This window comes from Amaranthus tricolor, chromosome 15 (assembly GCF_026212465.1).
Source record: "Amaranthus tricolor cultivar Red isolate AtriRed21 chromosome 15, ASM2621246v1, whole genome shotgun sequence".
NCBI classification, from domain to species: domain Eukaryota; kingdom Viridiplantae; phylum Streptophyta; class Magnoliopsida; order Caryophyllales; family Amaranthaceae; genus Amaranthus; species Amaranthus tricolor.
This window is the reverse complement of record NC_080061.1, coordinates 6624287-6695488: the sequence shown is the minus strand read 5'-3', so window position 1 is coordinate 6695488 and position 71202 is coordinate 6624287. Positions and strand designations below refer to the sequence as shown.

Here is a 71202-nt window from a genome sequence, read left to right as displayed (position 1 = left end):
GTACTGTGGCCGACGTATGGCCACTAGTAGCTCAGCCCCTGGATACATGGAAATACAACTTGTATTAGAGTCACCTGCTTCTGTACTCCTAATCCATTTGACTGCATTACTCAAAATGTGATGCTTACTATTTGGTAGGGTAAAAGATTCATAATTCTTGACCCATTACCAATGCTAGGGAGACAAGTCTTGTATTCAACTTTCACTTAATTGCGCCTCCAATTTGTCTTCATATCTACGAAGAATTTGCATCAAATGAACGTGAGTTAACTTTTTGATACGGGGGAGTTATTCAGACTTCTTGTTAGTTAGCAATGTAGCGCAATAGCACCAGTGTTCATCAAAGAGGAAAGTTATTGGCCCCTTTTGGCATTGCTCTATATCACCAATTTAAGAATGATTTGTGCCGACCCTTTATAAGCCTGGTTCGACCTGCTTAACTTCTGTATGGGTTGACCCATTGATAGCCAGATCCTTTTTGAAGGGCTGCATCATGGGCTTTTAGCAATCTAACTGCGATGTTAGGCCATAATAGCCGCAAACTCTCCTTAGTGCCTGCTAAAGTGTTACTGTGACAATAACCTGAAGCATCCAAGATTCAAAACCATGGCTTTAGCCTTTAGTTTGGATAGTATATTTATTCTAATTATGACATGAGCGTAATTCATATAGCATATTTACTATTGGGGGGTGTTTGGCACAAGGGAATGGGACTAATGAGACTTTAATATGAGATATTTAAGATGAGACTTTGAAGATAAAAATGCCTTATCCCTTATTTGTCATGTTAAGGACTTGGAAGAAAGAGATGAAAATGAAAGTTTAACCACAAATACCATCCTCCCCGAAGACTTTAATCTTAGAGACTTTCTCATTTTTTATTCTCATTCTCTATTTTCATTCCCTTTAAACAAACAAAGACTTGGACTCCGAACAACCCATTGTTGTTGTTTGAAGTGTACATTGATTATGTAGTTATCATGAACTACACAGTCGGAAGTAGTTCTTGTCAGTGAACAAAAATACTGTGAAAGGATGGCTTGCCTTATATAAGCGAAAATTGCACTTAACTTTAACATTTGAGGAGTATCTGATGTGGGCTTGATTTCCTCCAAATCCATTATGTTCAATCAACTCCACGCCTTCCTTTGCAAAAACATAGAGCTAAGACAACGAAAATGTACTGGTAATCCATCAGAGACTGGCACGCCCAAAGGCAATGTTTTCTTTTGTGGTTTGCACTTTGCACTTGACGTAAGGTTGATTGAAATAGCAGAAATACCAAATGCAGTGTTCAATAGTGCAGCAAATGTTTGTTGTACTCGATGCAGATGGGTATGTAGAGCTTGACATTTTTGTGCTGCGACTCTGCTGTACCTGGTGTACCAACCTAAAGTAGTTTGTCTGTTGGTGTGTTAAGATATGCTGGAGATATGGGCTGAGAGACACCTGCATAGTACATTCTCGACTTGTGCAGAATATCATCAGAGTGGTAGTGAAAGGATTCCATTGAGTCATCTTTTTCGGAAATGTCTTATGTAAGACAGTAAGGGCTTTAAGTAACATATACCGATTGGATCCAACCTTCATTAAGTAGACCGTTTGGAATTGGTCTCAACATCGGTCAACTAAACAAGCACATGCCTTGCACGAATAAAGGACTGGGCTGGGAAGTTAAAGCCTTCAAGGCCACCCGCCAAACACACCAGGTATTCCTCTCAACCTCTTAGGATGAATTCTTATAAAGAGGATGACGACGGGATTTCCTCATGGAATTACAGAAAATGGCGGTGAATAGTTTCTCTCTAGCGTCCATTAATATAGTCCAAGACCTCTAGTTCATATAGGTTTGAGACACCATAATATGACCTCATGTCCACCATTAAACCCCATTGTTATTGCTTACTTGTTGGAGGTTCCTTGAACTAGGAGCAACCGTTGTTATTTGTCCACTCTCGGACTTGAGCATCGAAGTGGGTTTCCTGGACACCTCCAAGCTAAGTTTGTTACTTGTGCAGATCCATCATCGTTAAACATTATCACAGTGGAAAGTAACTGCTTTGAATCTAGAGGTCATTAGAAGGGCTTAAACACACATCCGTTTAAACTAGTCTTTAGACCGAACTCAAGGGTTATTTGTTCTCACCCTCGACATCTAGATAGGAATTTGTCATATGCATGAATTGCAATTGTATTCTGCAATCCAGCTGCTGGTTGACTTGAATTGTTAGTAAACATAAGTAGCTGAATCTTAACCTGCTCTTACTGTTCCAAATTCGCATTAATGCTAGATCAGATGTCCAAAGTTGGTGTAATGGTTAGTGTTAGAAGATGCATTTAACAGCCTACATACTTTGGGTTTTCTCGCAGTTCAAGCTGAAGGACTTGACATGATGTGAATCTCTGGGAAAACAATTCTTCACGAGTTATACCTAAGCGAATTTGATGCTCTTATAAATTATGTGGTCCCATGTGATTTCCTTCTTTATTTCTTAAAAATTGGTGCATTTGTATTGGAAGATAAACCATTTTTCCGGTCCCTTACGGTTGCAGCAAGAGGTGCATTCGATCATTAATACAGGTTTGAATCTATTGTAATTTAGTTTAGTTGAGTTTCAAGTCAATTGAATATGACTTCTAATTTGAAGTTGATTTGGGTCAAAGATGGCTACGAACAAAATGCTTGTCTAGGTCGATTAACAAAATTTCAATTAGGAATCATGTTTAACTCGATTAAAGAATGAGTCAAGTTTAAGTTTTAGTTTCCATTTATTATTTATCACGGGGATAATGTTAGGTTAAATGAGTCAATTTCAATTTAAGACAACATTTAAATAAAAAATATCATGCTAACCCATGATTCTCAAGAGACGTCCTCTAGCTTTGGAATTATGCACAATTCTACCAATAACTACACCCAATAATGAGAAATGTGATGTCTCGTGTTAACTTGAACCAACCCAAATACGATATCTTTTAGAAACTAAGGTTGAATCTAGTTTGACAAAAATAATACTGCCAAGGAAAAAAGGAATACAAAAGGCAAATTCTTCATTGTTTTGGATCAATCCTATGAACTAATCCAAATAATTATCGGTAATGGTATTATGCATTCTTAAATTAGCTAACGTAAGGATCTGGGTTACGACACCGGTTTTTCTTCTCATGAAGAATACATTCACGACAAGAAAATTTGAAACAAATAAGCAAAAATATATAAAAAAATCACATTATAGCCAACTTTTCAAACTTATTTTCAAGATAAGCAGTTTTTTCCCACACCTAAGGTTTGGATAGTTCGCTGTTAGTAACAGCGAACAAAGAGGACTGGTCAAACAAAAGTCAAGTTCTTTGTTCACAGTTACCAACAACGAACAGACTTTGATTTTTTTTACCAGGTCTTTGTAGTAACAGCAAACAAAGTAGACCTGGTCAAACAAGGCCAAAGCTTTATTCGTTGTTACTAATAGCGAACAGAGCTTTGACCCTATTTGACCAGGTTTTAGCTCTGTTCGCTGTTAGTAACAGCGAACAAAGCCTTTGTCTTTTTTTGAACCCTCAACATTTATTTGCTGTTATTAACAGCGAACAATCCAAACCTCAGATCTGGAAAAAAACTGCTTATCTTGAAAAATCGTTTGAAAAGTTGGCTATAATGTGATTTTTTTATATATTTTACTTATTTGTTTTAAATTTTCTCACCGCAGAAAGGTATAGATTATTGATACGAAACATTTGTTATTCAATGAAATTATATAAGCAGTTCAAAATCCATGTAATCTCGATAATTTAATGTACATTTGTGAGGCAAGTCACATGATTTATGGCCACTCTCTTTTCCCTACTGTGAGACGAGCATTGAGAACAATACCTCACATCGGGAAGTCTGATTATTAGTTGTTAAAGAGTGCTACAAAGAGTCCCCTCTTTGAGATGCTACACATGTTTCGACAGAATGGCTTCTACCACGCCCTGAGCTATCGGGTGATAGCAAGCCTGTGCTTCTGCAAACACCCTTTTCGCAAATATTTTCTCCTCTTCTTTTCCAGGACCTTGCACAAGATGGGTGTAAAGGGGACGGAGATACTTCATTCGGCCAACCTCCTTCAATGTTTTCTCCACCTCAGCATAATAATCCTGACACCCAGAAGAAATTGCCAGTTGAAGAAACGCTACTTTCACTTCATGATCTTTCGATTCAGAAAGTCGGAAGCGTGCATCCAATGCTGCAATCTGTCACACCAGGCCACTTGTGAGTTCAATAATATGCATGAAAACATTTAACCAATTAAATCTAAAACAAAATTGTTAAAATTAAGATTATCAACTGACCCTGCTTTTTATTAATATGCAAGATAATACAAACTAAATATATTCCCGGAGCCAATCCCATTTCCTACAAGAACTCCAAATGACAATTGTTGAAACCAATTAAACTTCTCCAACCCCCACCCCACCCCACCCCCACACACCCTATGAAAGTTGCAAACAATTACCATGGAACATAGTGCAAAAATGCATCGCGATCATGGTGACGACATCTTTTGAAGACCAAAACGTCGTTTGAATATCTTAACAACGTGGGATTAATCGGTTCATTTTCATTGAAAGCCTTTATAACACAGACGGTGTGACGTTATGCAGACTTATTTTTGTACTATGCCACAAAAAAAACTTGTTTCTGAAGTGGCACACTGGCACATGTCAACTCTTGAACATTGCTAGTATTGCAATGAGTCTTGTTTACAAGACTCGCATTGGTGAAGTAAACATTATGAGTCTTGCATGCAGTCTTGAAAAATAAAACCATTTGCAAGACTCTTAAAGTCAGGCAAGTTTCTAAACAGGGGCCGATATAAACTTCAAACAAGTTTTAGGTAAGCATCGAACACAATTGAACAAATCATAATTATTTGTCATAGCTATAAAAATCCAGCGAAAGGTTGAGAGAAAAAATAAAAAGAAACCATGCTCAAATCATCTTATGCATCGTACACAGGAAAATATTACACATGCACCGAAGGTGGATTTGTACTGATGAATTCAGCAGTAGCGACTTATATGATGAGAACTAAAGGACTATGGAAAATCAATAGAAATCTGATAGGTTGTTTGGTTAGAGGTTATTTCCCTTGAAATTACAAATTTCTAAGAAATATCCTAATGAGTTTGTTTGGTTGACTAAAAACTTAAAGAACATGGGAAATAGCAATTTCAAGGAAGCGAAATTCTTATGTGTTGAAACTTAATAACCATATCCCCCAGGGTAATTGTAAAATATTGTGTCAATTATAAATTCTTATGGTCAACTAAACAATATAGTTCAATTTCAAGGAACTTGACATGGGAAGTAACTTCCCATGAATGGATTCCCATGGGAATTTAAGTTCAATGCCAACCAAACGACGTCTAAGCATACTTTTTATTCACAGTTCTTACTCCAAAAAATAAAGGTAGCTCCGCAAGCTCATGGAATAAAGCAAAACCCTCAAATAATCAATAGATTTCTATAAGTATACTAGTGTGAAGCAACAAGAATTCAAAAGGTATGTCATCAAAAGCTTGAAATATATAGCAAATAAAATCAACTAGTGATATAAGCATGGAATAGCTTTAGCAAGAGGATCAAATTTTAGCAATAAGTAGATCAACTGAAAGACAACGAAATACTTGATAATAAGAGAAAATGTCACCTGATAAGCTTGAATAGATTTAGGCAGATTTTCCAAGTACAGCTCCCATTCCTGCCCTCCCCAATCAGCAACGTCTTCATCCTTAGGCATCTGCCCATTTTTGAACTCATTTGCAAGCGATACAATCTTAGTATAAATACTAGATACTGGTTCATGAGCATCTGGCGGAATTCCTGTACCCTCGGTCCAAAGCTCTAAATTGATCTCTTTTTCTATGCCAGGGACATTAGCTTTTAGGAAATCCAGGAAGGTATCAGTATCAATTGACTGAAACTTGAAGGTGGAAATATACTTCTTAAGGAACTCGTCAAATGCAGGTCTGCCAATCTGCAAAATCAAATAGAAGAAAATGACAGAAAGGTCAATAAACTATGTACCTGTAGATAGCTTTGTAATATATTTATTCAAATTTTAGCCAGACACACCTGTCGCTCAATGCGCAATAAGAACTGAAATCCTTTCTCATATGGAACCTGTGAATATACATCATCTGGATCAACCCCTTCCTGGTTTGTTTTAAGCTTTGTAAATTCCATGTTATCTTTAAATCTTTCCATCTCATCATTTAAGCCCTTCCATCCAATACCAATATTTAAAGCAGCTATGTCCTCCCCTTGAACAACTTCAACAATTCTCCTTTCTGCATACGTTGTGAAACCCTGAAAATCACACATATGGAAGCTTATAAGTTCTTCATGTTGTTCAAAAGTTCAGCAGAATAATACCGAGACATTCAAGACCAAAATTATCAACAGAGATAAACCAAGCTTACAAGCTACACATGCAGGAGACCCATTGTCTAATTGCCAATAGCTAAAGTCGAAAGTGACATCACTCGGTTTAGATGAATTGTTTTCAAGGTAATCTAGATTCTAGGTTATTCAATGATGCACTAATCCCCACTCCTACTAAATATATTCCCTGCTCACATGAAGGAAGTAAGGTAACCAATTCCAACAAAGTGAAGAACTAAATCATGTTGAGAATCAGAGTCTAGTACTAGTACAACAATATACAAGTGCATAAAAGGTTTCAGATACACTAATAAATACAGCACTCCTTGGAAATATTCTTATAAATTTAACTAGTCCAAAGAAAAAACGACCAATATAGAGGAGAAAAGAAACCATTCAAAATATAAGAGGTAACAATCTTTAGAGCTAGACCACCTATTTTTTGAAAATGTCAATTTCAAGTATCAAACTATTCAATTAAACTTATTTGTAGCATGATACCTAGATGTGTTAACTAGAACTTATCAAATACTTGAGAGTTGGGATTATGGCTTTGGCACTGTTGTATTTGACCTATGCTCTTTTCATCAAAGCTATTCTGCATGGGCCCTCACATCAAAGCAGTCTTAAACTATTTAGATATAATTAGATTTTGGGCAATTATTAGTGGATTGCAAGACTACAAGCATTCAAATAAAACAGGCTTTTAATTCAACCAAATCTACTTGCAACTTACAACCAACAAGTATACAACATTTATGAAGTCTCTCAAATTCCCTTGACTGCTTTCAAGCCATTTCTTTAATTTACTACATTTATGAAGTAATAGTGAACTAAGCACCTATAGAATAGTCTTATAATGTTAAGTGTCCACACTTCACCAAATCATTATAGCAATCACAATGCCAATGTCTAAATCCCAACAACAGTAAGTTCCCATTCATAAACATGATTTAAGAACAAGAAAAAAATCTTCAAACAATATAAAGGAAAATAACAATATTTTAAAACCATTCAAACTCTAATAAAAATTTGGGTATCAATGGAACACCTTCCTTATTAATAGTATCTTAATACTCATTCAGTAAATTCAAAAACCTTTACAACGTGACCGACCAATACGATGCAACCTTAATTTTTCACTAAGACGACGAGAGAAACAAAATCACCAAGGACATCAATGACGCATCTGAGGAAGCCAAAACTTGGGCTAAGGTAGTGATTTAGTGATTGGAGAGAGGATAAAGGTTGGTTCAGTGATGAGAATAGGTTGGGTTTGGAATTTGGATTGTGAGGAGATGAGAAGTTGCAAATGAATGGTGAATCATAAGTTAGTTTGTTAAAAGCAAGGAAGTATGGAGAGATATTGATGGGTTTGAAAAGAATCGAGCAAGTTGTATTGGAAGGACAACAGGTCAACATTAAGGAAATGAGAAGTTGTTGGACTGATGGTGAAGGTACTTACAACTCAGATAGAGAAGAATATAGAGGATGGGTTCAATTGTTTAGCCAAGAGTGCTGAAATTAATGAGCTCATGTATTATTGGAAACAACTTTTTAAATTCAAAAAACCATCTCAACAAAGTGAAGGTGAATAGTGCCCATCCTGAATATTATTGTAACCCCTTAACTAATATCTTTGGACCTTACAAGTCCAGGTTGAATTTGGTCCAACTTTTGCTTAATAAAGAGGAAGAGCATGATAAGCGACACTTTACTCCAACAACCAATAGAAAAATTAAAATGAACAACTAGTGTTAACGGACCCGTTTTGAACAATAAATCCACAAAGGCCTATTGATTTGGATAATGGTCCACCTTATGGAATTATGACTGAATCTGAATCGACTAAAAGAATAAGGCTTGGTTTTGAGTATGGTTGGACCAACCAAAATTTAACACAAACCCTTTCATTAGGATAAGATAATGAGATCCTTTCACAAAAAAATACACAAAAAAAAAAGAAAAAAAAAAAGTAGAAAGCAAGTAAGTCTAGAAGAAGGGATATATAATGAATTTTTTTTTGGTATTTTAGGGGAATGTCAGTTACTTTAGGGTATTTTTTAACATTTTATATGTTATATTTTTTGACTTGAACTTAATATTGTTGAACTGGAATTTTAGAACTAAACTAAATGGTACTTCTTATTAGTAAATTGAATTGAATTTATTAGTATTAAACCACTTTTGTTTTATCTTAAAGTAAAAGAAATTGACCTTGCAAACTTATACTTCAAATTTTTGCAATCTCCAAGTAATGAGATAAAGTTTTGAATCGTACATCATAAAGCTCTCAAAATTATCCCAAAAAAATCAACTTTGACTAAGTCAATAATGACCATAAGAATTCATAATCAATGAGAAATAAACACAAACACTTAAAAGAATTGAATCTACCAAGACTCCAAGAGAAATTAATCTATATGAAGTATTATGTGATAAAAATCCAATTAAAAGAATTAGAAACAGGAAATATAGATGAGTTTAGACCTCAAAGAAGATACACTAACCTCCAAACAGATGAAACACAACAATAAAATGCAAGTTTGACCAAAAAAAATAAAAATAAATGTGATGCACTTCACTTATAATGTCAACAGCATACCTCATTTAACCAAAAGTGTTCATTATTCTTGTTTGTAACTAGATTGCCGGTCCAACTATGAGCAAGTTCATGAGCCACCACTTGTGCTCCAGTTGCATCCCCTTTTATGACTGTAGGTGTCAGAAATACCATCCTCGGGTTCTCCATTCCCCCATATGGAAAGCTGGGAGGCAGAACAAGTAAATCAAACCTTTCCCAATCATAAGGTCCAAACAACTTCTCCCCTTGCCTAATCATATCCTCTGCACCTGCAAATTCTCTTGCAGCTGCATCTAAAACAGTAGGCACCGATTCTGCATATACTCTTGTTCTTGGACCAACTTCCCTGTGGCTGATTTCTCCAACAGCAAATGCAAAAAGGTAGGGGGGTATTGGTTGCTCCATCACAAAATCTTCCACAACCCTATCTTCCGCACACCAAGTTGAATCATCACATGCCATTGCTGCCTCACCTGTGAAGTCAATATTGGCAATCCAATCACAATTTAAACACTCATGTATCATAGAAACTATCTATACATGATCTTCCAAATTCTTAGTATAAATATATACTTCTCTGACTCCAAAAGTATGGTCCAATGGGGTGGCAAGAGATTTTTGGACTGGTCAAGTGGGGTTGATGCGAGAATTGAATGGTAGAAGCTTACGTATGGATGAGAGAAAATTTGGCGATACAATATGACCACACAAGGCCAATGGAATTTTTATTAAGCACATACATAGTTAGAAATGGGACATTCTTTTAGGGACAAAGACACTATGATTATAAGAAGATATATTTAAGATATGGGTGTGATGTTTTAGACAACCAAAACTCTTGAAACTAGAAAAAAAATTTCATCACAAACAAATTCTATAAATGGCAATAGCATGCACTATCATAGAGCTTGTTAAAAACAAAGTCCAACTATGTCATACCAGCTTAAAAAGCATTTTACATTATCACACGCCACAAGTCAAAACAATGGAAAGATCTTCCCTAAAAATGAAAACCCAAAAATAAAATCTCTAGTCCAATTGGAAAGTTCTCACTTCACTTTTTATTCCCTTCACTATCAAAGATATAGGAAACTTCCACTATTCTTTCTTCAAAAACAATGTTATATTTATCCTCAAAAGTACTAGTTCTCCGTCTAAGAGACCACCTAAAGTCAATTAGGGATGATGTTACATGACAAAAAGTGCTCCACTTACATGATGAAATATGAAACCTAAACAATGGTGCATAATTCATCGATAAATGGAAGTCAAGCACAATTTACCCCCTCCCACACCCTCCCCCCCAACCCCCACCTCAAAACTACTCTAAAATGAAAGGGAAAAGGCAAAACGTTTCTAACTTTTGTGATGTACCTATCAAGATCATTTTAAGTCGTACCCTCGTATACCAAAAAATTATATTCCATCCATTACTAATGGTAAAAATGAGTTTAAAGATAGTTCAGCAACCTCTTCTAAGACTGGCATCACCATTCTTATTTGACTTGTCCATCTTCTCAATTTTCAAGATTCTTTGCAAGAAAATAGCTACAATATTGTCATGATATTTTATAAAAATTGAATTCAATCCATACTTCACTCTTGTTAATCCAAAATCTACATCATTTTAGTTAACTCCTCCTAAAAAGAAAATGTATAATTGGGTAACTCAACTCTACAAATCCAACCTAATTTTTTATTCACTCAACTTCAACGACAAATTTCCACTATTTCTCCCAGTCAATTATTTCATTTCAATTTTTAACAAGCCACAAAAAATAAAAATTTAAGCATACATGATAAAACAGCTAAAAAAATACTACAACATATTATTCCACCCACTATATTGTAGTATTATTCACCACTACTAGGAAGAGGCAGGAGTAAAGTGATATCAACGTATTTCCAAATGATAGTAGATCATTGCAAAGCAAGAGAAAAACAAAACAATAATCTCACCAGAAACCGGCACACGGCGTTCGACATGTCGAGCAGACATGACAGCGGAGAGCGATTGAGGAATATTCAGCTTAGCTGAATACTTAATCCTAGCAGCCGGCGTATCCTGGCACGGGAAGATTGAACGGGCATGTATAGCCTGACATTGGGTATAAACAAACGGAAATTTCTTATTAAAAGTCTGCGGAGGTGAAAGCCATTGAAGAGCAGAAGAATTTGGGGAAGTTTTGAAGGAGATGAGAAATTCAGATTGATTAGAGAGAGTGACTGTCAAAAGGGCACCTTTGATAGGGTCGATTTCGGAGGAAAGAGAAAAGGGAATCGGAGTAAGGGTTTTAGGGTCGACAATTGAATTGATGGAGAGAGAACGTGTATCGAGAGAGAGGGAGCCAGTGTGAGGGGAAGACAAAGAAAGGAGAGCAGAAGAGTAGATTTCTGAAGCAGGGAAATCGAAGTAGAGAGAGAGTGAGATATGGGTTGTGAATGGGTGAGTTGAATCGGTGTAAGAGTGAGGATCGATGGGCGCCATTGATGTAAATTTAGGGCTTTTGAAGGTCTAACAATGGCGGAAATAGATGAAGGAGAATTGAAGTATAAGAGAGTTGTACTCCTGTCTCCTAGTAGTGAAGTAAAACCAATACTCGTCCCGCCGTCCCCACATTTGATTTTTTATTTTTTTTTTTGGAAGTTGTCAATGGTATTGACGTGTTTTTGCACTTTATTTTTTATATCTATGTATTTTTGTGATTATTAATGGTACCCTTAACATTTCATGCTAATGACAATCGTGACATTATTCAAGTTTTGGTCGTTATCTTGTCGTTAAATCTTTTTAAAAACAAACCATGATCAGTTTAACTGTAAATAAATAACAAACTGATCATGATTTGTTTTTAAAAGGATTTAACGACAAAAACTTGAATAATATTACGATTGTAATTAGCATGAAATGTTAGGGGTACCATTGATAATCGAAAAAACAAAAGGATACTAAAGATAAAATGCAAAAACACAGGGGTACTATTGATAATTTCCCCATTTTTTATTAATCACTCCTAATTTGTATTTTATTTTTAATTTATAAGTTAAAACATAATTAAGTGAAATCTTATTTAATTCGTTTTGACGTAAATTTTATTGAAATTAACATTTTATAATTTTAAATTAAACATAATTTAAAATATTTACAGTTAAATATATGTATTATTAAACGTTTAAAAACCAAATAAAACAATAATAATAAATAGTAGGGGAGTAATAGTGTGCTCAATATTATAAGAGTTGTTTGATGCTTAAGTACTTAACTTTGGCTAAAGTGTGCAATGCTGAACAATAAAGTTTTGTTTTAGATATTTAAATTTGGAGGGAGAATTATATTTGGGTCAAGTGTGCATCTTTTATTGGGTGTATTGAACACTTAGGGAATAAAATGAGATTTCATATATCTTTACATATCCCTTTCTTTAACTTTGTTGATTTGGTAGGTGCTCCTATCTTTTTGATATTATTGGTCATTTATTTCTCAACTATGTTGGTTTAGGTAATTTTTTTTTTTTTTATATAATCTTAAAAGTTAGAGTACATTTGATAAGGTTTTATTCCACATAACATAAGTTGTAAGGATAGTTGTTAAAAGTCTTAATAAATATAATTGTGGATAGTTGTAGCCGTATAATTGTAAATGTTAAATATTTACATGTTTAATTAGTTGTGTAAATTAAAAATGGTCGATGAAGTAGCGATTATGATAGCTATTTAAGTATAATTTATTGAGAAAAATATAAAGAAAATTTTAAACCGTTACTTTTGATGTTAAAATGCTACAAGTACAAGTTGTAATATTTTGAAAACAGTTACTTACATACAATACTAAATGCTATTTAAATTGTTAATTCACCAACGATGTATGTTTTTAAAAGTAGTGTTTTAGCCTTATTAAACCATTAGCAACTACTTAAACTACTACGCCAAACCAACTAAAATGAATTAGTAAAATACAATATTCTTTTGTTGAAAGTAGTTTTACTTGAAGGTCTTTTCTCCTCGATTACTATGTCTAGTTAATTAAAATCTATTCTTTTTTGGATTTGGGTGTAAGCTAGAGAATTCCTACATGTATGGGAGAGAGAATTAATTCTTTCGGTTTGTGGTAAGGTTTAAATTCATATTGCAGAGATATAATGTAAAACCCCCAATTACTAGACTAACACAAAATTCTCAGTTCATATCTATTCATTTTATTTGAAGTTAGCACATCGTTTCTCATATTCAATTGTTAGTGACTTTAGAGTTAAATAGCAAATGCTCCCTCCGTTTCCTAATGATGTTCCTATAAGAAATGTTCATAGAAATTAAGAAAAATAGAATTTTTTTTTTAATTAGATGATGGAGATAATATTTTATTGAATAATAAATTTGATGGAAGTAAAGTGAGAATTATAAACAATAAAAAAATATTAAAAGAAAGTTAGTGGAAAAAATATGGGAACCATAACTAATAAAAAATATTTTTAAAATATTAGTGGGATATATGTGGGGACCATAAGGAATATAAAAATATCAAAGTAAAGTTAGTGGAAGATATGTGGGGACCGTAAGCATTATTAAAATATTAAAATGAGGATGATTAAAGTTAATTCTGTCCAAAATTTGTGATATAAATAGAAAGATTCTTTATGGAAACAATAATTGAAACACCAGGCAAATGGGAACTTCTTTAAGAAACGGAAAGAGTATTAATTACTAAAAAAGGAAAATAGTATAATAAATATCAACAATTAAGTTAAAAAGAAAAAAAAAGAAGAAAAAAGTGACTAACATATTTGTTGAAGTATTGGAAATGAAATTTTCACCTCTAAATCACCAAATCCACCCCACTCTCTAAGTATTAGAAAAGCAATCATCATCTTTAAGTATGAAGAGCACATTTTTTAAGCATTATTTAGTTTTATTGTATTCTTGACATGTAATTTGAAATTCTGAAATGAAAGAGGAATTGTTGATCATCATTTATTTTGTATTTTATCAATTATATTACAAATATTGCTGGGTGACTTTTTTTATGATTTATGAATAATGAATTGAGTTGGAATGCGAATTTGTATTTGATTGGTTGGTTGTGAATTGAAAAGAAGATAATGAAAAGGAATATAAAGCAGTATTTGATGAATTGATTATTAATAGGAATTATGAATTAGAATCAGAATATGGATTGGTTAAAGATGTGTTGTTTACCAAACGCTATTAAGAATTAGATTGCAATTGTATGTATTATAATACAAGTATGCAACGGATGGAGCAAAGAAAATTAAATAAAATGAGTTTTTTTAAAAAAATTCAAAATAAGTTTCGAAAAAATTTTGATTTTCAAAAATTTACCACGATTTTGCTGTTGATAACAACGAACTAACATTTTCTTCTTTCAAACATTATAATATTGTATTTATTTTGTTCGCTATTAGTAACAACGATCAAAGGATTTGACTTTTTTTTTTCAGTTTTTTATTCGCTATTAGTAACACTGAATAAATATTTGACCTTAATTTTAGCATGAAAATGATTATATTGAAAATTAAAATTTTTGTAAACTTATTCTGAAATTTTTTCTGAAAATATGCTTTTTTTTTTAAAAAATTTTCGCTAATAGTCTGTTCATGGTTTTGGCTCATGGGCCCCAAGAGTTTTTTATGAGACAAAACCCATATTAGAATCACAAATTCTCGTGAAAGACGGTCTTTTTGAGAGACTATTCTTACTCTACTAAAAAAATTTGATCTACATGAATTGTTTGTAAATCTTGAAATTAACGAATATTTTGTTATACAAAAACTCGCAAGTGGCGGTCTCATATTAAGACTATCAATTATGACATTAAAGTGATTAATTTCAATTTGAAGTAAACCTTAACAGATCAATTAAGATAAAAATTTTTAATTTTGACCTAAAATGATCAATTTTAAGTTTAAAATTATTAATTTCTACCTACAAGTTTATAAACCTTAAATGAGTCAATTATTTTACAGTTTTAATTTCGACGGTAAACGCAATTCAAACCTTTAAGTGATCAATTATATATGAAATGATCAATTAATTAATCAATTATAAACATACAAAAGAAATCATTTTTAACCTTAAAAGTATCAATGATAACCTTAAATTGATCAATTATTGATCACATATTATAAAAAATTATAATTAGACCGATTGGTCTACTGTTCTCAATATGAGACTGGCTCTTAAGACCTGTTATTTTATTAACCTTACATGCTGTGCTCACATTCTTGTATGTTATGTTAATTAATTAATCATGCAGTTGTAATAAAGCTCCTTAATAACCCAAGCTCTAAATTTTGTTTGATGTCAATTGATTTAGAAAATGAACAAGCAAACACCAACGTTAGCTATTAGGATTTGATTCTTGAATTCAGACAATTCTTGAATTCTTTCCTCTCGCTCTAATAAAAGAATAATAGTATTAACAGCCAACAAGTGGTAATAAAAATAAATTTAAGTGTTAATTTTCATAAATTGTTGACATAATTCAAATACATATATTTTCACCATCATTTCCACCTTTTAATATCATTAACAGAATGAATCCTAATTGAAATATTTACACTGTGTGTTTGGGTAAGGATATATAAAAGAAAAGAAGGGAAGGAGAGGGAAAAAATTAACGGCCCGTTTAATAGGTAGTAATAAACGGTGGTAATGAGAATAAAAAACTAGTGTAATTTTAGTTGAAAAATCTCTTGGCTACCTTGAATGGCCATGCTTATCCAACTTCAATCATTTCATTTTTTTCATAAAATTCATTCCAATGCATTACTATTAGAAGAGGTGGTATTAGGTAGTAATGGAAATTTGTAAACAAAAAAACTTTTTTATAATTAAAGTTTTATTACCATGAAAATGATATGAAACTTTAGATGAAATTTTACACTATAAATCGTTTTCATTACTACCATTTAGTATCACTAACCAAACGGACCGGAAGGAGAAAAGAAGGGGAAAGGACAAGAGAGAGGAGAGGGAAAAAATGAGAGAGTCCTCTTTGTTTAGTGGGAAGACAAGAAAAGAAAGACAAAGAATTATGCATACCATTTTTCTTTCAAATCATTCAATTTTTATAATATGTTTGAATAGAAGAAAATAAAAGGAAAAGCAAGAGAAATAAATAAAAAGTCTATATTTTGATATTTTCTTCATGGAATACCAAACGGTAAAGAAATGGTAGAAAGGAAATTAAAGGAGAAAGCACCTTCACATTTCTCATTTTGTACAAAATAAAATTTTCCAACACTGAAAAGATTTAGAAGGAAAACACACGAATCTCTCTTCTCCTTCCATCCCGTTCACTTCTTAAAATACTTTCCATTATATTAAAAAGAATTGACTAACAAAATCAAAGGACCATCTATTTCAATCCCTTTGTATGATATACCTTCCTTTAGAATTGATATCCAAATAAAGGAAAATATATCACTCCAAATTGATCCCTTTCTTTTCTCCTTAATTTTCTCAATCCAAACAAACTTTAAACAACTAATTCATCTCTCAAAGATTGCCCAATTGACCTAATAACGTGAGTTTTTTTTCTGAGTTTGAGTGAACATAGATGCAACATTAATTCAGTGAGCTATTCTTGTGAGAGACCGTCTCTCGGTAAAACGACCTCAAAACAAGGAACTCATGCTAATAATTGTATTAGTTGGACTATTCAATCCATGTATGACAGTATGAGAAATGGCTCACAGTGGGACCGTTTCACCCAAGAATTTGTGTTATTCAATCTAAATGATGTGTGTAGTATATGAAAGGTACATGGATCCTGATTGAAGGCAGATGGGATCATAAATAATCCTAATGCATCGTTCAAGAATGTGCTGATATGAGTGATATTCCCCTATTAAAGACAACAGACTACTTAAAACACCTTTTCTTTCTTCTGAAGCAACGGAAGTTCTGCAACTTAAATCTCATGCTGCTTAACAATTCACCATATGACAAGATCATTGACTATATATTTCACAAAACTACAGTATTTCACAAAAATGTTTATACAACATTTGAGGAAGGATGGGGGATATAGGAGTTTTATGGCATTTTATACCAAATTTCTATCTATACTTCTATAATATTAGTTTATTACTATATAATTAACAAAACAAAAATCGAAAATTGAATACTATACACTGGACATAGTGCATCTGAAGTAGCAACAAGACTTATCTATGTTAATTCAGATCTCACATTAGTATGCCGCCTCAACTGGATTTTGAGTTCTAATAGAAAAACGCGGAGACTATGCACACTTACCCGAATGAACAGTCCAGTATCTATGGCTTCTCAGGGAATTGATCTCCATTACTTGCTTTATCCTCGACAACTGGGCTCTGTATCTCTTCATTTTGCTTGGTATCACTTGACTCTTCCACAGTCGCTGGTTTTCCCTGCAAACCCAAAAGATTAGGCCACAGATTAACAAGTTGAATACTTGAATGTTACAATGGCCGGAAGCTTCAATAATGACTTAGGAAACAACATTTAAAAATAAACAAAGCTGGCTTGGCTTGAAGGCAGGAGTTCAATTCTAACATGTATGATAAGGATTAAAGAATGCATAAAAATAAATGCTTGCGACTTATTGAAACTACCCCTAAGTTGAACATAATTTAAACATGGACAAGAATTGGGGGCGTTAACAAGTCGAATGGAGCTCGAGTAAGGGGTTTTTCAGCTTGGCTCACAAAATATTTATATGAACTCAAGTCAAGTCGAGCATTTTCAAGCTCTAATTTACAATAGCTATACTTCAATTCTCCCTTATACGTGAACTTTTTGAGAGAAGTGTAGTCATTAAAAAGAAACAGAGGATAGTATATAATATACATAATTAAATTAATACATATTCTGCGTAAATTTTTGAAATTTTAGTAGTATTTTGCAAAGTGCAAACTTTTAACTAATCTCTGAAAACTTTCCAAATTTTGAAGATTATATACTACAAATAGAAGTGTTTTGAGCCTGTTCACGAGCATCTTGAGCCAAACTTAATTGTGCTTGGCTCTTAAATAGCTCAAGACAAGCTCTAGCACTTTGCAAACATGCAAGCTCATCACACGGTTACACCCCTAGGCCCTAGCAAAGTCATCCAAAATACCAAAACAAATTACCACAATTGACAACTTATAGAAAGTCTATTCTCGTGAAATTCTTTAAGGGTCAACTCAAAATGCCCTTTGTTATTGCAGGATATAACCTACAAACACCTAACTATCTGAGATATGGCACCATGCCCAGGCCAATGGGGAACTTCCACAGTGACATTGAAGCGATGTTACTGTTGTAATGATCTATGCTCCAATTTAGATTTTAGATGCTTTCTCTTTTGAAATAAAGATTTCCAAAAAAATAGGCTGAAGGGTTGTTCAGCATCTATATTGTTCTTTCTCAGCAACCAAACAGTAAACATGATAAATTCAACTAAGCCTTTCTCAACAAGCTAAAAAATCAACTACAGCTTGACGAGATAGCATTGTCATAAGTAAATTATTGAATATAAAACGTATCCAAGCAAGCTACCTTGTTCTTATCACGCCATCCAAGCCCAAAAGGTCTTGTCAGCAGGCTAATTTTTCTAGTGGGCATATCTGTAGAAGGCTCTGAATTACTGCGAACAGGTGATGATTCATTATGTGACCTACAAAAGAAAGGTCCAAACGTCTTACATCATAATCTTATCTTGAACAGCCATTGAGTATCCACTATCCAAGCTTTAATTCTAGAAGAAACATGTTCGCAAGGGCACTCACATCTGAAGAATTTAACATTAAGAGAAAGAATAAAACTTTAAGAGTAACTACGTAAAACTGCATACCTTGGAGAAGGTTGAGCTTTCACTTGGCCGGACTGGTATTGTAGTGTAGCTTCCAACATTGTCTCTGCCATAACTACCCGCTTCTCCATTTCAGCAAGTGCAGCCACAGCCTTATCATATTTATCCTACACATGACAAGTTTCATGAGAGTAATTTCAACGACAAAGAATTGAGAACAAAGGCATTTGGCATAATTCATTAGAAACCAAAATGATATCTACATCTTCAATTTCTTTTTAGATACAGGCATTGTGCTAACCGGCAATAATTACGTGAAAAATAGCTCATGTGTCAACTAGCAATATTTACACGATAGAAAGTGCTCTGTGCTAATTAGCAAAATTTACAAGATAACTAGTCCAATGAATATAAAAATTTGAATCTTCAGTTTGATAACCAAGTTCATCTAACAGAAAACTTTTTTGCATAGAATTGTAGTCAAGTAGTTTAAGTGAATTTAACAATGTAACTGGAGATATCAACTAATTTGATAGCCCCAGTTTGGCTCAAGGTCTGGCAAGTAGTCAGAAGTCAGAACCTACCACAGCCTTCCCATCCAACTAGATAGAACTATGGGTGAATAGGGAGGCAAAGAAAAGAGACGAGTTAGCAAGGATACAAAAGAACCTGAAGATTTGCAGAAACAAGTCTTTGTGATGCCGCTTCTTGCTCAGCAAACCTACGGGCATCTTCAGTTACCTTCTGCTCTTGTTCCACTCGCATCAAAACCTAATAATTGCATGCAAAATGTTGAAAACATTTTCCTGATACAAGCTATGAAAAGATAAAGACCCCATCAACGAGTTAAGTAAATTAAGCTACAAAATGAAACCTGAAGCATGACATTTTCTTGCTCCTGCTTGTCAGCCAGGACACGACGGAGCTCTGAGACCTCTTGTTCTAATTGTTCAACCTATTTCAATGGAAGAATAATATAAAAATGTAACATGGTATGCGCATATGATGTTGAAATTCTTAAATGCTCAACTAGATTACAATTCCATGTATTCACTTTACATGCTGGCTGCCTCAACTTTTGACAGACATTCAATAAAATAATTTAACAGGTTCTTAATAATATTACACAGAAAAATAACTATGAAGAAATGAAAAACAGACATAATATTAAGAATAGCAAGTATTCACTTTACAGTTGGAGAAATTTACCCTTGCACTTAATTGCCGACGGTTGTCTTGTTTCACCATCTCCATTAAAGCGGTCTCCAGCTCTTCCGCCCTGTCACCAAAATCAAAAGGAATAACAATTACTCAAAATTGAGTAACTAGGTTTACAAAGTTAAAACCATTCTCATGAAATGCTAGTTTAGTTTCAGCATACATAGGAAAGCAAGTTGAAACATGATGAGTCCTTGACAATTCAAGAATCATACTGGAAGCAGAAACATCAAACAAGGGTCATGAGTATAACTACTACAACAACAATGTCAGAACCTTAATCCCAAAAATTAGGATCAGCTACATGAACCAATATATCAGGTTCAATGGTCATCCACATTCTTGAACTTCTCCATTCATTCTGACTTTTTACCATCTCAATGTGTAAGTCTAGATCCTTTATATCCTTCTACCATCTCAATATTGAGAATAGCAATAAGGGTCAAGAGTGATAGTCTTAAAACGCTACAATCCATCTGATATGCAGTTGATAGAACATTCAAGATTATATGCAAAAGTGCAATTAAAAGACAATGCCTGAACATCTTCAACCTGAAGATAGCAGCCCAGAGTAATGACCAGATCTGCAAATATTTACTCTTTGGTGTATTTTGCTACAAACGCGAATTTCTGGCTTTTGTTTTTGGTTTGGTTTTGAGGAGAATCAGACTGTGTGGATGAGATGAAGAGAGATTAGATATGTGGATGAAAATAGGCAAGAGAGTTGGGGTTCATTTAAAATAATGATATGTAGCAAATTCAATCGGAACCAATATTACTTTTATAGCAAACTTGGGGTGCTGCGGTCTATAATTCTCAAATACAACATGGTTTTCCTTGTGTACTTTATCAAATGTCATTTATGTCGTCGTTCAAATCCATCTTTGCTGCAAAGTTTACAAAGGTTGCAACGCCAATGTGTTCCTTTTCCTTGTGTACTCTAGGAATTAGAGAAAAGCCACCTTGAAGGACTATTGCATAATAGATCAGATGAACAATTATTAGAGGCATGTCTTAACAGTGTGCATCACACCCGGGTTGTGCAAGTGTATCGGACTCAAGACTCTTTATTGCAGAATAAGAGACAGGAAACCCTGAATTTCACCTCAGCTCTGCAGATCTTTTCTCCTCCAGTAATTTGCATAATTCAACCTTTAGCCACACAGCCTACAAAAAATTAGTTGATACAAAGGAATTTGAGTAGATTTGAATAACCAGGCTTCATAAATGTTGTAATTTCCATAAATTAAAGCAAACAGGAAGACAAAAAAATCATACAAAAACCTTTTCAATTCCTTTATGTTTTAAAAAAGTTTGCACAATTAGATGTTTGTATCTGTTATACTATATTAGTTACAGCTACAGAGCAACCTTAGAAAGAAAATCTCAAAACGCAACAAATGATCTTGTCCACAAGCTCGAAAAGGATGAAATGATACAGAAAATGCAACACATAACACCATATATAAAGACTAAAATAACAATACCGAAAATCATTTATGCACTATGGATCAATTACATGAGCAAAAAAATCAACGTGGGAAATCATTGCTTACAAAGATTTTACTATATTTGACCTATCTAATACTAGCTAGACCTAAGAAAATCGATTCCAATGATCATATACCAGATTCTCCTCCTACTTTTATTCCTATCTAGTCATATGAACCAATAAATCTCAATTTATCGTGTTAATCCATGTCATCTTCAGTCTGTCTTTTGCTCCTAAATTGCTCACTGTTCCCATTTTCACTTTTTTGTCATTGCATACGACCAAACCAACATAAAAAAATTTGTTGTTTTTCTTTAATATATACTACTCTAGTCCTTTTTAATACCGTTATTTTGAATTCCATCCTCTCATATATGACTAGGCAACATCTTAACATAAGCATCTCAGGCTCTCAGCTACTCACATCTTCCTACAATGATCTCTTCTAAAGCCAAATATTTTAACCCATATAGTGGTGTAGATGTAATGGAAGTTCCACAGAATTTTTCCTTTAACCAGTGGCAAACAAATTTCACATAATATTGTGGTTGCAAAATTTCGACCTAGACCAATCGTGATTGAGGAATCTTCCATCACTCCTCCACGTGTCCTAACATTGGCTTATCCTACTTTGTACATATCTTGGACTATATTGATGTACTTACTTGACATACCTTTTTTCCATGACCCATTAAAAAACTTCTTTCGAGAGTTTGTCATACGCCTTCTCCGAATCAATAAAAATCATGTGCAAATTCTTTTTTTTTTACTCTTAAGTACTCGATTAGTTGTCATATCAGATAAATAGCTTCCATCGTCCTAGCGCACAAAAAATTGGATTTCGAAATACTAGTGCATCTTCTCATTCATTGTTTGATCACCCTATCCCAAAACTTCATGGTATGGGGTGTAAGCTTAATTCCCTAGTAGTTAGGAAAATCTTATGCACCCTCTATGTTTTCATAAAATCAAGGGAAGTACAATTTTCCCCTAAAATATGAAGATTCCTTCCTAAAGGTGACGGGCAATTGCCAAGAGAATCAACTTCTACATTTCAAATTTCAACAATTGACTAGTTTTACTCTTCTACAGTATTAAATCTTCTAACCTACCAGGACCAACAAAAAATGAGCAACCAACACCAATTGGGAAACTCCCAAAGAGAGAAATACCCCCATAGTTGAACCAAACCTAAATTCTATCCATCAAAATTCTATTACAGCATTAAATTTCCTCAATCTCGTAAAAGTGGCTCCCACATAGACACAATAAGGGGTTTAATAAACGCAACCTTATCCTTAAGAAAACAAGGATGTTACTTTTTATAGGCCCAACACTATCCACATCTTAATCTAAATGAGAAACGTATATGATTTAATAATTCATTTTACTTAAGTCAATCATAACCCAAAACTAAAGACATAAATTCTTTGCACTCAATAGAATCACCGCAAGAGATTCCTTGCCAATTTCCAAAAGTCTTTAAACACGCTATTATAAGTTTTCTCTTAAAAACCTTGTTCACCTCAATGACTTTGGCCCAAGGAATATCCTATTTGTTACTAAAAACTTCAAAATATTCATCTTAAACTTCATTCTGATGCAAAGAGCTCTAGTGACACAGGACCCTCCTCCCCTAATCTATCAACAACGTCCAATTCTCTGGGTGAAAAATATCGTCAATGTCACTGTATTATGCTAATTGTTGATACAACCTCGAAATAATCTACATCGGCTACAAAGTTATTTTGTCACTGTTATTGCAAACATAACCACATTTCGGCAATATGGCCATAAGTGGTCAAAGAGGAAAAAGATTAATCAACCTAAAATGTCCTTAACCAACTCAAAATTAATCCAAGCATAAAAGTGTAATTGTATTAACATATAAAATAGTATACTCGTAAATGCTCTGACTCATACTTGGCCCAAAACCCGACTAATGACACGAAAAGACACTAGTAGCAATAGGAATGTATACTATTATATAGACCATGATAATGGTTTTGGCTGCAACAAACCCTAGTTGTCACAGTTGTCCAATCCTCTATATACCCAAAACCCGACTAATGACACAAAAAGATACTGCTAGCAATAGGAACGTACACTATTATATAGACCATGATACTGGTTTTGGCTGCAACAAACCCTAGTTGTCACAGTTGTCCAATCCTCTATATACTTTTCTCCAACCTCATTACCACACTAAGGGAGCTCAAACATGTTCCTTTCCAACCTAAAGTGAATCTTTGCCTCCCACAATTTCATTAACTATCTCATTATCACACATCAATGTGAAGTACTGCAAGCCCCTTAAAGTTTGCACTAAGTTTTTAAAAAAATATTTTTGCATTTTCCCCAAGGTCCTCATATAAGTATTTATCCAATACGGTTAGATTTAGTTCCTATATTGAAAAGATTTTCATGTGCCCCCTAAAATTTTAAAAATCTACTTTGTTTATCAATTTGCATTTTGCAGTAATTGGTATTAGGCCCTCACTGACCGAATATGATGTCACTAAAACAAAGAATAGTTTATAGCATATCACGTGTGAAAAGACTGAAATTTACCATGGTCATATATAAATCATGAATGCATTTCAGCTTGTCTTTGATTCAATCGCAACAATTGACCCTTTTTTATTCTTTTTAAAACTCTGCATAAATTGTCGATATCTTCGAATAAATCTAGGTGTTCCTAGCTGAATAAATTGGCTGGTCTCTTACTCCTAGAGTGTCAAAAGCTTATATAACATCTCACAACCAAAAAAAGCCATTTTCCATCTTTATTTTTTCTGACAAAACGAAATGAATTTCAATCTTATATATCGAATAAGATTTGATATAGCCTGGTTTCAAAAAGAGCTTTTAACAAAAAAGATAATTATGACATAAATGAATTTCTTTAGCAAGAGACAAATCTCAAAATGAAAGACCAGATTGTCAAGCATAGACTACTGAAACCAAGAGTTCATAATTAAGACAACAAAACGACTCAAACAACTCATCAAACAGAGACAGCCATAACTGAAAATGAATCAGCATTACCTGCTCTTGAAGATCCAAACCAGGATCAATATCCACACCTCCAGGCATGCCAATGAAGTAATCATCGGGGGTAGTAGAACCAGATTCCATGTGTGTTGTATCACCATTCACTAGCTCATCTGAAACATTTGATTTGTCTGCAATAATCGATCCAGGATCATGCTTGAAACTGAATAGCTTAGAAGCAAGACCCTGAGACTTTTTCAGAGCCTGAAGGCCCTTGGATCTTTCTTCAATTGCAGCAACTACTGCGGGACGATGTTTATCTCTTAATTCCTGCAGCCTAGCTTCATGCACATTTTGGTATCCCATGCAAGCTGTCAGGACTAACTGACTGCTGTCAAATGTTGATCCAGCAAGAGATTGAAGCAAAGTGACTGCATCTCCTGCATCCTTTGTCGTCACCAGGGCAGGGCCTATGCATTTGTATTGGAAATCAATATTAAAACAGTTTCAGTCAATAATATGATAGCTCAAAGACCTGGTTCTCTAAGATTCTACAAAACATAATTTACAAATGAAGACCTCAAGCTTTGTTCTTCCTTTTGCAGGTAAACTACATCCAAAATATTTTTAAATATATATGCTTTTTCACAATACCATATAACTCCATTAACGCAAGTGCAGTGCGGAACAGCATAACACGATTCCCCTCGAACAGAAGCACATCCCAAACTCGAAGAACTGATGTCATAAAAAGATAGCCCATAGTAAACAGCTGATCACTCAAATAAACTGGTCAAAAACTTAAAACACAAACCTAATCTCAAGCGACAATGGCAAGTGTATACATTACACAATGTCCAAAAACATGCACCACAGATATCTTGAACTCAATTAAATCATATATAGAACCATACCACTTTCCCATGGAAGCATATTCATGAATATTGAGAGGAACCAAGGACCGGTAACCCATCCCACTTGCACACCCAAATAGTCAAGATGATTAACTGCAGAAGAAGAGTTCAAATTTTTAAATGCCTTAAGTGCCAAAAGTTAGTCATTAGATTATACTATGAAGATGATACAAACCCAACTTCGGGAATCTTTCACGCACCAGGTCCTCAAAAACTTGCTGGTCCACCTGATCATAATATTGATCAGAAAATGTGTTCAAAACACACTCAAGAAAGAATAGTCGATTAGAAAATACATCCTTTCACAAAGACGAGGTACTACCTGACACTCGATCATCTCTTCTGAATAATAGCCATCAAAATAGTCATCCATAATACCCACAAGAGTCCTGTAAATGTAGCCATTGGAACACCCAAATAAAACCCATCAGTTTAATCCACATAATACCCACAAGAATCCTGTGAATGTAGCCATTGGAGGAAAAGAAGGTTTCCAGACCTACCAAAATGCATTCTCCTCAGGCATTAAAAGTAACAATAAGCCAGCAAAAAAGTTCATAGCCTGTTGATAAATAAAATTAAGAGACATCAAACTTATTGAGTTCTTGAATTCAGTTTTACCCTGGATACATAAAAGCTCTTCCACCATCCATAGGAGAAGGCCAAAAAATAATGCAAAACCAACTCAAAAGTAAACTTATAAAAATTGGTCTTTTAAGCAGCACATAGATACTTTCAGTAGTTCCATCAAGTAAATCATACTCCATTCAAACAGTTGATCATATTTCTTTTACATCTATTAAGCTGTTAGGACAAACATATAGATATGATCTAACTGGTATAGCCCTATCTAACTCAATATGACTATTGCAATTATAAGTAATAAATTCCTAAATAAGGCAAACACACCATAGCCTAAAAAGGTTAATTAAGTAATTAAAAAAAATTCAAGAATTTTAATGATTTTTACAAAATTATTAATTTTCATTATGATATTTATGAAATATAGTTGATAGTTCTGATTTCTGAGAATTAAAGTAAATATTATCCACGTAGTTGTAAGCTTGAAAAAAGAAAACAGAATACTGAAGTGCACAAAAAACTTTTGAATGATGATGACAGAAATTGAAAAGTCAGCTAGTGAAATTTGCCATGTGCTCTATGTCATTTACAAAAAAAGGCTCCAAGGAGTTTCCACTCCAACTCCCAGGCCCCAACCCCTTCTGTTTCTAACCCATGTGCTCTCCTCCTATCTTAGGGTCAAATTTCTCTCCAGCAATGTCATTTCATCACCATTGAAACACAATTAATCATGGTTGTTTGCTCTTGTAATTAATCCAAAACTACATGCCTTGATTCCAATCTACTTCTTATTGATGATTTAGTTCCAATGTCCATTCTGAAGGAAAAAAATGATTTATAATTCTTAAGTTTCAGATTGTAATGGACTAAAGTAAAATAGCACATTAAATCATGAGTCATTCTTATTTATGTGAAATTCAGATGATGTTTTCAATCAAGGATAAATCAGATACATCTTTATTACTACAAAGGTAAAGTTGCATATATATGACTCAAAAAACAACATTTCATTTAGCCTCAATAAATGGAAATACCAAAATATAATAAACAAGGTTCACGAGATTGAGGAATCGAAATCTGTACTTTCTTTTCCACAAAATCCCACTTTTAAAACCTTTAATTAATCCTAAAAAATACCTCCTCTTTCCCTCAATAAAGAGAGTTCATATCACATCTTATCAAATTTTTGGACATATATGGAATAGAAAAGGCAGAAGAAACTTTTCTGGCTGTCAAGCAGCACTTGGTTTTGATTTTTGAAGTAGCCATATACAAATGGGTGTACTCAACTGACATCAAGAATGCAACATCACTCATTAAGACCCTTCTCCCAGTCTTCTCCTCACAATAGGAATGAATATATATACACTTAGTTTAGAATGAGACCAATACGATAGGAAAGTACTTAATAGATTCCTGATTAGACCTAATATACAATGTAATTTAATCATTTCTTCTCAAATTTACAAAAACATTCCCTCATATAGTGATATTTGCTCACAAATAAGGTTAAGAGCTATCGGTCATCCATTAATTGAGTTAGAAACCAAGTAGTACTCCACCCTTATAACATCTTCTCTTGAGTCTGGACCCATTAAACTCGGTTGAAGCCAATGCAAAACAAATAATTTTCTCTTACACATGGCTTGAATGGAAATAAAGAAAGATCTACAGCGTGATCCGCAAGAAGAAAAGGGGAAAAGGAAAATACACCTTATATCTCGAAAGAGGCTCCTTCGTACGGAAGGGGAGGCCAATTTTACTAACCTTAATAAGAGGCTACGACTGATTGAAACTTAATCAAATATGCACAAATAAATCAACTTTTAAATTTATAAGAGCAACCAGCTTTCCTAATTCAAGTAGTTTGCGCACAGAAGAACTGTCCATAACCTCATTTCCAACGTAAAAGAAGCCCCAAATATGGCCATGCATTTATTTATGCTTCTCAAGCATATAACATCAAATGATTCTTATTAAACTCGCAGCTTTAACAAGATAGTTCTAAGGACTGAAACACAGCATTGCTAGAAACTTTTAACAGAAGCACTAGAAAATGTTAGACATTGAAATAAATTTTGTGTTCTTCTCAATGATTCAAAGTAGTATTATATTTTAGTAATAAGATCTCCAAAAATCAATTACCTGGCAGTAACCAACTGATGGGTTATGCCGAGCATAAGCTATAAGCAAACGCCTTAAAGCATTTCTACCATTTTCATCCAAAGCAGGGTGGCCAGGGAAGGTACGAGGTAAATCCTGTGTGAAAATGGTTATGGAGGTTTCATTAGGTAAGTCAAAGCCTAAAGTAATTTTCAGAAAGAAGAAAGGAGCAGAACATTGGACCATTAATCCACCTTTTCAATCTGACCCTTCAATTTCTCAGGTAGTCTTGCACTTTGTACATCGGACTCTTTATCATTTACTTCTTCTTGCTTGATTTCATCACTGTGCCTACTTTCTGAATGCAACAAATTGTCATAGTACTTCTCTATTCTGCGTGCCTTTACACCAACAAAAGCTTGCCAAAGCTGCAATTGTAAAGATTACTCCGGTGATTAAGCAAGTACGCCAGGTTAGCAGCAAATAACATGGAGTATAGTCTAATCAAGTCATGTACCTCTCCTCTAAGAGCCATTGGTAATCCACCTCGAACAAGGACTTCCAATTCTTGTTTCCAAGGAGAACTGGAATTGAAGTTAGTTCCCTCAGCAATGGCAGGAGTTGCAGGTGAAGCTGCAGTATCCACAGGAGGGACATCTAGAACAGAGTCAGATTTCTCCACATCATAGAATTCTTCTTCCGAATCATCCTCCGTTGCCCCTTTAGTCTTAGCTTCTTCATTAGATTTAAAAGCACTGTGAGAATCAGTATCCAGTCCTTTCCGAGACCAATGGCTCCTCTTTTTCACTCTTGCACTCATCACACCCTCTATTGCACGTAATGATGGTCTGATCTCAGACCATATTTGTACTTTATGGGTTTGTTTAACCTCAACTGTTGGAATATCATTATCAAATGAACCTTCGGAACTAGGTGTATCAGTTTCACCAACAAATTCAATTCCTTCGTTGCAGTTAACATCAGCTCCAGATGCAATGTGACCTACTTTCTTGTCATCAAAAGCGATTGTTTCTCCATCAACAGGTAATTCAACAGACTCGGACACCACCGTCTCCAGGAAAATATTCCAACGATCAGATCTTTCCTCTTCTTCCTCCTGAAAGAAAAAAAAATGTATATGATTTATTCATAGATCAATGCAGTAGCAGTTACAAGCACTTAACTTGTGCCTAACTGAACAGAAATTAGTAAAAATCTTATTCATGCATGAGTTCCGTCATTCATAAGTCTAGACTAATAATATTTCTTAAATAAAAAAAAAAAGTGGAATGTAGATCACATAATTAAATTTTAATTTCCTACGAGATCACCTCACAATAACTTGAGTGAACTTTTTCTTCTTTAGAGGATAAAATTTTAATTTCCGTTTGATAAATAAGTTCACTTACATAAGTAAGGTCCTAAGCAAGTACCACCGGCAAAGCCACATACAAGATTATGGGTTCAGTTTATTCCACTTCAATTTTTTACTTTTCAAAATATAGTCTTACAATATAGATAGTATAAGATTTTGCAATATTTTGTATGATATTGACAACTTAACCTCACTAAAATCCCTGAAATTTAAAATGTCAATTTAACCACACAACAAAAGATTTCTAAATCTGCCATTTGCTTATACGAAGCTATCTCATCCGGACAAGATTTTGTCAGTCTTATTAGCCAACGGAAATTGAATTAAAAAGAAAAAAGTTCCGATAATAAATCATAGATCCTAAAAAATCGCCTTCAAGTCATAGTAAATATTTGTAGAGAACAACAGCAATGAAGAGTCAACAATCACCAACTACCAGCACTAAGCAAAAAGCAATAATAACCCAAAAAAGGCACATCACACATGTAATGTAGTGTAAAAATGTACCTTGTAGATGCTGGCATACTCTCTATATCTTTGCACATGCTGAGGCCTAATTGCAAATCCATAAGCATCTCTGCATCCAACATTTCAATAGCTTAAAAATGGCAACATCTAACCAAAAATAAGATCAAACACTCGGACATCAATAACTCAAAATCCGCAAAAATTGGATCAAAATCGAACTACAAAATCAACAATTAAACAAACTCAAACCAAAACGGATCAAAAATTAGACATAAACAATATAAAATGTAACCAAAACTACAAAATTGGAAGTATCAATCAGTACGAGAATAGAAAGAGCGGGAAAAGAGGAATGGCGTGGGAGTAAAAGGAGGTAGAAGAGAGAGAATGAAGGAAACCTCTTGTGTTCGAGAGAAATGAGAGGATTACTAGTAGAGTTTGGCTTCATCTTCATGATCGGATAGATAGAGAAAGAGGGTAGAGAGGTGGAGAGAAGATCTAGGGAGGGAGGTTAAGGTTTGTTTGGGGAGGTTTGAATTTTTATTTAGAAAATTTACTAGTAATTTATTATTCCACTGAATGTTCATATAATATCTCATTTGAGTTGAGACTAGTAGGGAGACCAAGAGTATAACTCTGGTCACTCCATATAAAATACTCCTCATTCTTTTATATAGTCAAATTATTTTTATAAGGTATTAAAATGGACTTAATACACATTATTTTTATTGTGTATTTTTTCTCAATATTTTATTCACGCGTCTATACTTTCCGCGCATATCAAGTGTTTTTTTAGGTATGTTGTGTGTTATTCCTCTTTATCTTTACAGGAATTAATTTTTTTGTGATTATTTGTGTGCGCACATTTCTCTTAGTCCTTTTCTTAGAAGGTATTGTTGTCATTTAGAGCATATAATGATAATCAAAAAAGGAAAGAGTGAGGGTATAATCTGCCCACTACCCTTCTCCTTAGACCCTGACTTGTACCAAATATTAAATTAAAACCTATAATTAACATATTATTTTAATATATTTATATTAAGTTGATAAAAGATTAACTCATCTTTTTAAATATTTGAGAAAGGAAGGAGTGATCTGATCTACAAAATAATCCGCATGTGATCATTTCTTTGCATAGACGTCGGTGACTACACTTTTCTATACACCGATTTTACGTATTAGAAGTATTACTCCTACTTTTTATTTATTTTACTTGGTACATAATCAAACACAATGATGATCAATTTTTCAACTCCAACGCATGTGTTTAGAAATTGGATGTTGTCCATGAATTTAATTGACTTATTTAACAATTTATTAGTTAATAGTGTAGAGTTTATATTAAATATGGTCGAAAAGATTAAAACTAATTTTTAAATCAATATAGTATAGAAAATTTAATAAAACTTTATTCGTACATTTAACTTTATTAAAAGGTCATTTTTAAAAAATTATTATAAAAATGTTTAATATACTATTTTTAAGGCTTCGGCAAAGGAATAAAAGTTTCAAATACAAAAATTAATTTGAGATATAGCAGTTCCTAACTAAAAAATTAATGACGTGAAACTTAAAAATTGACAATTTTGAAAAAAAAAGGTTAAAAACAATTGAGTTTAGATTATAATCGGGTTCGAGCCAATTTTTGCGCTTATTGAGGTCGAATCAATTTCGAGTTATGGATTAAAATTTTCAAGTTACAACTGATTTTCGGTTAAAGTAGGTTTACTATAAGGATTAGGTTCATTATTTGAGATCTACCGTTTGGTAGTGTGTGCTATATGGTGTTGCTCTTGAATCCACGCTCATTTGTTTCATTTTTGCTCTTAAATACAAAAAGGTAGATTATGTAGAATTTAAACTTATAAATTAGTAGAAAATTAAAATAAATAATTACTTTATATAGTCGATTTAAATCTTTTAGGACTAAATATTTGACATGATTTTTGATTGTTAAAAGTTTCACATGATAATATTAAGAACACACAAGCGGATAGCAAAGACACCTAATAGACATTCCATCAACATTCTTCCACATACTTCTATTGGCCCGTTTAGTTATTGGTACTAAACAGTGGTAATAAGAATAATTTGTAGTATAAATTTTCATAATATATATCATGTCATTCCTACTGTAATTAAATTTTGATCATACAAAAAAATTCATTATTTAACATTCTACCTAATAACACATTTTCAAATGGTAATAATTGTGAAGAAAATGAGATCGTTGAGGAAAAATAAACATAACCATTAAACTTATCCAGAGATATTCCTATCAAAATCAAAATTATACTATTTTTTCATTATTATTTCCACCATTTAATATCGAATAGCCCATATACATTTCACTTCACAAAAAAATGTCAGATTCTGAAAAATTATCCTAGGAATAGGAGGATATTCACTTCTTAAGGTGTACAGAAAAGGGCACAAATAGAAGAACAATAACTTTACATTTCATCTCTAACAAAAGATTCACTCTGAATAGGAGCATCATCCACATTGGATAACTCTAGAAAGTCTTTCTTGTAGCCATCTTTTTCTTCTTCTCTAATGGCCTTGGTCCAAGAGCACTTAAATTAATAGTAGCACCCATTGCAGTCGAGGATTCGATAACCGCGTCATACGCCTTACAAGACGGATTCAGCCCTTCGTGTATCGCCCTCAAATATAAGTCATAAGCTAATCTTGGTTTTTCGTCTTTCACAAGAGCCTCGATCAACATGTCGTATGTGATTTCATTCGGTTCAATGCTCATACTTCTCATACATTGGAACCACTCGTAAGCAGCACCACCCAAACCGTTTCTCGCACACACACTGATGATTGCATTGAAAGTAACGACTGTCGGGTTGTTTTCTGTTGCAACCATTTCTTGAACGATATATTCAACAAGATGGAATTTCCCAAAACCAACATAAACTGAAGCCATGATGGTGTAGGCATGTATATTCGGTTGAACACCGACTTTTCGCATATGCTCCCACACCCGTTCAGCTTCTTCATACAACTTTCCCTTCTCAAGGGCACTAAGCAATGCTCCATACGAGATGATGGTTGGCTTTTCGCCTCGCTCTATCATTCGTTTGAATACTTCGACAGCCACAGTAGCTTCCGAAGCTTTGGAGCAAGCGATAAGAACAGCGTTCCATTCCCTACTTCTCGGTTTTAAATCCTTCGTTTCCATCTTGTTCAACAACCTTAGCCCCCATCTCCAAATCCCTCGTTTGCTCGCAGCACTAAGCAAAATGTTAAAATGAGATACAATCAGCTCATATGACAAATTGTTCGGTTTTGGCCCCTTATCCAACAAATCTTCATAAATCTCGAGAGCAGCCCACCATTTCTTAGCACTGCCCATCAACCAGATGATATGATTGCACACTGACAAACTTATATCAGGATAACTTTCCCTTATTCGATTATACAGCTCTTTAGCAACGGTGATATGTTCTTCACGAGTACAAGCCCATATAAGCCGCTCATACTCGTCACGCGTTGGAGGAAGTCCCGCTTTGTCCATTTCTATAAGTAATTTCAAAACATTTGTGGTAAAGTTTCCATCCTTAACAAGCCATCGGCGCATTACTTGATAGCATATACGACTTGTAAAGTTCTCTAACTTACGAAACTCGTTATCCCAATCTGCATGATCATCTTTCTCGAGTTCTCTACTTATATACTTCTCTTTGACAGCAAGAAAAAAGTTCAATGCCCCGATTCCATCTTCCATTCGTCGAAAAGCCAATAAGGCTGTGGAAAATGAAGCAGGGGAAGGAGATAGTCCCTTCCTACTAATTTCCTCGAACAAATCAAGAGCCTCGACTGCTTGACCTTTATCCAAACATATACCCATCAAAGTATTATACGTCACAACGTTCCAAGCAATGCCAACTTCCTCCATCTCATTCAACACAATGTCGACTTTATCGAATTCTCCCGACTGTTTAACAGCACCTAACAAGCTATTATAGATGAAAAGGTTCGGACCATCAAGATCTTCGGTCACTTGACTCCTTCGTTTAAGCCATTCAACAACAGCCATCGCAGGCTCGAGTTTCTTTTCTCGACCAAAGCCTCGTATAATGGAAGAAAATACTTGAAGAGGCAATGCATACTTGTCTTTCATAACTTCTTCCACATCCTCTATTGATTTAGCTTGCTCTAAACTTTGTGCCAGCCTACGAACATCTACTCGTTTTTCCAATTTCTTCCCCTCTAATCCTACTTCATCTCTAATTTCCCCCCCAATATCATCACTATTAGTACTCAAACGAAACTCGCTATCGTCTTCAAATCGGGTTTCCTTCAAACACCCATCAATTTTATCAGAATTCTCATCACCAACACCATTTCCAATCCCTTGTTCTTCCAAAGCCGATCCCACCGGAATACACATCTCGACAGAACTACTCCTATTGCCCGAAAGGAAAAGTCCAAATTTAGAACACCCAAAGAAAATCCCAATACCCAACTCAAAATCAGACCTCCTAGGGTTAGCAAACAATGGAGACCTCCTCAGATTAACAATAGAATCAATACGATCCAACTTTTTCCTTCTAAAAGAACTTGCAATACACCCAAAAGAAGCAAAACCAAGCTGAAACTCAAATTGGGGCACTTCCAAAAAGTCCCCTGTCAAAGGCCTAATGCTTAAACCTTGCATTTTGATAATATAATAATTCAGGGTTTAAAATAAAAAGTAAAACCCTTATGAAAAAACCCAATTACAAGGTAAAACTAAGGTGATTGACATCATATCCTCATTCAATTTCATGGTTTCCTGAAACATGTAATTCAACGAATACTCAAAGAAAAAGAACTGAAAATCACTATGGGAATAGGATAAGATAGAGGAAAAATAAAGAGCCTATCAACCATAAGAATTGAAGGTGGTGTATAAGGAAGTTAAGAGTTAATAGTACTCACCCAGTCATGTATATTGAGCGCAGTGAGCAGCCAGGCGCTGGGAAGCTCCGGCAAGGGGAATTGTTAGGCGTGGATAACTGATTGTTTCTAAAGGATCGACTTGGAGTATTGAGTATGTATGACTCGCGTCTGGCCACATATACCACACGTCGCACGGTTCATTTCCCCCTCTATGTATTATCAATGGTACCCTTGCACTATCTTATCAATGGTACCCTTGCACTATCTTTGGTACTCTTAATACATAATTCCAATGATACGCTCAACATATCTTGCTAATTACAAACATATACTTTTTAAGTTTTTTTCGTTAAGTGGTTGTTAATTTTTATAAAAAAATCAACCATAGTTAGTTTCTTCTTCTTCCCTTTTTCCTCTCCTCTTCCTTCTCTTCTTTCATAGCTGCTTCTTCAAAGTACTCATCATTTTGCGATAAGGTGTATTTTGGTTCTACCAAAAGACCACCTGAAACATGGGTTTTTCGTTGGAGAGCCCAGTTGGAAATTATATGAGTCATTTTATAAGTACTAAACCCTAAAAATTAGGTTTTTTTTTTTTTATTTTGAATGTTTTGTACAATGGATGATTTTTGAATGTATTTGATGGTCATGGAGGAAAGGTTGCTACCCAATTCATCCGAGACCATCTCCCAAGAGTCATAGTGGAGGATGAGGACTTCCCATTAGAGCTTAAAAAAGTAGTCATGAGGGCATTCATCAAGACTGATACTGCATTTGCTCATTCATGCTCTATTGGATCTACTGTATCTTTTGTAACAAGACGAGTTTTTGACCATCGATTGTGATGGATAACGTTAGGGCTTCCCAGATTGTTAATTGAGCCTGAAACCCTAACATTATAGAACTTTGTTGGGTCACAATAGCATTTCTTCAACCTTACCCAACTATCACCAACTTCAATGGAATTAACGTTAGGGCTTTCAGGTGGTCTTTTGGTAATACCGGAATACACCTTACCACAAAATGATGAGTACCTTGAAGAAGCAGCCATGGAAGGAGAGAAGGAAGAGGAGAGGGAAAAGAGGGAAGAAGAAGAAACTAACCATGGTTGGTTTTTTATAAAAATTAACGGCCACTTAACGGAAAAAACTTTAAAAGTGTATGTTTGTAATTAGCAAGATATGTTGGGGTACCGTTGGAATTACGAAAAACACAAGGGTACCAAAGATAAAGTACAATAACACATGGGTACCATTGATAATATCCCATAAAACAATAATTGTCAAAATAATTTAACATTGAAAAAATTAGTCAGAAGAATCTAATTTTCTACTTATTTCTTCATAGTAATCTCAATTTTTGATTAAACATGAATAATTCCAACTATTAAAGGTGTTTGGTAAGAATGCACAAAGGTAACCTGTTACTTATACATCAAGTTATTTTGCATAGAAAGTAAAAAAAGTAAATACAAAATTAAAATATAAAAATATTGAAAAAGTATAAAATATAAAAAAAATCAAGTAAGTTTGTTTTTTAATTGTAACTTTTAATTTTTAATAAGATTTTTTATTTTATTTTTCTTTTTTTTAGCAATTAACCTGCAAAAATCGGTCACCATTTAAGCAATAATATTCTTGGATAAGTGACCCTAAAATTGGGATTATTCATGGTTAATTAAAAGTTGAGATTTTATTCTGGGTAATTTATCTCTTAAAATATAATTTTATTAGATCGTTGCCGATATGACTTTAAGCAACATCAGAGTGTGTCTAAGATTTTTGCTAGAGTTGTTGACTTTTGGCTTTTTGGTTGTTCAAATTATAAAGATTTTTAAGCTAACTAAAACTCTAAATGACTTTCGTCTTTTTGACATGTTTTTTCCAGGGGTGAAAATTCGGTTTGCAGTTTGATTTTTTCATAAAACCAAATCAAATCAAATTTATTTCGACTTTTGATTTTTCAATCCAATTTAAACAAAATTGGTCCGCAATCCAAATCGAACCAAATCAAATTAGTTCGGTTTTAATTTTTTCAGTCCTATCCAAACCAAAATTTCAACTAAAAACAAATCTAAACTGCAAATTGAATTAGATTACCAAAATTGTAAAGCAAAAAAATTTAAAATCATATTAGCAAAAATGAGAATGACAAAATAAAATTTTAAATTATTGAATTAAGGTTTAGTATTGTTAATGCTTACATCGTTTTTTTTTTATCGCCAATTAATATCTTTTATTTGCACGTCAAGTTACACAAGATTCACTTAACAAGTAGTTTAGCTTAATGTAAAAAGTGACCTTCTATTTTAATTTGGTTCAAAATTTTAGTTTTCGGTTTTATTATGCTCAAACCTAATCCAAACCAAAATATTTCAATCCAAAACCAAACCGATTTATAAAAAGTCAAAACGATATTTTTATTTGGTTTGGATTGATTTGGTTTGCAGTTTTTATCCGAATAACTTTCATCTATAATTTTTCTCTAATAAACACTCAATCATCTACAATAAAATTTCACCAAATAACAACTAACTAAACAACTAACAAAATGACCAATGCTACCGGCTAATGAAACAAACTAGTTGAAGCTTGAGCATACAACCAATAATCAAGAAACAACAAGCATTTTCCAAAAGGCAAACATCAATGGATGATTAAATTAAGAATTTTATACTCTTTAAAGATTTTAAGTTTAATATAATTTTAATTTTTCTTCCCATCCACTTAAATTGCAATAATATACTTCATAAAAGTGGTCTTCACCATCCCATTAATTTTTATTCACACATTTTTTTAATACCATTCACAAAGTAATAGCTTACTACTTTTATTAGGTTTTCAACAAATAATTTTAGTCTAAGAATCAAATTCGACGCAAAACAATAATTATTAATTTATTATTTATCAACCATGAACAACGAGAATCGAATTTTATCTCGCAAATATCCCTTTCCTCCGATAAGTTATTAATTCAATTTAGCCTAATCCATCGTTCTCTCGATCTATCCTATAATAAGAAAAAACTACAAAAAAATGGACAACCAATTTTCAGCTAGGAACGAAAATGAGCAACATACTACTATTACTAGGGTTTAAGCAAAGCCTTTGAATATAGCATCATCCCTCCCCTCTTCTCACCATTTTTGTTTTTCTTCCATCTTTCCTCCTTCTTCACCATGAATCTAAAACTCAAACAATTGCTTGCCAATCAAACAATAACCACTCTCAAACGCATTACTACTTTCTCTTCCTCCACCATTTTTACTTCTGGTCATATTCACAATCAAAATCAAAATCAAAATCAATCTGAATCCTTTTTGGGTACTCATCCATTTTCAATTACCCAGAAAAAAAGCTTTCATAATCCTCCCCAAATCAGTCAATCTCCATCTAATCCCACTATTTTCACGAATGATGACAGAGATCAAGCCTTTTTGAATGAGTTTTTGTCGAGAGTTGTGTTTACAATGAGGGGGAAGCTAAATGAAACATACCCAGATTGTGATAAGTTCGCCATTGATGCTATGTTAACTCTAATTGTAGAAAAATTGGTGAATGAGATGCAAAAAGGGGGTATTTGGGATGAAAAATTGGCTTCCCACGGTCAAGAATTGAGTGAGGATTTATGGAAGGTAGTGTTGGAAGTGAGTTTTGATGTATATAAAGGGATGGAGAAAGAGAGAAAGAAGGAGAAAATGAAGAAGTTTCTTCAATCTGAGGATGTTAAAGCAATGGCTAGGTTTGCTAGTGAGATTGGTGTTCGTGGGGATATGTTGCGCGAGCTTAGATTCAAATGGGCACGAGAGGATATGGAGAAAGCTGAATATTATGAGAGTTTGGAAAGACTTACTAAGGAAGAAGAGGAGAAGGTACTTGCTGAAACCGAAACCACACTCGAAACTGAAGCTGGTGGTAGTACTAGGTTAATTGGTTTCAATGGCGGATTACCACAGAGACATGGGGAGATTAAGTACAAGTTATATGGACTTGATTTGTCTAGCCATCAATGGAAGCAAGTGGCTGATAGGATCCATGATGTAGAAGATAGTGTTTGGCCTCAAGGGGCTAAACCTATTACTGGGAAATGTAAGATTATTTGTCAAAAGATTCTTGATTTGAAGAATGAGGATGACTATGATTCTGTTGTTTTTCCACTGTTGAATGAATGGAAGGATTTGTTGAAGCCGGGTCGGATTGATTGGATTTTTTTGCTTGATAAATTGAAGGAAAGGGATTTTTGCTTATACTTGAAGGTATACACTGTTGCTTTCATTTGTTAAATTTAATTTTTATGGATGAGATTTTGTGGCTTGCTAACTCATATTATTTTTTGGCATTAATTTGTTTTTTTGGAGATTTTCTTGTTATTGTGGTTTTGGTTTCTATATGAATTTATTTATTGTTTCATGTAGCTGACTCTAATCTTTTGAGTAGCAAATAGTAGCAGTAGTAGTTGTTGTGGGTGTGGGTGTAGTCGGTGAAACATGATTCGCTAGCTAATTCGCTTTTTGAATTTGCAATTTGCTCAAATTTATCCAAGAATAGCCCTAAACCGATCATAATTTGCTTTCTTTTATTTGCGATTCGCGAGGAGATTAGCGAATCATGTGACATGGTCGTGGTTGAACCTGGTTAAAGTGTTCTATAAAATCATCATCATTTGCACTTTGTTTATACATGGGTAAGTTTGCTCAGTTGCTCTGCTTAGAAAGGAGCCACTTCAATGATCTTGGGGCAATGTAAAAACTTATTTCCTTGGAATTGTTCAGCTTGCTAAATCATTCAACTTGGTCTTGCAATAGTTTAAATTCTTGGTCTGTGGAATGTTGTTTGTCTCAAAAGATTTTTAATTTCAGTTTTGAGCTCAATTTTGATCAAATCTTGTGCTATTTAGGAAATAAGAGTTCTTTAACTTCCCCTAATTTCTAGTTGTCCACCCAAGCATAGTGTAATATACCACCCGCCTCGGTTAAATGGTGACCCTAGTGTATAGATTTTTGAGCTAATTGTGAGGCTGAGACAACCGTAAAAGCATCTGCATTGACTGTGAAAGACTGATGCTCCATTCCCGAAGGTACTATGGACTCCACATATGCACCTCAACAGTAAAACTTAATCTATGCTGACTTCGGAAGACTGCTTCACCCGTCAAACTGATGCGGTTCTGGCAGAGGTGACTACATTCATGGTCCATACTCCATAGGATCAACACCAAACATAGTTTGGTGGTCCACCTCACCTAGAATACTCGCAATCTTTTTCTTTCATGAATCAACAAGGCTTGATTTACTTTGTTGGGTCAGAATCTCCGTTAAAATCATGCGCTTCTGGCCAGAGATAAATACGTTCACTGTCCATAGGATCAAAACCAATTATAGGTGGGTGGTCGACGGTCTACCCCGCCTAGACACTCATAATCCATTTCCTTCATTCATCTACAGGGCCTGGCTTTAGTTATTTTTTTAGGATCAAAATCCAAAGATGGAAGTCATTACTGAAGATTTTCCTCTGTGCACCACCAAACCCCTGTTAAGTGAGACTCTAAAACAAGAGTTACATTTTCCTGTGACCTTCACCCATACTGTAACTATATGCATTTTTTTGTCTGAGTTCTAGGGAAGTATGGTCATACTTTCCCTTATGTGTGAAGTGTCATGAAAATGTTTAAGCTTTCGGTTCATCTTCTAAAGCCCCGACATTTTGTATGACATTCAATAATCACTCATTTGATTATAAGGCATTTTCTTGTTTGTTCATGGGAATTTTTAGGATATCAACTATTTTGTTACATTGTGATTCTAGTTGAATCTTAGGAAATAGGAAATATTTCCTAGTTATTAGAAGTAACAACAATATCACAATGCCAAATTTTTAATCCCAACAATATGTGACTTCATGAACTAAAAAGATCACCCTGTAAAAACATCATGAGCAATGATTATGTTGCCCTATCTAATTCTAAAAATAAATTTATATAGATCTACAAATAACAAAATCAATTCTAATGTCCTCTTCTTTTCATTTATATGTGATATGCTCCCGCACTCCAATTCTTTATGTCATTGTTTGGTCCTATTCACTAGGTCATTTTCGTTCTCTTTCTCTTTTTTCCTAGTAGAAGTTTTCACCTTCCACTCTTTTATTTATGCATTTGTAGGTTTTCTTTGCTCATGACCAACCAACGTAGACAATTTTTTCTCATTTTATTTTTAGTATCTTTGACTCTCTTAGACTCTTTTTTTTATGTCTTCATTTTGTATTTAATATTTAGGGTATGCTCTTTTATTCATCTGAACATACACATCTAAGATATCTCTATCTTTTTACAACAGTCTCTGTTAAAAGCTTAGCATTTGAACCAATACAGTAATGCTTGTTTAATGGGACTTTGATTTTGCCTATTAACCTTGGTGACACACCTCAATCAAGTAATATTTCGTTTGCAACTTTCTATTTGAGCCACCCGCACTAATGATAGCTTAACATATTAATCAACATCTCCTTTTTTTTTGCGGAAATTATGGCACAGTAAGGAACTCCGTCATATCTATCTTTCCATTTCATATGCTCTATCTTACATCAACTTAGCTTAAAACTTTCTTCCTCCGTTTCATATTACTTACTACATTACAAGATGATGCACTATTCATTCATCAACCCTAATTTGTGATTAGTTTTTAATCTATAAGTTAAAACATCGTCAAATGGTTCTTGTTTGATTTGTCTCAATGCAAAGATTATTAATATCAAATTTTTATAATTTTTTATTATTCATAATTAGAGATATTAAAGATTGAATTAGTACATTAGACTGGGTGAAAAGTCAAATGGTGTAAGTATTTTGGAACAGAGGAAGTACTAGAACTAAAATAGATTGGCGAAAGTGATGACTTTAACTTGTAAGCTTGGAGTGCAGTATAAACAAAAATAAAGATGCATTATATTGCATTAGCTGAGTCATAAAGATTTTTAAATCTACCAAGCTAGTACAACCCGCACCGTAAAGGTGTAAGAAACCAAATTTCAGATGGGTTCTAGGAATATCTCATTGTTTCGGAAAATATTTGGCTGTATGAGTACGTTGCCACATTTGTATTGTAGAAAAAACTGAACATATAAGAACTAGAAAATTATCGTGGAGAAGAGACCTTGGTTTCTTTTTTTTAATAATGGTCTTTTCCATGATTGCATTCAGGCCATTGTTTGAGTATACTTTTACCTGGTTTGTAAAAGTATCTGTATTCTCTTTTTTGTCGATTCCATGTCTATCAATATGATATGAATCACTTTTTTTGGTTTGTGCGATGTCTTTTTTGTTAACGTGAACATGTCTTTTGTTCTAGATTAGCAAATCTTGATATTTTTTTGGTCTATTAATCCATATAGGTGGCAGAGAGTGTCCTTAGCGAGCCTTCTTTTGAAGCTAATGTCACCGACTACTCAAAGTTAATTGATGCTCATGCCAAAGGACATAGGTTGGAGGATATGCAAAGAATTCTTATGAAGATGAGCGAAAATGGGATGCCACCCGATGTTGTAACCTTAACTGCTTTAGTCCACGCATATAGCCACTCAAACAACCTCGAGAAGGCACTGGAATCTTATAAGGCACTAAACAGTCAAGGACTGAAGCCGGATATAGAGATCTATAACTCCATGATAATGTTGTATCTCAATGCTGGTCAGCTCGAGCAGGCTGAGGCTCTGGTAAGAGAAATGGAGCTTAAAGACGTTAAACCCACAGAGGAGATTTTTATGGCTTTATTTCGGGCTTTTGCCAAAAATGGTAATGTTATCGGAGCGAAAAAAATTGCGACTAATATGCAATTTGCCGGGTTCGAACAAACCGCAGAGTCGTGCACCTTGCTTATTGAGGCATGTAGCAAATCTGGAAATTCTGATGACACAAAAGCTTACTTTGACTACATGATAAAACTTGGATTCAAGCCAGATGATCAATGTTTTTCTATGGTGATCTCTGCATATGAGAAGAATAATGAACTCGACAAGGCATTGGATCTGTTGCTGCGACGGGAAAAGGCCGGATTTGAACTCGGAGTTTATACCTATAGTGCCCTAGTAAATTGGTTTTGTAAATTGCGGTTGGTTGACGAGGTTGAGCAAATTTTGACGAAAATTGCTCAGTTGGGCGAGGCCCCTCCTTTAACTATTCAAGTAAGCCTTTTGGATATGTATGCTATGGAAGGTATTGAGAAGAAGACAATTCAGAGCTTGGGGGTTCTAGAGGCCAATAAGGAGCTTTTGCAACACCAAGATTTCGAGAGAATTATAAATGCTCTTTTAGAAGGTGATTTCATGCAAGATGCTAAAAGAATGATAGATTCGATGGTAGCTAGGGGATTCACTATGTCAGAAACTCTTTCGATGAAAGTAGTGGCAGTCTCCCTTCGCAGAAAAAGTAGTGACAAACGTCAAGGCAAGAACTAATTTCGGTGCTTCAGGTAATTCATTCAGCGTCTTGCTTATTGAGTTTGTTTCGGGTAGATATGACCGGTTAAGGAACATCTTAGTCACTCTTTTTAACAACATTCTGCCTATGGGAGTGCCCGAAATCGGTACTCGCCCGTGCAGGTGAACATCTTAGTCACTCTTTTTAACAAACTTATAGAGTTATCCTCTACACCTGTGGTTTTTCTTCACAGCTATTTGATTTAGTTGGGTTTTTTGTCACTTGATATATGTTGCATATTTGAATTATACACCGAGATCTTGCAAGTAGTATTGTAGTAATAAAAAGCTGTTTGAGAATACGGGTCAACTAGTCTAGTGGTTGGAAATATTATCTTTCAACTGTATGCTAGGAGTTCGATTCTCACCATTTAAAAATGATCAATTTTCCTTTTTCCTCTCGTCCGTAAGGGTTTTAATGAATGACTTTGGGGTTATTGTGATGGTAATTTGCTTTGGTGTTTGCGAGCATGGGTCGAAAGAATTACCCTTTTGGTTTTACTTTAGCGAGGTTGCTTACAGCTAATTTCTTGTGAGGCCGTCTTTTTGAGAAACGTATCTCAAGCCCAACCCATTAAAGATTGATGTCTACTTACTGCATTCTTAATATTTAATTACATTATCCTTAATATACTTACCGTATCGTCTACTTACAATATCTAAATGTCTACTTACATCATCCTTAATGACTACTTACAACATTTTAAAAAATATATAATGAGCCGACCAAATTAGAGATGATCTTTCAAAGAGACCGTCTCTCACAAGAATTTGTGGGGTGCTTATATCCAACCTTATTACCCGGTCGAGTGTTGGAAAAATGAAATGGCGATATAAATCCTTTTGTTTTCATTTTCGGTGGTTGTTTGATCTTTCTTCACCCTCTTTTGGTTCCTTCATCATTTGTCTTCCTCACTAGTTCTCCTCCGTTGTTCTATGATTTCTATCCTATTATTTCTTAGGAATCAAGATCTATTGTTATTGTGTTTAGATCACTATCATCTTGCTTAATACTTTCTTCGAAAAATGATACAATTTGTCTCATATCTATTTTGGCCAGACCCACAATTCTTTTTTAATTTCTTTCACATATTTAACTTATTTTTTTATTTGACGCACATATTTCTCACATTTTTATATAAAATATCATTTATTCACTTTTCTTAAATTTTCTACCAATTGTCGGGTAATTTTCATGGAAAGTAGAGACTATATAGATTGGTCAAAGTATTGTTGGAGAGAAGTAGAGACAATAGTTTGTAAGAAAAGAAGATTGTGTTTGTTGCAATAAAATGATAAATAAAAGTTCCCTTCATAAATCATAATAGGGGTTGGAACTTGGAAGAAGCCCTACTATTTATGATGGCATTGAAAAAGTTACGAACATTTTCACTTATATGTAATAACTCTACTCTCATATTCTTTTATTAATATAGACTTATTCTTGTATTTTATTTATACAAATATAGTAAATCTTTAAATCACACTTAAAAAAATCTCATTGACAATAAAAAAATGAACACTTTTCATGCCAAAAAACCTCAATTAACCATGGTATATGCAATAGTTGTAAATGATTTTGTTATATTTAGGGTTAAGTCTAAGCATTCGAAAAATCTGATGATTCAATTCGATAATCCATTTGAAGTTATAATTCGGATTGGATATCCAACTCGGAAATTCAAATGTTAGATACATATTCGGATTTAGTAGTTGGATATCGGATATTCATATAAAAGTTACATTTTTAAAAATCATTTTGACTAAATTATTCGGATGTGGGATATCCATATAAAATTTATATAAAAATCATTTTGACTAAATTATTTGGACGTCAGATATCCGATTTGAATATTGACTTCGAATATTTTGAATATTCGATCCAAATATTTTTGGATATCAAATTCAACTATCTGTGTTAGATCGAATATTGGATATTTGAATTTGCTCACCCCTAATTATATTAGTTACAAAAATAAATGCCTCAAAACATTATAAAACTCATTGTTTTAAATTTTTATTAATATAAGCATAAAATAACAATCAAAAGGATTTTTATTTTCCCCAATGATATCTTTATGAAGGTTAAACTACGTTAATAAATCATCTCAAATAAGCTTCTTTTAAGGACATTTTAATAGAAATCCAATCAATCATTATTTATCGAATCGATTCGCGTTTCAGTTAAAGCATAAATTATTTTTTTGGTGCAAATATTTTAGATATAATTCTCGTTGTCTTCTCCCTTAGCCTGGTGGGCATGTATAGTGTTATGATGAATCAATATCCGAAGAAGAATATCCTGCACCTTTGAGAGAAAGGAAAGGTCCTCGAAATGTATTTCGGCTAATTAAACGGGTGTCTAAAAACAATACTATAACGGTAATGTCATCATGGAAATGCCTTCGAACTCCTCTTTCTACCTTCTTAAGATCTGAATATCTCATTTCTCTTTTTTTTGCTGCCTCAATTAGTGCTATTTTTACTAGCTTCTTTGCAATTCCCTGTCACATAAAACATGTGGATGAGATTAAAAGATAAGTTAAAGATAAAATAAAATATTAATTATTATTTTCTAACTTATTTGGTGTCCATTGAAAATAAATCTATATGTTGATTATTTTAAAAATAATTTATGTGTTTGTTTAAAAAATATATAATCTAGACGATTCATGATATGTTAAAATTGATTTAATCATTAAAACATTCTAAATCTTCATATTTCTTTAAACAAAGCTTTTAAGCCATCAAAACATCAGTTTTTTATTAATTTGCGTATATTTTTAACAAATACATTTAATTATTTAAGAATAATCAAAAAATAGTTGTAGTTAAATAATTAATGTAATTTTCCTTAAGTTAAATATGTGAATGCAAATTTTAAAAAAAAAAAAAAGTGAGTCAAAATCACAAATAGAAATTGTATATGTTCATAAGAGAATGCCACCCTTTTTTTTTTCTTAATTGATCCCTCTTCTCTTACAATTTTCTTTTACAAATCTGTCTCATCACTTTCTATTATTTTTATCCACATATTCGATACATTTTTGATATTATTTATACAATTTAAAAGGTTTTACCATTTTTAAATTTTTTTACACCACACATTTGGGACAATTCTTGAAGACGGTGGGAGTAGCAGTATATATAGAATAGAATATACTTTAATAGAGAACGTAGCAAATCAATATTTATCAATAATGAGAGATTAGTCAATTTTGAAAAAAGAAACATAAATGTCTAAAATAATCAAAAGGTGGTTTTAGTAAATTATTAATATTAATTTTTCTTAAGTTAAATGCGTGAATGTAAACTAAAAAAAATTTATGAATCAAAACCAAAAAATAGAAATATACTTCCTTTATTTATAAAAAATTATCACTCTTTTATTTTTAACCAGTTCCTTTTACTTTACAATTTCTTTTTATCATAATATTCCATCACTTTCTTTACTATTTGTCCATACATTTCAATTCCCCTTTAATATCATCCACACAATTTAAATGGTTTCACCGTTTCTTAATTTTTCAGCACGATACATCTCTGACAATTTCTTTTGTTTTTGTCCATACATTTCAATTCCTCTTTAGTATAATCCACACAATCCAATAATTCAACCATTTCTTAATCTTTTTGCACTACACATTTTTGAAAATTTCTTTTATTTCCGCTCATACATTACAACTCCTCTTTAGTATCATTCACACACTTAAATAGTTTAACCATTTCTTATTTTTTCAGCACTACTAAAAATCCGTGACAATATCTTAAAAACCAAAAGGACTAAGAATTACTTAAAACAAACTTAATTTTTTTTTTTTAAAAAAAAAAAGCTTACATGTCTAGAATTGGAGTTGACTATGTCAACGACTTCTTGGTTGGTAAGAAGATCCCACAAGCCATCCGAAGCAAAAATTAGAAAATGGTCTTCTGGAAGGATCTTTTGTACAGTTATTGTTGGCTCAGCTGTCATGATTGGCTTCTCAAAAGGATCACTTATTCTGAACTTTGTTAATAAGGGTGCTCTATTGAACTCAGCCTTCTTTAGATAGGCATCACCAATAGATCTTGAAACCTATATTTATCCAATTCAATATACTTTAGCGCATCAAAAGAAAAAATTGGCAAGTATCCTCCAACTAGAAATATGTTGCTATACTTCTTGTCTTCAAACTATAAATACGCTATTAGAACGAATAAATCAACAATCAACTATATTTTTTTTATATACATAATAGAGTTGAATAATGACTTTTTGCAACTGTTAAAAAATTGAACAATGAATATGAATGGCAAGCGCCCGATCCAATTGATCGTGCCATATAGGAACAGGGTTTAAGTATATCGTTCTGTTAGGATGGTTCACCTGCATACATCACTGCAATTGTAAAACAATATTGGTAGACAAATAACAGTTATTATTCAAGTGTAGCAACTAATTCTAACTAGAGTTAGTGCATGGGAGTTTGACAAATGACTTGGGTTTTTTAGTTGGCATATTTGAATAACTGAATGTGTTAGTTGTTTTTGTTGATTTTCATGGTAGCTAAATAAGACAACTATGTGCGGAGACGTTTAGTAATATTTGTTATTGGTTATTGACTTTTTTTTAGAGAAAAGTAAGCCAATAAGCCAAAAACCAATAAAAAACATTAATAAAACCAACATTTTTATTTTGGTTTAAAAGCCAACTTTTTCATCAAACAATTTTTTGGCTTAAACTATAATCCAAAACACAAATTATTATATATGAGACGACCTTATCGTGAGACTCATCTCAGGCATGAGTTAAATAGCCTAATTTATGTTGATCAACTCGTCTTGTATGAGACCATCTCACCAAGAGATAGACATATATAATTAGTCCATTTCTCTAACTGATCACTTTTAAATTTTAAGTGACTTTGTCACACTAAACGTACATGGGTCAGCCCGATAAAAATGGTCTCACAATGAAACGGTTCCATTTAAGAATTTGTGTTTATATAAATCATGACAACATTAGCAGCTCATTGTTTTGGGACTGTCTCATCTATTGACGGTCTTTCACAAGAGTAACCAAATCCAAGACGCCAACAAAAAAGTCATTTATCAAACAACTCCGACAGACCGACAACTTAAAACAATGCAAAGTTTAGAAATTTACCTGTATAAGACCCTTAACACGCCATACTTTGTGCTTAAGAACAACAATTTGTGGATCATTAGGGTGCCTGTTTTGCAATTCTTCTCTAACCGATTCAACACTTGCATTATGGTCGGAAGATAATTGAATAGCCTTTACACATTTATCAAACTTATCTAATTTTCCTAAAACAACACGAGAATCACCGGCATTTGCAATGTAAAGATATCCACAACATATAACACCAACTAAACAACAAGCCCCTACGGAAGCAATTTGTGGCTTTTCTAACCATAATTCCTTTACTAAGGACATAAATTCTTCTTCTGTTGCTAAATATGCTTTCTTTATTACATCTCTTGACATGCCTTGACTTTGACTTGTAAACTCTGCACCAACAATATCTGATAACATTAGTAAATCAAAGCATTAGCAAAATATCAATGCCAACTCCCTAGTTAATTCCAAGATTTTGGGGCGTTTATGAAATACTTGCAACAGATTGTGATATGGTGTATAGAAAAATAGTTGCAAGTATAATGGAACAGAGGAAATAGCTTTAGTTGATTGATTTAACTGATTGCAGTAACCGATTTAACCATACTGGTTTGACTGATTGATTTATATAACAAGTTGTTTTAACTAGTTAATTTATCAAATACTACAATTAGTAGTCCGTTTGGTAATCGTTATTAAATGGCGGAAATGATAATGAAAAGTTAGTATAATTTAATAGGAAAATGTCTTAACAATATTAGTGCTTATGAATGTTTTCTTTCAATCATCTTATTTTCTTTACAAAATTTATTCCAATGCGTTACCATTTAAAATACTGGTATTAGATGCAAAAAAAAGTTTCATTACCATTGAAATGACATGATACATTTCGTAAAAATTTATAATATAAGTTATTCTCATTACTATAGTTTAGTACCAACAATCAAACGAGGCGTTGGTAGTTTGACCACCCAAACAAACTAAACTTGTCCGTTAAGTTATTTTGCCAAATCCCAAATTGTTATTCAAAATGTTTCATGCAAAACTATGTTGTTAAGTTCTAGACTAAAGAATTCCTACAGGTAAAAGAGAAAAGTCAAAAACTGTGTTACCTATGATTCTCAAATCTCAACTACTCCTTTATCATTAAGTTGGTCGCACTATATATATCTCCATAATATATCCTTTGTTTGTTTCTAACTACATTTGTCTTAAAAAAGCTCACACAAAAATAATAACAACCCATTTATTTCTTAGTATGTAATTCCTATGATAATAAAAGTTTGATATTAATAAAGTTTTTTTCACAATTTTTCAATACTATCTTATATCGTATTTTCAAATGATAATACATTGGAATAATTTTGTGAAGAAAAATAAATTGTTAAAGGGGAATAAACATAAACATTAAATATATCAAGAGATATTCCTACCAAAATTACACTAACTTTCCATTAAATTTCTCCCAATCTAATAACGATCACCAAACGAAATTTAAGTGTAAAAATAGTATATTAGAAAACAAAATGAGACAATGGTTTAACCAAACAATTGGGAAAAAGGACATACTCTTAATGTTCTTGAAAAGATTGTCACATACAAATCTAGCTGTTTCCGGACCTCCATGACCATCATATATGCCCACAAAAGTCCCATGAGGACCATCATCAAGTAACCCTAATGGACCCGATTCCACTTGACTATGATCCTCAAGCAAATTATTAGCTTGAATCACAGCCATAGAGAAATCTCCATTAACATGGCTTCCAAATTCTTTATGCCATAAAAGTCCATTAAATCTTCCATTCGAGTGTTTGGACGAGTTTTCGCCTTCAACCGAAGGCTTCCAACACGGGGAAACAATCCTCATCAATGCTGTAGTAACCATGTCTTATAGAAGAACTGAATGAATTGATGGAATAACTTTCTTTTCTTTAGTTTGATCAATTTGAGATCTTCAAACACCAAATATCTGTATAATAATTAATGCAAAAAGTAAATAACCAAATTTATGACAATTATTATATACTCCTATATGTATTTTGAAAAAAATGTAATTAGAGGTAATTACTCGTCTTATGATCGAATCCGACTTGACCCAACTTAAAAATGAATTTATAATTAAACCCAATGTGGATATAAGATGCGATTTCGAACCAATCAGAAATAGTTGATTTGAAATCGACCCGATGATCCAAATAAACACCACTAAATGTAATGATAGGGAAAAAAATATTGGAAGTGAATGACTCGTTGGGTTGACTCGATCACGTCCCAAACCCGATATGAAGAACCGAAACTGATCCGACCTTCAATCGACCCGATCCAGACTAAAACTGACCCAATTAAAATTGACATGAATTGGAACTCATCCGACCGTCTTGACAGGTTTATTTGTATTGAAAGTATCTAAATATTATGTTGGGGATGTCTATCCCATGTCGATGAATTAATAATAGTGTGCACATTCTATAAGTTATTGGAGCTTTTCCTTTCATTACCATATGGCCTTGGCCCTCTTTGGATAGTATCTCCTTGGCTATGAAGTATGTGCACCTTGTGTTTCCCGATAAGTCCAACTTAATTTAACATGGTATCTGAGCTGATGGGCGATCAAAAATTAAAATGGTGTTCCTACCTCTCTTCCCCATTACCATATAGTCTTGGAATAGTATCTCCTTGACTTATCAAATATGAAGTATGTGCACCCTATGTTTCCCCAAAAAGTCCAACCTAATTTGACAAGGTATTAGAGCTGATGATTGATCAAAAATTAAAATGGTAGGTATGAAAAGAATTGCGTTCCTACCGCTCTTCCTCCCATTATCATATGGTCCCACAATAGTATCTCGTTGACTTATGAAGTATGTGCATATCGTGTTTTTCCGATATACGTTAGCATTTACAATAAGACCAATCTAATACATGTTAATTACCAATAAAAACAGTTATATTACACAGAGTAAATAACAAAAAAAATCAAAATTCCAACCAAACAAAAAACAAGAATATTGAAAATATATTACAAAAGTTATAAACAAACTGATTGAGAAAAAAAAAGTTTGAATTAGAAGCCTACCTCATATAAGTTAAAATTCATATGAATAAAGAGTAATTTTTCACGATCAACAAACCTAAGTATCTCCCAAAAATTATATCTTTCCAAATGACTCCAGAAAGAAAAGATTGTCATTAATATAAATCGCAAAATGATGAATAATGTATAAAGAAATAATTTTTAAAAGTTTTAAATTCCTGTGGTATTTTTAAGGCATCAATTTATCATAAATAACTGACTTACCTCATAATTTCATCCCTCTTTAACCTTTTTTTAGTAAATTAACCCACTTTTTTTTTTTGTTTTATTTTGTTATAAAATTATACTTTTGCAAAATGAAATTAAATTAATTTATTATGTTTCCTTTTGTTTGTCCATTCTGTCCACTTTAAATTTTTCACTTTCAGAGAAAAATCTAAATAATGTTTTTGAGGTATATATTGGAGTAAAATATATTCATATAAAATCTTGTTAAATTCTTCTTAATAAAAAATTTTTAATCAAGTAATTTTTAATGAGTACGTAGAGATATCGATACTTAAAATTTTTGTGGTTTTTTATTTAATAAAATTTTTTTAGTCTTTTTTTATAAAATTTAAGTTTATTTTATACTCCTCTCTATTCATCTTAATAGTCTCATTTGATTGGATACATTTGTTGAATAGAGGGAGTATTTATAATGTTTTTAGTTAATTATTTACTTCCTCCTCACTTTTGATATTATTTATCGGTCACTTTTAATTTGTATTTAATTCTTAATATATAGATTAAACATAATCAAGTAGAATCTTATTTGATTCGTGTCAATGAAAATTATTATTATTATTTTATAATTTTTAATTAAATGCAATTTAAAATATTTATAATTGAATATTATTTATTTTTCAATATCCATCCCCGTCAAATCTCAAATGATGAAACAAATGGAATAGGAGATGTTCGTTAAATTCTTGAATTCGCCGATCAATATCCCCAAATCCAATTACATACCTGTAATACGCCCGACATACTCCGGCGACTTAACCATGGCCGCAAACTCAGTCCGAGTTGCCGTTGCGCAGATGACTTCCATTAACGATCTTTCCGCCAATTTCGCCACCTGCTCTCGTCTTGTTAAGGTCTCTTCTAATTTTGTTTGATAATATAACACTATTCAATTTCATTTTTTACTTTGATTTTTACAATTTATGTTTTTTAAATCCTTTGATTAATATGATTATATTCTTGGCGTAATGTTGATGTTCAATCGGAAAAAGGTTACAGAATTGATGTGATTTGGTGAAATGTTTAATTCATTATCATTTTCTAATATCTTGTTGTTTAGGAAATTAAATTGATCAAATTGTTGTTGTCCTTGTAAGAAAATATATTTTATGAAATATCAGATTATTCTAATTGATTTGTAATTATTTTGTAGTTGATTTAGTTTCCTAGATTAGTTCTCATATTCATGTATAACTAGGAGCTCTTGTTCTTTTTACAAATAATGCAAACAGTATTCATAAACCAATTTTGGCATTTTAATTATTTTCATGGTATCAGAACTGTAAGGTTCAGATTTGGGATTTGAAGATTTTTTCGGAACTCATCATTTACCGATTACTTACCTTAGCTATGGAATTCTAACTCCGAATGCCATTATCAACCTAGTTTAACACCAACCAAGGGATCTCGGTATTTGCCACCAAGAGAATATTAAAACTCAAATCAGCATTAGATCCACACCTAGAATTAAACACCAAACCCTTTATTCGTGGTCTTTAACCAAGACAAGACACCAACCATTTGTCCTGCCACAACTACCGCAACAATGTCAAATCGCCACCCAGAATCTAACAAGGCACGCCAGCGGCAAGCCCTTCATTGCTGCAGTGATCTCCGGCAAAAAACCATCGGATGAGGACTTCGAAAAAGGGGATATGGCTGCAAGGTCCGAAGAACGAACCCTAACTATGGAGAATGGGAGAGCCTAGATCATCAATTACGAAGAGGGAGTAAGACTAAACTTTAGGAGAAGGGAGGATGAACCACAAATACTCCGGTCTGACAATGGGTGCGAATATGTCAACTTGAACATGAAACAATTTATTTCACCTTTTGTTTTAATACATTCTTATGTTTTGGGTCTTGCTTCCGAATGTGATACACATGGTTTCTCATATTTTGTCTTGTTTGTGGATGATTGTATTCGGATGAGTTGGGTCTATTTTTTGAAACATAAGTCTAAAGTCTTTGATGTGTTTGTCAAATTTTATCATATGATTCTCACTCAATTTCAAACTCAACCACAAATACTCCGGTCTGACAATTGGGGCGAATATATTAACTTGAACTTGAAAAAATTTATTTCCGACCATGGCTTAGTTCACCAAATCACCTACCCAGATACAAAAGGGGCTGCTGAACCGAAAAATCGTATCCTTCTAGAAAATACCTGAGCTGTTCTGTTTGAATCATATGTTCCCTCTTATTTTTGGCCAGAAACCACTGCTACTGCCACTTACTTAACCAATCGCCTTCCCACAAAAACTCCGAACTTTCAACCCCCTATAAATTTTCTCCAAACTCATACTCCTATTCCTTCTTCCCACTCTTTACCCCTCTGTGTTTTTGGTTGTGTTGTCTATGTTTATCTCCCCAAGCGGGATAGGAAAAAAATTGAACCTTGGGCTATTAAATGTGTCTTTGTGGGGTATGGGGTCACTCAAAAAGAGTATCAGTGTTTTGACCTAGTCAATAATAAGTTGTGTACCACAATTGATTATGAATTCTTTTAAGAGTTCTAATATTTTTCTCAACTTGGTCCTCAAGTGGAGAGTGTTGGTGATGACCTAAGTTGGTTGACATATCCATTAAGCATGGCTATCCAAAGCAAGTAGGTAACACCGCCGACACTGCCACTGACCACATAGTATCTCTATCTCAGCTCACTCCTGTCCTATCTGATGAGCATCCTAATGAGTCAGAGGTACCACTTGAACCTAAATTGTTTGTAGATGATATGCCTTGTATGGTGCCAACTGATGAGATATTGTCGATGTGTTATTGTTTGATGATGTTCTTAATAATATGCTCAATGTTGAGATATCTAGCTGGTATGAGTTACCTCAAAGAAGCACACAAGGTGCTCCACCAAAGAGATATAATCCAGAATATGAAGCATAACGATCCAGGTATCCCATCAACCACAGGGTAGTGATGAATCATTTTCCGAGGTAGTCATGCCCTTCAACACCTCACTCTATTCTATTACCTTACCTAAAAATGTTGAAGAGGGACTTCAGGATCCCAAACGGAAGAAAGCAATGGAGGAAGAAACGTCAGCCTCAAGAAAAATGAAATATGGGAGAAATGTCACTTACCAAAAGGTAAAAAGACCGTAGGATGCAGATGGATGTTCTCAATCAAGTATAATGCAAATGGATCCATTGAGCGTTACAAGGCTCGTCTTGTAGCCAAAGGCTACACACAGACCTATGAGTAGATTACTCCAAAACCTTCTCTCCAGTTACTAAAATTGAGTGTTATAAGGCTCGTCTTATAGCAAAATGTTCTCAATTGCTGCAAATAAGGACTGGCCTCTCCATTATTTTGATGTCAAAAATGTCAGTCTGCATGGTGAAATCGGGGAAGAAGTGTTAATGAAAGCTCCTCCTAGCTTCTCAAAGGACTACAATCCAGGAGAAGGCTGCAGGCATAGGAAGGCTTTATACGGGTTGAAACAATCTCTGAGGGCATGGTTTGGGAGGTTCACTGCAGCTATGAAGAAGTTCGACTATGAGCAAAGTAATTCTGATCACACTTTATTCCTGAAGAAGAAAAAGGATCGAATCACATGTTTGATAATCTGTGTTGATGATATCGTTATCACCGGGAATGATGCATAGGAGATTCGTGATTTGAAGCAGAAGTTATCCATGGAGTTTGATACGAAAGATTTGGATAACCCAAAATACGTTCTTGGCATTAAAGTTCTAAGATTGAGAAAGGGAATTTTCATTAGTAAACCAGTAGAAACTTCTATCATGACTAATCATTGGCTCTAGATGATTGAGGGGGCAAAACTAGCAGACAAGGATCGCTACCAAAGAATGGTAAGAAAACTTATCTACCTTTCACATGATATTGCTTATGTAGTTGGTGTAGCTAGTAGGTTCATGCATATGCCTTAAATACAACACATAACAACTGTGATGAGAATTCTGAGTTATCTAAAGCGTACTAGTAGGTTAACATCCAATTCTGGGTACTTTACTCTAATGGGGGTAATCTTGTCACCTAGAATAGCAAGAAGCAGAAAGTTATTGCTCTATCTAGCGGTGAGGCAGAATTTTTTGGAATTGCTAAGGGTATCACTGAGATTCTGTGGATCGGGAAACTACTAGGGGAATTGAACTTCCCTCAAAAAGGGGCATGTAATCTTTATAGTGATAAGCAGCTATTAGCATCCCTGGGAACCCAGTTTAGCACGATCGAACTAAACATGTTGAAATTGACGTATGCTTTATAAAGGAAAAACTTGACAAAAAGATTGTCTGTCTCCCATTTGTTCGATCAAAGGACCAGTTGGCAGATATCCTCACTAAGGCAGTAACATTAGAAGCGTTTGATGACACTATATGCAAGTTAGGTCTTGGTGAACCGTACGACCTAACTTGAGGGAGAGTGTAGGAAAATATATTTTAGAAAATATCAGATTATTCTAATTGATTTGTGATTTTTCTGTAACTGATTTAGTTTGCTAGATTAGTTCTCATATTCACGTATAAGTAGGAGCTCTTGTTCTTTTTTACAAATAATACAAACAATATTCATAAACCAATTTCCGCATTTTAATTCTTTTCAGTCTTCTTTTCAGTCATGTTCTTTATTTCTACTAGTTTCATGTTTTTTGCTCAAAATTTAATGGTTTCGATATAGTAATTAACGATTTCATTGAGATAAATGGTTTCCCATTATGTTGTTGGTTGAATGAAGTATTTTAGCCATCTGCCCTAGCTGTTTGAGTCCGGGAACTAAGTCCAATTTCCTATTCTAAAAGCATAATAAGGCGATTTTTGTTGCATAAAATATTCTGATTTTTAACTATTTACATCAAAATTTGGTTGTAATTCTACCAAATACCAATTTACTGCCTTGGTAACCTTCTTATAGGAGGCTTAGGAGTGGAACGTTGGGTTTGGTTATCTTAACTTTGGGGATCTATTTTGAAAAAAACATAGGATCTTGGGTATCTCAGTTCCCCAGTTAATGTAATGTTGGTGTAAATATGTATATGATTAATTGGTTATGGTAGTTGTCTCATTGTGCCTACTTATAACTGCAACCTCCATTTGACTCTAAGGCATCTTCAAGTTTTAATTTTGTATCTTGGTTTTCCAATTAGCTTCAAAAAATTTTAAATAAATTTGAACGCTGGTGTATGCTTGGATTCTGTTCTTTCTAATACTTAAAGCAGTTGAAATTTTGCTTGAAATTTCAAAGGAAGCAGCAGCTGCTGGAGCCAAATTGCTTTGCTTTCCAGAGTGTTTTTCATATGTAGGTGCTAATCTTGGGGACAGTGTTAAGGTTGGGGAACCATTAGATGGACCAATAATGCAAAGTTATTGCAGTCTTGCCAGGTGAAGAACTTTTATTTTTGGTCTCTTTTAAGTTTCTAGTATCTTAATAAGTGTTCAAGTGAATCATGATTTTAAAAATCAATGTGTGGGGTTTTGGCAATTGTTGTAATTCAACTTAGTTGTGTGTGTCTTTGCATATTTACAGACTTGAATAGGTCGTTATCCTGAGCCTGTTTCTTGCATCCTTTGACTCTTTTGTTTGTATGAATTGCAGAGAGTCTCAAATATGGCTGTCTCTTGGAGGGTTTCATGAAAAAGGTTCTGATGATTCTCATCTGTGTAATACCCATGTGATAGTTGATGATACTGGAATCATCAGAAACAAGTATCGCAAAATACACTTGTACGTTTAGTGGCTTTCAATCAGCTGATTAAGTTTTACCTTTATATTAAGCACTACTTTATCATTTACTAATATAAGTATATAACAGTAAAATCCACGTCCTCGGAGTTTGGAAGAGCTGGTAGAAGTTATAAACTTACATAGGCTTCTAGTGCTGCACACTTTTTCCCATCACTAAGCAAATAAAACTTCAGGAAAGTATAGGAAATTTTGTTCGATTCTTGTTGATTTGGAAAGCAGTTGCTTAGAAACATTTTTATATCGTAATCGAGCAAGTAATATGAATAGGGAGAAAGAGAGATGTGAAAAGGATGTCTTTTTGGAGTGCACAGAACCACTTGAATGTTCTGAGCCTGCTGTAAGCATATTTTTGATGTCGTAATAGGCCTATAATGGACAAAGGATTAAGGTGTGAAATCATTCTGTTGGAGATTTTGCGTTGTGGAGTTAAAAACTATCTGAGATCCTTGATTTGTTTACCTGTCTTGAAGGTTTGATGTGGACGTTCCTGGTGGAATGATGTATAAGGAAAGCAGCTTTACAGAAGCAGGTTTGCAAGTTTCACTGTGAATATTTTGATTGAGATAATAACATTTAGCTACAAGTTTGACATAAAAGTTTCATTGCATTTCGTAGAAAAGCCATTCTTCCTTATTTCTCTCTTATGCCATTATTCCTTTTTTCACAAATTTCAAGCCAATTCATCTGCATGCTGTGTAATATGCATGATGTTAGAAGAAGTTTCTCTTATCAATTCATATAAATCACTGCAGTTTTAGCTATACTCGAGCAAACTTGATGATGCAGCCCATGTTCTTTTGCCCTTCTATGAAGTTCTGACTTCCAAGTTGGGGATTAGTTTAGTTTGCATGACCAACAAGGAACTTCTTTACTTTTTTTCTTTTATTGTTTTGGAATTATTTGTGTGAAGGCCGCGTCTATGAATCATAGACTATGATTGTATCGATTAAATATCTGCAAATTTATTTTGGTCTTTCGGAAAATTTCGTTATTCCAAAATATTTCTTCTGGGTTTTTGTTTGGAAAAGTGACAGGACTCAGTTTTTTAGTCTAAATTTATCTTCTTTTCTTTTAATTGGTTTGGTGATTTTTCTCTCCCATCTTGTTTCCAGAAATTAGGAGGTTCTGTTGTTTAATTAGTCAATAAAATGAGATAGGAAGCTGTGTTGCTCAAATACAGCTCAATTTGCTTTTCCACTATAAGATGTATCGAACTTTAAGATGATGACTGTAACTTGTGCTCATATATCAAGCAGATTTATCTCCCAATATCAAACACTGCGAGCACCTTAAACTGACTTCCTTCTAAAACCGCATAGAACTCAAAATATAAGTGCTACCTTGATGAATGACTTGGTTGCTTCTATTTTCTAGTGTTTAATAAAAAAGGTGTTGCAAAATAAGGGAAACAAAATAGCCTTTTTTGTGTCAAATTTGTTTTTAGCTCCTGGGATCTCTACAGACTGCTCATATGATGATATACCCGATTTCCAGGCAAGGATGTTGTGGCTGTAGACAGTCCCTGTGGACGCTTGGGCCTCACTGTTTGCTATGATTTGCGATTTCCTGAGATATATCAGTGTTTACGGTTCCAACATCAAGCACAAGTATGAAAAAATTGTGTATCTATTTCTGTGAAATTCTTTGAAGGTGCAGTTACTGTTCAATTTAATTACACTGTGCATGATACTTAGGTGCTATTGGTGCCTTCCGCGTTCACAAAAATAACGGGTCAAGCCCATTGGGAGATACTTCTTCGTGCTCGTGCCATTGAAACTCAATGCTATGTAAGGACTTGGATCATAACCCCCTCCTCCCCACCCACCCCCCCGAGTTTTTCATTACTGCATCTGTTGCTTGAGTGTGCAGAATGTTTGTTTCTTTTTTTATTACCATATTTTAAAATATATGCCTAATTACCCATGCCAATGACCTGTCGTGTACTAGCATATTACTTGATCATCAAATTTTGGTTATGCTTTAGAGTACTTATTTTTTGTTTTGGCAATTAGCAAATAAGCTAAAATACATTGTTTATTGCTGTTATTTCTGTTGGAGAAAGTTTCTATTGTGTCCATTCTTGATGGACCCAAAGATTTGTAGTTATTCGGTTTAAGATTATAAAGAACCATAAAATCATATGCAATTCTTGTTTTTATGAAGTTGCACATGACATTTCTATCAAGTGTCAATCGAAAATAATCTCTTTGATTTTACAAGAATATGGTTGTGTACATTTGAGTTGAATTTCTCTGAGGAAAGAGGTTAGGCCAAAGTAACCTGATGCATGGACCAATGATCTGTGTGACCCTCTCTTTGCAGGTTATTGCTGCAGCGCAAGCTGGGAAGCATAACGAGAAAAGAGAGAGCTATGGAGACTCTCTAATTATTGATCCCTGGGGAACAGTAGTCGGGCGGCTTCCTGGTAAGCTAATCACTTTGAGTTCCTGGAGAGAAAATCTTGTTGCGAAGCTCTCTTTTGCTTAATGTCACATCCTCACTAACCTTCTCACGAACTGCGAATTGAAAAAAGCGAATTATGGTCAGTTTTGAGCTATTTCCCGACCATTTTTAGCAAATAGTGAATTTATAAGGCGAATCATGGTCGGTTTTGGGCTGTTTGTGGGCCATTTTTGAGTGAACTGTGAAACCTTGTCTGTGAGCTCATCAAGTAGTTTGTTTGTGCTTTTACAGATAAACATTCAACAGGAATTGCCGTTGCAGATATTGACTTTTCATATATTGATTCTGTGAGGATGAAGATGCCCATAGACAAGGTATGTGATCTTGATGCTTTTCTTTCTGACAGAGAATCTCAGATCCAAATAAATCAATTAGTGCCTAGTTCAGTCAGGGTTCTTATATGCAGTTTACTAAATTTTTAATTTGTTTGAATATGATGTAAGATGATATTTTTCTTTAAACTATAAGAAGCATAGACGTATCTTATAAGTACATGCGCATTCTTTAATGCACTTCACATCTCACTTTATACTTTTTGTTATGACAATAAATCTTTCATGTGCTACTCGTGATATATACAATAAAAATAAGCTTTTTTAAAAAAAAAATTCTTAGTTTTGGAAATTTTTAATTGCTACAATAAGTGTCTTTGTATTAGAGTCTAAGGTCAGGTCGAACAAAAGAAAAAAAATTACTTTGTTCGTTATTAGTAACAGCGAACAAAAAAGGACAATGTCATAACGTTTAAAGGGACAAAAAATAAAAATAGTTTGTTTGTTGTTATGAACCGCGAACAAGCTTGTTTTTCATTTTTTTGTCCCTTCAAACATTATGACATTGTTCTTTTTTGTTCGTTATTACTAACAGAGAACAAAGTTATTTTTTTCTCAACTACTTTTGTGAGAGACCGTCTCTCAAAGAGACAACCACAAAACAAGTAGGTCACATTCTTAATTTCTTTTTAATTTGTATTAAGTGGACTATTTAGCCTGTATATCTAATGCATCTCTTGGAGAGACCGTCTTTCACAATAATTTTTATTTTTTTGTTAATTGTTAGTAACAGCAAACAACCTAAACTTAGACTCAGACACAAAGACACTTATTTTGGAAATTAAAATTTCCGAAGCTTATTTTGTGAATTTTTTTCATAAAGAGCTTTTTTATACCATCTTTTGCTACTCGTAGACATACGATATGGTCATTTTTACAGCAGTGGTTAGTTTCCTATCAGTTTCAAGTTTTCAACATTTCATTCAGTTACTGATGCAAATTTTCCTGGTGCCATCCTCTTTTAGCAACGGAAGCCTTTTGATTTTTGGAAATCTTCTTCTTTGTGAGGTCTATTACATCTGTATAGATGCTTTTATGCTTCATTTCGAGCTAGCGACTAAATAGTGGATCGTGTCTCGTTTTCGTTTGCTGCAATCAAATAGTTGGTGACCATAACAGCGGATTCTAGGAGCTTCTCAATAGCTGTTGTCAATATCCATTGCAATTGTCCCCCTGATAGATGTATCAATGCCAGAAATACGCACATAACTATGCTTTGTTATAATAGACTATAAAAAGTTGCTTGTTAGTCATGTGTATCGGTGTATTTATTTATCTGAAGTCGTAAATGTTTGCTACCAACTATTAAGGATCAATTAAAAACAAAGTCGCAATTTCCTAATTCTACTAAATGATATTCAGTCAAAAAAAGTATAATTTTCAATTTGTAAAATATAAAAAGAAAAATTATCTGAAATTATCTCATGTATGGCTCATTTTCCTACTTCTATATTGATTAATATTACATTGCCTTAATTTATATATTATCTTGTCTTGTCGTATTTTAATTAATATAGTTGGACTATTAGTCCAATTTAAAACTATCTAGCAATGAGACTGTCCTAAATGTGAAGGTGTTCATTCAGGTTATTGGGTTGGTTTCGGATTAGGTGTTTCTGTTCGGTTTGAAATCGTGTTTTGTGTCCATATTGTTCTATTACATAACTGTAAATTATCGGGTCAAATCAAGTTTAGTTACAAGGTCGGGTAAAATTCGGATTACCAGGTCTATTTTAAACACCTCTAAATATAAATTTGTTTTCCTTATTTTTATTTAGCTTAGAAACATCGTTTTGGCCTGAGATTAGTTTAGTTAACTTGTTTTCCTTATTTTGGGTATTTTCTGCCTCTTGGAGATACTATTTTGCTATTTACTATAAGTATAACCTTGATTTCAAAAAAAAAAAAAAAAAATTGTTTAATTTGGTTTTTGAGATTTTAGTGTGTTTGTATTGGGTTTTATTTTTATTGACTTCACACCTAGAAGAACTTGTTTTAATTTAAATTGTTATTGAATGTAATAATATTTTTATTTAAAATGTTGAATGTAATTTTCTTTTATTTAAATAATTGACATTAATTTTTTTCTGTTCTGCCCCTGCTTGTAATGGCTAACAATCATGTTCCCCTTTTAGTGGTTGTCTTGGGAGGGATGGCTGTCCAATTCAAGTTTTTAGGATGATTTAGTTATGATGGAAGACAAAGACAAAGCACCATTTTGCATCATTGGGACAACACTTTGAATGACTTGTTTTTATTAAGTTGTATTATTAATTCGTATTATTAAATTGAGATTATTTAAAGTTAATTGAAGGTTGGAATCATTGCATGAAAATGAATTAAAGATAAAATTATTCTAATGATTTTTTTTATATTGTAAAGATTAAAGATTAGAAATTAAATATTCCTTATCAAATATCTTTAATCACAATTATATGCTTGTTTTAAGGGCAAAAGCATTAACAATGATTCAAATATCAAATATTAATAAATATATATAGATAAAATATACAAATTCTCAAGAGTTTATCAGCAAAACACTAAAAAATGATTCCAATAGTTGATTTACAAATATGATGCACAAATTCAGATAAAACATCAAAACTATAAACAAAAGTATGATTAAAGGCTTAACTTGTCTAGCCGCAACAGGTGTTGTTTCAGAATCATTTCTATCCATAACAAAAGTATAAGTATACCAGAAATGAAAATCAACTATGGGTTGATGCTATGTAACCTTTCAATTGCCCCAAAAAACCTTAGTTAAGGACTATAAACACTATAGACATTCATCGGTCATTCGAGCAAGAACTCGTGGATTTGATCCGGACTTGCAAGGAGGTCAAAAGACTTGCTTCCTAGTGTGTCTTTTAAGATTGTAATCTGACCTTCTTTAACAAGTATATCCTCATCAAGCGCCTCAACTTTCTTCTTCAGCATGTTTACCTCCGAGTTCAGCAGCATGTTCTTTTCGGTGTATTGCTTCACTTCTTCCCACATAATATCTCTTTCTTCAGTGACTTTTGGTAATATTCCTTGAATGATCGACAATTCTTTTAAACTCTCCTCGAGGTCATTTTGGAGCTGATTCATTTTGTCGTCCTTTTTCATCATCTACAAAAGACAGTTCCACGATATTGATTCCAAAACAAGAACAAATTCAACTAAGGCAGTGAGAGCAGATTTCCTAACAACCAAAGAAAAGTTCCAAATCTTGTGACAAAATAAGCAGCATGTTTTTCTATTTAGCGGATGATAGCAAATATAACAATAAACTCAATAAGAAGACACAAGTGATGCCCTTCATGTTTATGAATCACTAGATGTGAATCTGAACGTCAGGAACAAATAGCTTCAGAAACAATGCTCAAACTTCTATGGTGTATACCGTTACCCCTTGCTATGATCGAACTATACATTTACCTGGAGTTCAAGCTCCTTCATCTTGTGCGTAACACAGGAAAAAGAATCGAGAGCATTTTGGACTTCAAATCTAAGGATACCGTTACCCCTTGCTGCGGTTGCCAATTCAGCTTGCAGTCGTTCAACTTCTTGGTCTTTGGAATATAGTTTATCTCGCAAAAGACTTGTTAATAACATTTCTGCTTTGAGCTCAGATTCGGTCGAATCCTGTGCAATATAAAGAAAGAAGATCAATCCCTAAGCTAAATATGTGGTTCCGCTGAACCCTGACAAGTGAGACACCTCAGAAGTGGGGATTTACCGTTGAATTCCACTCATTCAGAATCCTACATCTGTCGTCATCTGCATTTTCTGTCTGGGATTCTGAGGCAACAAGGTCAGACCTTCCATGAAGCGTTGTGGAAATGAGCTGCAAACTTTTCATTAGACTTTCAGATCCTCGCTTAAAGCCCTGAACTCTTGTGTCAGATTCAATTATGAATTGGGTGTCTACACCATCCATCTTTCCTCCGATTTGACCTGTTTTTTTCATGAATTCGAGTAGCTTTGAAGAAAGATGAATGCTGTCATTAATCAATGATAAACCCTGTTTCTGTAAGCAAAGAAGACGAGCTGACAGCTCCTCATCTAGCTTAAATGTTATTGAACCACCTCCTTTCCCACAGGCTTTTAGGCGTTCCAGCAGTTTAACATTCTCAATCCTAAGAGAATCAACTTCTTGCTTGTAAGATTCAATTTCTCTTCTTAAAGACAGCTCTACTCCAATCAACCTTATTTGCTCCATCTGTAGCTTCTGGATATGTTTGTCAAAACTATCCATATCATGCTTCTTCTGGACCAACTCCATAAGCTCCCCTCTCAATCCCTCCATTGCCTTCTCTTGTTCACTGCATGTTTTGACTAACCTCGTGACACATGAATGCAATTGCTTGCACTCCTCCTCTTTCTCTCCAAAACTTCTTTGGATGAAAACTCTGCCTTCTTCAGTGGTCTTATATTTCTCTTGTAATTCACAGTTGCTATCTTGAAGAGCTCGGTTCTCCTCTCTTGCCAGCTCAAGCATAGAGGTCAAATCCTTGATCTGTTTCTCATAAAGGGTTATCATGTTTTTCCTCTCAGTTTCTGTTTCACTGAATGAAGACACTTCCCTTTGTAACGACACATTCTGCTCCGCGAGTTCCCTTACTCGTTCTCGAAGTCTCTGCTCTTCGGTCTCATATTTCTCCACCTTCAATGACCAGTCACTCGATCTTCTGTCCAATTCCTTTTCCAGTGTTAACTGCATTTCATTCTTTTCCTCCAGCAATCTCTGCATCCGTAAATCGAAATCTAACTCTGCAGACGTAAGTTGTTCTTTTAAAGAAGTCCTGTCAGCAATCTGATTTTCCAGTGCAGCAGAAACCTCAAGCGCCAGGCTTATTTTCTCCTCAGCTAGGTTTCTAATTCGATGAATTAATGCTGGCACATTATAGTCGACATCTAGAAGAAACGACTCCTGTTCAAGCTCTTCGGAGAGTACCAAGATTCTGTCCTGGGCCTCCTTAAATTTAGATTTCAACTCCATATTAAACTCATCATCATCACCTGCATCACAGCTGCCATAACTATCATGTTCAAGACATTGACAATGCTCAGCCTGAAACCCATAAGCTGGCGTATCTGACGGGAGCTCAATACAAGATGGGTTATTTAACTTTAAAGCATCTTCTCCCCTCAAGCTCTTACTATAAACATCGTCAATTGTTATGGGAACATCAGGATCAGGATTGTTTAAATTTATTCTCGAATAGTCCCTAGACTGACACAGCTTTTCAACTACACGTTTTGCCAATTCCTGAGAAGATTCATGTCTGAATCCAGCTTCAACCCAATCTCTTGAAGAAAGATGATGATCTGCTCCTTTGGCCCCTCTAAATGAATCAGTTCTAGGCTTATCTTTGATACTACCCACTAGAGACCCGGGAGCTGTGTAATGAACTCTTGGCGGCTTTTTTACTCTGCCAGCTCTAGTATGACTTTTTGCAGATGCTTTGTTCCTGGGACTTCCCTGTTGGTAATGTTGTTCTCCATCAATATACAGGTCTAGAACCTCATTTGACACATCACTAGAGCTAATTGAAGCATTTCGTGAGCGATAGGAAGCTTGCAGAGATCTAACAGCAGCAGGCTTCCACCCACCAAAATCATTATCATGAGAATCTGCAGATTGACGCCTACTCTTGACTTGCCTTTCTGGAGTTAGTGTGCAATACCTAAATCAACCATCAATGCAACCGAACCATTCATACAGACACATTGTCTATGAAAATCAAAGTAAAAAAAGAGGACACACTGACACACAAGTCATATATACTTGATTCAGACAGAGGGAGAGAAAAATTACCTAGATGATCGATTGTGTTGCTGAGTTTTAACACTTTCACTACTAGTAGAAGAAGAGCTACTTTGATCACTCAAACATAATAAATTTCTTTCCCTAGAGTTACCAAGAAAGGCAGCAGATGAGAAAGAACGGCTCCTTCTAAGACCAAAATCATTGCCTACATCAAGGGTTTTAGACAGTCTGGATGAGTCACTACCCTTATTCTGTTGTACTACATTGGGTGACTTCTCTGAGGAAACTATCTTTTCTGTTGAAGATCTAAAAAAGAAGAATTTTTTCATGTCTGGTCTATTTCATAAAAACTTCCACAAAAGCCTCTAAAGTTGATTCTTTCCAAAAGCTATGAAGGTCAATTTAGTGTACCTGAACAACAAGGGAAACCATTATTTTCATTGATATCTGCCAACCACAAAATAGAAATGAAAGGCAGTTCAAGGAGGCTTCACACTCTTGGAACCAAATAACTGTGACAAGAATCAGGATTCAGAAAATTTTTACAATGAGGAAGAATAGAGCATTCAGTGTAAGTTACAGATAACAATTCGCAGTAGCCAGATTGCGGGAGCCAAAAAGCACATGAAATTCAGATTATAACCCAAAACCATATCAAGAACCAAACGGAAATATGCAAGATGAGATGTATAGCTTCTAAAAATATACATGTTAACAGAATTTTTATTATAAGCAGTAAGCACTATCAGGTCTAGATTTCTACAAATTTTATCAATGGCACCAGGAAAAAGGTTGTGAGCACAGCTATATCAACAGCAGAAACTTGAAAAGATATATGGCGTGCATCGGAATCAACACTAGTTGAATTTCAAGTTATTAGGAACATCAACCATACAACATCAACAAGAAAAAATGTAAATCTAACATGTTACCAAGGGCTTCAAAAATTTCATAACGGGTATAAAAAGTATAAGATAGAATATACTCCATCAAAAGAACCTAAGAAAAGTCCAAAACCATTAATTACCATAAAATGTAGGACAATCTAAAACACGTGATATCATTAGGGATCAAAATTAAATTGATCAACATCTGACAAAACCAATTTTCATAAAAACAATAGTAATGTTTCAAGAAATTAAAAAACTATTGCAATAGAGATGGTGATACATTACAGAAATCTTTAATTAGTATAAAAAATGGAGACAAAACTGTCAGACACTGCAATTCAAATTATTTTAATTCAATCATACAGTAGACTTAATAAACAAAAATTAACAAGATCAAGAACATACTAGAAAATGATTTTACTTCAGTTTGATAACAACGAACCACATTAATTATCAGCAGAAAGTTCAAAAATTAACTTGAACTGTAAACCCTATATTCAAATTTCCAACAAAATAAAAAAAGGCAATAACAATTAATATAAAAACAATACCTATTCAACAAAAATCTTGAAATGACGATTAATCTAACAATAGAGCATGAATAATGAAAATTATTTCTTAAATTCCATCCCAAAGAGGAATAAAATCAATTGAAAATATACAAAATCGTTTATAAATAGAAAGAATCAAACAATCACCATAAATTTAAAAAATAATGAAATTTAAAAAGAAATAGGGGAGACTCACTGAAGTGAGAAGATGAGAAATGGCGGCGGTTATTGGAGGAACGTGAAGAAGAAGGAGAGCAGCTTTTTGTAGCGTTTGTGTGTCAAGTGTTTAATGGAGAAATTATGAAAAGAAATGAAGAGAGAGAAAGACAAAGACAAAGAAAAAGAGCTGAAAGGCGGAAAAGCCCTTTTGATGTTCGGGTTTTGTAACGGTCAAATAGTTGTTTTGGTAAGGGTGGAAACGTCAATGTAATGGAATTTGAATATTTCGAGGAGGCTTTTTGGAGCGGAGAGACTATGAGCGTTTTACGTTACATAAACTTTACAACTTTTACTTTTTTCATCCATGAATAATACTTCACCGTCCTTCCTATTAGTTTCATTTTAAAATAAGATTAAATTATTTTATTAATTTCATTTCTATTTACATTTTCTCTGTTTCAAAATACTTGTGCTAAATATATTTTTCGCAATTTAATGTGTTTGTCGGATTGTTTATATCTAAAGTTATCAGAACTAAAAATTATAAAATTTGATATTATGAAAATATGTAACGAGACAAATAAAATAAAATCTCACATGACTATGTTTTTTCTCGTATAATAGCTGAAATAAGTAAATTACTATAGAATAATGAATAGTGCAAAGTTGTTTTTGTGTAAGTAATATAAAATGGAGGAAGTATTATGTAATTTTTGTCTCATTACCCTTATTCACATCACCTTATTACAATTAATCTAATGAAAAATTACACTAACTTACTACCCTTTCTATCTAATTTCTAAGTGGTTTCATTTGACCTACTTAAAAATTGATAAAAAGTCAAATGAAATTAATTAGAAGAATAGAAGGGAGTATCTTATCATCGACTACGACAATGACGAAACTTAGATAGGATGGGAGGGGGTGTTGATCCATTTATATTTTTGATGTTTAGACACGATTTTACCCTATTTAATTTATACTCCCTCCAATTCATTACTAATGTTCTATTTGCTTTTTGAACACTATTAATCTCGTACTTTTAACTTGTATTTTATTATTAATCTATAAGTTAAAATAAATATTAAAAATGGAAATTATTTTGGGTTGAGTTGAATAAATTAATTTGGGCCAAATTTAAATGAAATTGTCAATAGATGATGATTGAGCTTTGGAACAATTAAGAAACCGAAAATTTGAAATGATTAAGAGAATTTATCAACAAAATGAACCAAATAGTATAAGTTTCAACTTTATTCCAAAAGTAAACGTAAAAATCTCAAACCTATGGTTTGGGACTGTTCGTAGTTCGCACTTTGACTTTTTTGACCTATTCGCAGCTAACTGCGAACAGCATGCTCCACACATACGCAAATCAGCTTCCTTCGTTCCCGTTTTACCCAATTCTCAAAACCCTATCTTATAACTCGACTTTCTCCCTACAAAACTAATATTAGACTAGATTCAATCCATCAATTCTTGCATTCCTCTTTCAATTTGGCACTTCAAAATTAGTCTGGGATACTCTAGCTTGGACAAAGGTCAACTTTTATGCATTTTTTTTAGTATATATATATATATATTATTTTTTAGGGTTTTGATGAAGTTTGGTTATTTTCTCAAATGTTGGTTACTAGCTCTTAAATCAACACTCTTCTTAATCATGCATAACTATTCAACGTAATGTTTAATTGTTTTCATAGCTTTATGTTGTTTTTTGAAGTATTGTTGATGAGCATATTGAATTAGTTGAATTTGATATACATTATATATTATTAGAAATGTTGATGTTGGTATTAAAAATATCATTTATGAACTATTTAATTGATTTATTATTTGAATTTTATGTGCATTATATATGTATGAACTTGGTTACATTATGGACTTTATTAATTTGTAGACCAAAAAGATTATAATCAAATGAATATAATGTAATTGTATGGGCATGAAGTTGATGATGATGTTGATTTTGTTTGTATTCGAGAAATGGCATCATTTCGCGTCCCAATAGTATGTTTTTGGAATTGTTGTATTCGAGAAAGTAGTGGCAATGTTCATTATGTTGGGGGGAGACGTATGTTGTTTGCATGCAACTCGAACATGGATTTGAATCAGTTAAAACGTTTTATATGTTCTAAGATTGGATAGGACCCCACTAGAATTACCATAAGTATAAGCTTTAAATATGACATGAGTGGAGAATTGATAGCCTTTCCTGTTGAGGATGATAAGGCTATAGATGCTATGTGGGAACATTCAAAGTCCACCCAAATTCCCTCTTTGGAGTTATACGTAGAAGAAGTACCCTTCGGGAATGTAGATGATTCTAATCCTACTCCTACCCCTATGCCTATATCAACCCAGAAAACTGTAAATCCCTTCGTTCCTTCCGCATCTTGTACTTGTTCTCAACCACCTAATGCTTATTATAGATTTTGTTTACGTCATTTGCTTAGCAACTTTAATCGTGCTATGGGTAATGTTCAGCTGAAGAAGTTGTTTGGTAGAACTGCTGAGCAAAGACAACAAGTTAAGGTAATGAATGGCTTAAAAGCAATCGCGATTGCAAAACAAGAGGCAATTTTCTGGATTGATGACGTGGGTGAGATGTCTAAGTGGTCGTTGTGTCATGATGGAGGTCATAGGTATGGCGTTACTAACACGAACTTAGCTGAAGTTTTCAACTATGTGATGAAAGGTGTACGTTTCTTACCTTTAACAATACTTGTTGAATTCACCTTCTATCGGGTAAATGATTATTTTGTTCAAAGACGTGAACGTGCTAGTGCATGGTTACTTGGAGGATAGATGTACACAGCATGCCACCGGGATTATCTATAGAAACACCGAGAAGGCAAATTTTCATGACATAATCGCCTTTGATTATAGAAGAGGTGTATTAGAAATTAAGATTGGGAGGGGAAATAGAGGATCGTCCAAGGGGGGGTAAGATTCAACATGTGGACTTGAATCAAATGAAGTGCACATGTAACAAACTTGAGATATACCACCTACCTTGTTCACATGTACTTGTTGTTTGCATCAAACGACACCTTTCATATGAGCAGTTTGTGGATTTGTGCTATACTTCTCAAAGTTATGCAAGTACATACGAACATTACTTTATGGCAATGATCGATAAGAGATCATGGCCTCAATACACGGGCTTTAAACTTAGACATGATCTTTATCAAATTCGTGATAAAGGAAGGCCTAAGTCTAAGAGAATTGCCAACAAAATAGATGAGGGAAAAAAAACGAAATAGTAGTCGTCGTTGTGGGAGTGAAGGTCACAACACTCGAACCTGTAACTCCAGGTAATATACTATATATATTATAGTAGTATTATACTCTATAATATATATATATATATAATAATAATAATGTTAAACTTAAAACACAAATATATGATACATAATTACATAATAGTAATATTAACTAAAGTTAATGCAAACACAGTAGTAAAGGAGATGGATCCAGCAGCTCCAGGGCCCCTAGACCCTAGTGTGTTAACTATGCAGCAGGAGCACAGGAGCACTCCTCTTTGGGATGCCCAGGTTAGGTGTAC

At 33.7% G+C, this 71202-nt stretch overlaps 7 protein-coding genes across 9 annotated transcripts; 2 read left to right on the top strand and 5 right to left on the bottom strand.

The window, feature by feature from the left end:
• Window positions 1-3718: 3718 nt before the first annotated feature.
• Window positions 3719-11647, bottom strand: LOC130801186 (leucine aminopeptidase). The gene is made up of 5 exons (XM_057664967.1): window positions 10971-11647; window positions 9033-9484; window positions 6119-6352; window positions 5694-6020; window positions 3719-4233 (listed from the first exon to the last, which is right to left on the bottom strand). The coding sequence occupies exons 1-5, from the start codon at window positions 11497-11499 to the stop codon at window positions 3937-3939; spliced, it is 1839 nt and encodes a 612-aa protein (XP_057520950.1). The 5' UTR covers window positions 11500-11647; the 3' UTR covers window positions 3719-3936.
• A 5326-nt stretch (window positions 11648-16973) lies between these two features.
• Window positions 16974-30566, bottom strand: LOC130801149 (uncharacterized). Its single transcript, XM_057664919.1, has 18 exons — window positions 30352-30566; window positions 29993-30062; window positions 28628-29227; window positions 28365-28538; window positions 28153-28266; window positions 25929-25987; window positions 25748-25814; window positions 25601-25652; window positions 25426-25518; window positions 25166-25249; window positions 24566-24981; window positions 21131-21192; window positions 20017-20086; window positions 19682-19762; window positions 19477-19578; window positions 18850-18974; window positions 18555-18672; window positions 16974-17422 (listed from the first exon to the last, which is right to left on the bottom strand). Exons 1-18 carry the CDS (start codon window positions 30405-30407, stop codon window positions 17309-17311), a joined length of 2457 nt encoding a protein of 818 aa, XP_057520902.1. The 5' UTR covers window positions 30408-30566; the 3' UTR covers window positions 16974-17308.
• A 1659-nt stretch (window positions 30567-32225) lies between these two features.
• On the bottom strand, window positions 32226-35114 carry LOC130801547 (protein LOW PHOTOSYNTHETIC EFFICIENCY 1, chloroplastic). The gene is made up of 2 exons (XM_057665415.1): window positions 34886-35114; window positions 32226-34739 (listed from the first exon to the last, which is right to left on the bottom strand). The coding sequence occupies exon 2, from the start codon at window positions 34620-34622 to the stop codon at window positions 32469-32471; it is 2154 nt and encodes a 717-aa protein (XP_057521398.1). The 5' UTR covers window positions 34623-34739; window positions 34886-35114; the 3' UTR covers window positions 32226-32468.
• Window positions 35115-37890: 2776 nt separating this feature from the next.
• Window positions 37891-44869, top strand: LOC130801370 (pentatricopeptide repeat-containing protein At1g05670, mitochondrial). Its single transcript, XM_057665211.1, has 2 exons — window positions 37891-39100; window positions 42234-44869. Exons 1-2 carry the CDS (start codon window positions 38024-38026, stop codon window positions 43293-43295), a joined length of 2139 nt encoding a protein of 712 aa, XP_057521194.1. The 5' UTR covers window positions 37891-38023; the 3' UTR covers window positions 43296-44869.
• A 1951-nt stretch (window positions 44870-46820) lies between these two features.
• On the bottom strand, window positions 46821-50487 carry LOC130801371 (probable protein phosphatase 2C 38). Of its 2 annotated transcripts, none has more exons than XM_057665212.1 (3): window positions 50008-50487; window positions 48463-48845; window positions 46821-47391 (listed from the first exon to the last, which is right to left on the bottom strand). In XM_057665212.1, the coding sequence occupies exons 1-3, from the start codon at window positions 50324-50326 to the stop codon at window positions 47122-47124; spliced, it is 972 nt and encodes a 323-aa protein (XP_057521195.1). In that variant the 5' UTR covers window positions 50327-50487; the 3' UTR covers window positions 46821-47121. The 2 variants fall into 2 exon arrangements, with proteins under 2 accessions (XP_057521195.1, XP_057521196.1); XM_057665213.1 differs by having other exon boundaries at window positions 48463-48830.
• Window positions 50488-52387: 1900 nt separating this feature from the next.
• On the top strand, window positions 52388-61529 carry LOC130800771 (deaminated glutathione amidase, chloroplastic/cytosolic). 2 transcript variants are annotated; one of them, XM_057664421.1, is made up of 10 exons: window positions 52498-52614; window positions 53039-55590; window positions 56981-57117; window positions 57332-57460; window positions 57952-58010; window positions 58976-59088; window positions 59176-59268; window positions 59804-59906; window positions 60176-60258; window positions 61242-61529. In XM_057664421.1, exons 2-10 carry the CDS (start codon window positions 55543-55545, stop codon window positions 61281-61283), a joined length of 807 nt encoding a protein of 268 aa, XP_057520404.1. In that variant the 5' UTR covers window positions 52498-52614; window positions 53039-55542; the 3' UTR covers window positions 61284-61529. The 2 variants fall into 2 exon arrangements, with proteins under 2 accessions (XP_057520403.1, XP_057520404.1); XM_057664420.1 differs by lacking the exon at window positions 53039-55590 and having other exon boundaries at window positions 52388-52614.
• A 1272-nt stretch (window positions 61530-62801) lies between these two features.
• LOC130800770 (uncharacterized) lies at window positions 62802-67848 on the bottom strand. The gene is made up of 5 exons (XM_057664419.1): window positions 67672-67848; window positions 66083-66445; window positions 64001-65951; window positions 63700-63906; window positions 62802-63390 (listed from the first exon to the last, which is right to left on the bottom strand). Exons 2-5 carry the CDS (start codon window positions 66361-66363, stop codon window positions 63073-63075), a joined length of 2757 nt encoding a protein of 918 aa, XP_057520402.1. The 5' UTR covers window positions 66364-66445; window positions 67672-67848; the 3' UTR covers window positions 62802-63072.
• Between the last annotated feature and the right edge of the window lie 3354 nt (window positions 67849-71202).

Coding starts and splice junctions, on each gene's coding strand:
- LOC130801547 (XM_057665415.1), bottom strand. CDS start 34,622: ATGCAAGGTTTAAGCATTAGGCCTTTGACAGGGGACTTTTTGGAAGTG.
- LOC130801149 (XM_057664919.1), bottom strand. CDS start 30,407: ATGAAGATGAAGCCAAACTCTACTAGTAATCCTCTCATTTCTCTCGAA. Junction 21,193..24,565: donor GTTTGGATCTTCAAGAGCAG/GTAATGCTGATT, acceptor AATTTTTTGTAG/GCTGTGTGGCTAAAGGTTGA. Junction 17,423..18,554: donor GATGGCGTGATAAGAACAAG/GTAGCTTGCTTG, acceptor TTGGGTTTGCAG/GGAAAACCAGCGACTGTGGA.
- LOC130800771 (XM_057664420.1), top strand. CDS start 52,432: ATGTTCGTTAAATTCTTGAATTCGCCGATCAATATCCCCAAATCCAAT. Junction 52,615..56,980: donor CCTGCTCTCGTCTTGTTAAG/GTCTCTTCTAAT, acceptor GAAATTTCAAAG/GAAGCAGCAGCTGCTGGAGC. Junction 57,461..57,951: donor AAGTATCGCAAAATACACTT/GTACGTTTAGTG, acceptor CCTGTCTTGAAG/GTTTGATGTGGACGTTCCTG.
- LOC130801186 (XM_057664967.1), bottom strand. CDS start 11,499: ATGGCGCCCATCGATCCTCACTCTTACACCGATTCAACTCACCCATTC. Junction 9,485..10,970: donor ACGCCGTGTGCCGGTTTCTG/GTGAGATTATTG, acceptor TTGACTTCACAG/GTGAGGCAGCAATGGCATGT. Junction 4,234..5,693: donor AATCTATTCAAGCTTATCAG/GTGACATTTTCT, acceptor CTGGTGTGACAG/ATTGCAGCATTGGATGCACG.
- LOC130800770 (XM_057664419.1), bottom strand. CDS start 66,363: ATGAAAAAATTCTTCTTTTTTAGATCTTCAACAGAAAAGATAGTTTCC. Junction 65,952..66,082: donor CAACACAATCGATCATCTAG/GTAATTTTTCTC, acceptor TGGTTGATTTAG/GTATTGCACACTAACTCCAG. Junction 63,907..64,000: donor TGAATGAGTGGAATTCAACG/GTAAATCCCCAC, acceptor TATATTGCACAG/GATTCGACCGAATCTGAGCT.
- LOC130801370 (XM_057665211.1), top strand. CDS start 38,024: ATGAATCTAAAACTCAAACAATTGCTTGCCAATCAAACAATAACCACT. Junction 39,101..42,233: donor ATTTTTGCTTATACTTGAAG/GTATACACTGTT, acceptor TAATCCATATAG/GTGGCAGAGAGTGTCCTTAG.
- LOC130801371 (XM_057665212.1), bottom strand. CDS start 50,326: ATGGTTACTACAGCATTGATGAGGATTGTTTCCCCGTGTTGGAAGCCT. Junction 48,846..50,007: donor TCTTTTCAAGAACATTAAGA/GTATGTCCTTTT, acceptor TAATGTTATCAG/ATATTGTTGGTGCAGAGTTT. Junction 47,392..48,462: donor GTGTTAAGGGTCTTATACAG/GTAAATTTCTAA, acceptor GGATAAATATAG/GTTTCAAGATCTATTGGTGA.